We start from the raw sequence: 71,738 nt of genomic DNA on the forward strand, positions 1-71,738 counted from the left end.
AGGGATCACAACCAGCTTATCTGCTGGATCTACTTGCTCAGTTCATTTCAGTTCAGTTGCTCAGTTGTGTCCAACTCTTTGCAACCCCATGAATCCCAGCACACCAGGCCTCCCTGTCCATCACCAACTCCCGGACTTCACTCAGACTCATGTCCATCAAGTCAGTGATGCCATCCAGCCATCTCATCCTCTGTCGTCCCCTTCTCCTGCCCTCAATCCCTCCCAGCATCAGAGTCTTTTCCAATGAGTCAACTCTGCATGAGGTGGCCAAAGTACTGGAGTTTCAGCTTCAGCATCATTCCCTCCAAAGAAATCCCAGGGCTGATCTCCTTCAGAATGGACTGGTTGGATCTCCTTGCAGTCCATGGGACTCTCAAGAGTCCTCTCCAACACCACAGTTCAAAAGCATCAATTCTTTGCTGCTCAGCTTTCTTCACAGTCCAACTCTCACATCCATACACAAGCTAAATTGTCAGACTTCTGACCCTACTGGCTCACACTTCTCACTTTTGCCTCAGGACTTGTCTATGCAAAGGCAGACTCCTGCAGGAACTGCCATACACAGATGTATGCTCAACCCAGAAGCTCTGCAGAATTAATGTTTAGTGGGGAAACAACTGACAATAGAGGCCAAAGGCTGGCAGACATAAGCTCCCCACTTCCATTCCTCAGGACAGGGTTTCTGAGAGCATTCCATAAAGCTTTTCATAACATCCCAAAGATTCAGCAATCATTCACCCCTTGCAATAATCAGCTTCCTAGCACATGTATGTATAGATTCTCCTTTCCTGTTCATTCCTGAGTAAATCACTCACATATCGACCTCACTTGAGGCTCTGCTTTAGAATTCAAACTAAAACATCAGTGACTAGTTCTCAGCTCCTGATCTCTGAGCAGATGTTTGACTATCATACATAATATGTATGTATGATACATATTATCACACATACATAAGTATACACACACCCCAAGAATAAACAGTAATAGACAAGCATAATGAAATCCAAATTCAAATGTAAAGTATTTCTTCCCAAATAAACCCAGTCTTCAGAGAACTAGCTTTTAAAAAAATATATATTTATTCCTTTGGCTGTGCCAGGTCTTAGTTACAGCACTTGGGATCTTCAGTCTTCTTAGGGAGATGTAGGATTTTCTTCAGTTGTGGCATGTGGAAACTTTAGTTTCAACACATGGGTATCTAGTTCCCTGACCAGGAATTGAACCCAGGCTCCAAGCATTAGGAGTATGGAATCTTAGCCACTGGGCGACCAAGGAAGTCCCACAACTACCTCTTCTAGAACACAGGCCCTATTTTCATTGCTAAACATACGTGTTTTATTAAAACATGCATATTTAGCCGACTTCGAGGGTTTCTCCAAGAGTCATGGGTGAGAATTTGTTTTATATTTGCATAACTCAAATTCCTCGATTTGGTTTTCCCAGTCCGCCCAAATACAAATTTCAAGCCTTCACCTGTCCGGTGACTGAAAAGTGTTAACCGCTTTTAGACGTTTATTTATTTTGTTCGCCTCTTTTTAAGTGGCTATTTTCTTTTTCTTCCTTTCAACGTTTCAGGAAACCTTGGGGCGTCCAATCTCAACCAGGTCACCCTTAGGCAAGTTACATTTTACATGGTTCAGTTTGAACTCCCAAATTACTTTTCTGTGGTGAGGCTGCTTTAAGATCTTATAGGATTCACGGTCAGCTGCAAAGAAGACTGGAGAACACAGTCTTAATTCAGGGTGGTTTTGTGTCTGGAGAAAAAAATTAGGGGCTCCAATACGATGTAAGAAGAGAAGAATGTCGAACTAGCAGTTTCCGCCACTCCTATCCACAGCGGCCCCTCTGAAATCCTAGGCCGAATCTGAAACGCTTAGTACTAAACGGGAATGTCAGCCCCACCCAATAACAAACCTTCCGGGGGGTACGGACACAAATAACAGTCCTCGCTTTTTAGTCAGGGTTCAAGAAGAGGCGAGCGCCGAAACAGTCTCCCAGAGAATTTCTGATACGCTTTCACAAGGTACTAGTCCAAGGAAGGCGCCGGCAGTCTCAGAAACCCTCCCACCTCAGGTTCCGATCCGAAACAGGCATTTCCGGAACTGGCGCGTGAAGGCGTGGGGGTCGGGGGGCTGCCCCGGAAGTGTTTGTCTGTTGTCCGACGTAGGAAAGATGGCGGCGGCGCAAGTCGCGGGTTCCCTGCCAGGCGGGCCGCCGCCAGAGACGCCGGGGGAGCCACCCTTCGAGCACGGGCGTGGGTTTCGCTGTTTGTCGGCCAGGCTCTGCGCCCTTCGCCCGGATGACAGCAGTTCCGGCCGCACGGAGATCCACTTGCTCTTCGACCAGCTCATCTCCGAGACCTACAGCGAAGGCAGCGGCGTGGCCCCTGAGGTAGGCCCGCTGGCCTGGGCCCCGCCTTTCAGGGAGCTCTGCCTGTGGCCTTTTCCCACCCGTGCTTCCCGGGGCTTAGTCGCAGGCTTGTTTGCCCCCTTCGACCGTGGTACAGTCTGTAGCCTCCTCTTTCTGGAAGACACTGCGGTGCCTGGTAAAGTCGCTTCTTTAAAATTCCAGCTTGCTGACTTGTGCTCTGATAACATCGCAGGTGTCATCTCTGGTGCCGCTTTCCCGTCCCTCCGCTCCCCGCATCCGGAACTCTGTGTGTATAAAATTCCCTACTACCACTTCACTTCAGCGTGCACAGATCCAGGGATTTTGGAACCTTGGATGTTATTAGGTCTATTTTATTGATAAACATACGGACGCTTACAAGGGTCCACTCAAAAGGCAGAACTAGAATGAGAACTAAGTCTCAGAGTTTTGGCCATTTTCTTTTCCTCCATGCTAGTTCCACGCTCTCTGCCTGTTTAGAAGTACTTTTCGTATATATTATTCACACGCATCAGGCCTTGGATACGACTTACTTACTAAATTCTGTAAACCCAGTCATAAGCTGTCTTCTGGCGCTCACAGGCATCTCAAACTTGACAGTTCTCAAAAATTGGTTCATTATCTCCATACACCCACTCCATCCCCAATCTGTCGCATGCCCCAACGCATACAAACACATAGAGTGTGCCCAGTCACATAGGACACAGGTGCAGACACTGGTTCTTCACCCTTCCTTCCAGATCCTTCCAACCTGGATTCTTCAGACTCCATCTAGGAAATGTTTCTCAGTTCCATCCCTCCTCTCTATTTGCATTGCCAATGCCTTAGGCAAGATGACTCTCCTGGACTGTTCACCAGTCTCCTCTTATTGTCTGCAGCCCTTCTGCAAACCATTATTTGCTCTCCTGTGGGAGTGGTCTTTTCTTTAGTGGGAAAGGAATCTCATTAGAAAAGTAAAACTGACCTGGGAAGATCTTCAGTGCATATTGGTAACTGGCCAAAGCAAAAGCTACAGTATGAGACCAGTATAGGGTGGGGAGGGCTTGAAAATAAATATACATTTATAGATGCAAAAAGTTCAAAACAACGTATGGGAGAGTTTACAGTGCAATAATAGTTTGTGTCACCGGGGAGCAGAGTGGAATTAAGGGAGGAGTCGGAGACTTTTGCTTTGTTTGTATAATTTGTGCCTTTCCAGTCTTCTGTCTTGCTTTTGTGCCTTGTGTGCAGTCATTTGAAACTTGCCGTTCCTCAGGCAGGTACCTGTTTGTTCCAGACCTGCCCATTCCATTCCCTTTGCTCGCATTGTCTTTACGGCCTTGACTGGCAGTTGTACTCATCCTTCAAATCATTCTAGGTTCTGTTTAAAAATTGTCTCTACAGGACTTCCCTAATTACTGTTTCCCCATAGAATTTGCAGTTAATTCTTTCAGCACCCAATTCACTTTAATTATTTGTGAGCAGTATCTCTGTCTCCCTCGCTAGATTGTGAGCTCTTTGAGATTCAGGAATATGTTCACGGTTGGAGCCCAAACACCTGGCACAAAGCAGGTGCTCAGAGCCTTTTAGTTCAGTAAACATAAAGAGATGAATGAATGGTGTGATTTCCAGATAGTTTCCTCTTTTTTTAAAAAAAGATAGATTTTCTAACTGCATTAAATTCATGCAAGTGTTATTTCTGATTTTCCCAGTGGCATTGCAAATTTGGTTTGCTTACCTTTGGTATTTTTAATTTGGATGTGTGCTATTATATTCTGGAATCCTTTCTTAGGTTATTTATTTGTACTGTCTCTACATATGTAGAGACTCTGTGGAGTCCTTGACTGTATAAAAATCACTGATTCTTTCCTTTCTTTTTTAGGACATGCTATTTTTATGCTGTCATCCTACTCTCTGCCTCAAATATCATCTTAACTCATTTTGAGTGTAAATGTTCACTTTTAGTTTCTCATTTGGCTGTTGGGGGTGGGTCTTCCCTTGACTAATAGGTGTAGCACCTTTCATTGTCTTTTGTTTGTTTTTTGTAGGATGTCAGTACTCTTCTTGTCCAAGCGTGCCGACTTGTGCCTCTTAATCAGAATCATCTTGTCAGCAAACTGTCTCAGCTTATCCACCATTTACTTAACACATTACAGGTAATCATGTAGGTAACTTTAGAATTCGGATCATGAATTTTGAGAATAAGTAACTATCTTTGAGATACTATATCTGTGGTAGGAATGATAGGCTGGTCTTTTCAAGAGCTGTGCAAATATGAGAAACAATTGCCTTGCTAAGAATTATATCAAAACAAATATAACTGACCCCCCCCCAAAAAATTCTGCCAATTTGTCCATCAGAGGGATTCCTGTCTGTCTGTTTCAGGAAACCAATATCATTCAAGCGCCCAGACCTTACCATTTTTCAGGAGAGATGTATTAATATTTGACTAAAGGTATATATAAGAATAAATTGAAATATCCTGAACCTCTTTCCTATCAATATTTTTTTCCCTCTCCCAAAGCAACCATTTTTGTCATCTAACCTAAGAAGTTGCTTAGCAGGGGTGGGGCCCTAGGTAAAAAGATCCCTGGTATCTTTTTTAGGAACAGTTCAAAAATTGAGACTGTAAACTACTACATGAGTATCTGAATGTAGTTAGCACAAAACTTATCAACTAACATTATGTAATCTGAGGTGCTTCTGGTTGCAAGAAACAGAAGAGACAACCCAGAATAGCTAAATAATTTTTTTTTAATTATCTTACATCACTTACCCCAAGGAATGCAGCTTTAAGGGCACTTAATAATTAAGACTGAAATTGAAGAAAGTAGGGAAAACCACTAGACCATTCAGGTATGACCTAAATCAAATCCCTTATGATTATACACTGGAAGTGAGAAATAGATTTAAGGGCCTAGATCTGATAGATAGAGTGCCTGATGAACTATGGAATGAGGTTCGTGACATTGTACAGGAGACAGGGATCAAGACCATTCCCATGGAAAAGAAATGCAAAAAAGCAAAATGGCTGTCTGGGGAGGCCTTACAAATACCTGTGAAAAGAAGAGAAGCGAAAAGCAAAGGAGAAAAGGAAAGATATAAGCATCTGAATGCAGAGTTCCAAAGAATAGCAAGAAGAGATAAGAAAGCCTTCTTCAGCAATCAATGCAAAGAAATTGAGGAAAAAAACAGAATGGGAAAGACTAGAGATCTCTTCAAGAAAATTAGAGACACCAAGGGAACATTTCGTGCAAAGATGGGCTTGATAAAGGACAGAAATGGTATGGACCTAACAGAAGCAGAAGATATTAAGAAGAGGTGGCAAGAATATACAGAAGAACTATACAAAAAAGATCTTCACAACCCGGATAATCACGATGGTGTGATCACTCACCTAGAGCCAGACATCTTGGAATGTGAAGTCAAGTGGGCCTTAGGAAGCATCACTAAGAACAAAGCTAGTGGAGGTGATGGAATTCCAATTGAGCTATTTCAAATCCTGAAAGATGATGCTGTGAAAGTGCTGTACTCAATGTTCCAGCAAATTAGGAAAACTCAGCAGTGGCCACAGGCCAGGAAAAAGTCAGTTTTCATTCCAATCCCAGAGAAAGGCAGTGCCAAAGAATGCTCAAACTACCGCACAATAGCACTCATCTGACACTCTAGTAAAGTAATGCTCAAAATTCTCCAAGCCAGGCTTCACCAATACATGAACCATGAACTTCCAGATGTTCAAGCTGGTTTTAGAAAAGGCAGAGGAACCAGAGATCTATTTGCCAACATCCGCTGGATCATGGAAAAAGCAAGAGAATTCCAGAAGAACATCTATTTCTGCTTTATTGACTATGCCAAAGCCTTTGACTGTGGATCACAATAAACTGGAAAATTCTTCAAGAGATGGGAATACCAGACCACCTGACCTGCCTCTTGAGAAACCTGTATGCAGGTCAGGAAGCAACAGTTAGAACTGGACATGGAACAACAGACTGGTTCCAAACAGGAAAAGGAGTACGTCAAGGCTGTATATTGTCACCCTGCTTATTTAACTTCTATGCAGAGTACATCATGAGAAACGCTGGGCTGGAGGAAGCACAAGCTGGAATCAAGATTGCTGGGAGAAATATCAATAACCTCAGATATGCAGATGACACCACCCTTATGGCAGAAAGTGAAGAGGAACTCAAAAGCCTCTTGATGAAAGTGAAGGAGGAGAGTGAAAAAGTTGGCTTAAAGCTCAACATTCAGAAAATGAAGATCATGGCATCTGGTCCCATCACTTCATGGGAAATAGATGGGGAAATAGTGGAAACAGTGTCAGACTTTATTTTTTGGGGCTCCAAAATCACTGCGGATGGTGACTGCAGCCATGAAATTAAAAGACGCTTACTCCTTGGAAGAAAAGTTATGACCAACCTAGATAGCATATTTAAAAGCAGAGACATTACTTTGCTGACTAAGGACCGTCTAGTCAAGGCTATGATTTTTCCTGTGGTCATGTATGGATGTGAGGGTTGGACTATGAAAAAAGCTGAGTGCCGAAGAGTTGATGCTTTTGAACTGTGGTGTTGGAGAAGACTCTTGAGAGTCTCTTGGACTGCAAGGAAATCCAGACAGTCCATTCTGAAGGAGATCAGCCCTGGGATTTCTTTGGAAGGAATGATGCTAAAGCTGAAACGCCAGTACTTTGGCCACCTCATGCGAAGAGCTGACTCATTTGGAAAGACCCTGATGCTGGGAGGGATTGGGGGCAGGAGGAGAAGGGGACAACAGAGGATGAGATGGCTGGATGGCATCACTGACTCGATGGATGTGAGTCTGAGTGAACTCCAGGAGTTGGTGATGAATAGGGAGGCCTGGCGTGCTGCCATTCCTGGGGTCACAAAGAGTCAAACACGACTGAGGGACTGAACTGAACTGAATAATTAAGAAGCTTTCTGGCATCTTTCCATTCTGCCATGCTAGATGGGTTGTCCTGAGCTAACATCTCTCACAGTCATAAGATGCCTGAAATCCAGGAATCCCATGGAAAATAAGTAAACAACACCCAGCAGAAGCAGAAGAACTATTTATTTTCTGTCTTTTTTATTTAAGAATGAGGACACTTACCCCCCCAGACTCTCCAGGAGATTTTTCCTGATACCAGGCTGGAGAGGCCTAAGTGGTTTTAGGACCCCTCTGTAGCAATCTAATCAGGGAATGGAATTACCATGAATGGCTTAAACCAGCAATTTCAACCTTGACTGCTCATTAGAATCACCTGGAGGACTTATGCTCGCTAAATGATTAACAGTATGGAGCTCAATCCTTCTATCAGGGTTTCTCATGTTCAGCACTGTTGATATTTTGGATTGGATACATCTGTGTTATGAGGGATTGTCCTATGCATTGGAAGATGTTTAGCGGCATCCTGGCCTCTACTCACCAGATGCCAGTAGCATCCCTCCAGCTGTGACAGTCAAAAGTGTCTACAGACATTGCTAGGTGTTCCCTGGGGGACAAAATTGCCACTGATGGAAAACCACTGTCTTAGCAGAATTGGGATTTACCTTCAGGTCTTATGTGGGAAAGGTGGGCATCCAAATAAGATCAGTCCTCTGCCAGCAAGGAAAGAGAAGATGAATTCTGCAGGTGGCCAACTGTGTCTGCTACATGTGACTTCCTGAATGAAATAAGATGGTTTTAGAATTTTTCAGACTAATGTGGTTGCATCTGAATGTTGGCTATCCTTAGCTATGTGTGCTAATAAGCCGCTTCAGTCGTGTCCGACTCTATGGACTGTGACCCTGTGGATTATAGCCTGCCAGGCTCCTCTGTCTGTGGTATTCTCCAGACAAGAATTCTGGAGCGGCTTGCCATTTCCTTCTCAGGGGGATCTTCCCAACCCAGGGCTCGGACCTGCGTCTCTTGTATCTCCTGCGTTGGCAGTTGGTTTCTTTACCACTAGCACCACCTGTTCTTGCCTGGAGAATCCCAGGGACGGGGGAACCTGGTGGGCTGCCATCTATGGTGTCGCAGAGAGTCGGACATGACTGAAGCGACTTAGCAGCAGCAGCAGCACCGTCTGGGAAGCCTACATTCTTAGCTATATCATCTTTTTAACACTGACAGTTAGAAAAGTTCCTGATCACACATGGCACCCACAGCCCTGAACAAGTTTCTGGCATTTGAAGACAATTTATTTCAGTTGTCCATGAATTGATACTTGGATTAGTGTACTTTATCCAATAAAATCGTAAACTCCCTAAGGACAGGAATATGCCATTTCTTCCTGTTATATTCGCCACATCATAGCAGAGACATAATAGCTATTTAGCAGGCATATTTGTCACAGTGTGTTTGTCAAGCATTTACCAGGTATAAAGAAACATAGTTGAAACCAATACAACATTGTAAAAATTTTTTAAAAATTAAACAAAAATTTCTTTTCAGTGGATCGGGACTTAACATCTGTGTAATTAAAATTGCTGCTGTCTGGTGCAAGAAAAAGTTACAAGGACTTTGCCAGGTTCTATTTGGAGTGGAAGGAATAAAGGGGAAGAAGGGAGCAGGCACTGGGGCAAGGAGAAGTTTCTCTCAATCAGACTTTCAAGGTCTCTAAAGCTGATCTTTTTGACAAAAAAAAAAAAAAAAAATATGGACACAGGCATGCTCTGTCACACACAGCTTGATTCAGGTGAGCATTCATGTCTGAAAAGGAATGTTTTTTTAAAAGTTAGATCGTATATATTCTTTCTCGATAGGTGATTGTTGACGAGCAGAACCTGGATTTTCTGTTGGCATATACTATTTCTGCTATTCAGCAGTGCAGTTCCTGGACACACATGCAGATTCTCCAAGCTCTGGCAGCCCTGGTTTACTGCAATGGCTCAAAGTGTCAAAAGGTAAACTGTGTTCTGTCTTTCCTTTGAAAGGTTGGGAGCATAGGCTCTAAACCCGCAGGCATGTGTTCAGATTTCTCTCCTGCCATTACTTAAATGTGTAACCTTGAGTCAGTCACTCAAAGTAATGTGTAACCTTACTCAGTCACTCTGAGCCTTGTTTCCTCATGTGTAAAATAGTTCCTCTGAGGGTGAAGTCTCACTTGTAAAGTGCTTGGGACTTGGTACATATCAATTGTTCTTATCATTACCTTTCATCTATTCAGCCAAGCCAAGATGAGAGAGCTTCAGCAGCAGGCTTGGCTGAGAGTACTGATCCTTACTGATGTTACTTGTCATGTTTTTATATGCCTGTCTGAAGGATTTACCTAGCAACTAGTCTTTTGGTACTTAAATTTCCTTTAGTTGGAAAAAAAAAGAAATCTGTTTAAAAAATAATATTTTTCTAGCAGCTTTCCTTCGGCCAACATTGGCTGTGATTTTGTTTTAGTACCTTCCAGATTTGCTTGGCAAGAGTGGACTCTTGATGAAGTTGAGTGACTTGGCTCAGTCGGATCCTGAAGTTAGGAGAGCTGCAGTGCATTGTATGGCAAACTTATGTCTCAGGTATGTGGATTCAGTCAGATTTCCCAAGGTGTGATAAGATAGGGCCTTTCATGGGCCCTTTGTAGGTGGTTCAATCTGTCTGAAGCCAGAGCCAACTTAGAAAAATAATCTATGTTGCATTTCTCATGCTCTTTGCTAATAAGATCATCTTATGTTGTTTATTTTTAACATTGCTTATAAAGAAAGCTCATAAAGAAGTAAAGGAAAAAATAGACTAGGGCCTTATTTCTAAAATATGGTGAAACTGATAATATGTGCAGTGTGTTGAGGTTTTGTTTTTCTGTTGGTATAAATTGTAACCATATTAAGTCTTTTAGAAGGATATATTCATACACATTTAAGCTTTGGTGAGATATATCTGTCATGGCCAATTTATTCAAAGAAAACAGAAGCAATACCAGCTGCCCAGTTTTGGATTCATGCAATACAAAGTGAGCAACCCAAGCTTGAACTGATGTGTAATATCTTGTCTCCACATTGCCGTATTGTCCAGTGGTTCAGGAGGCAGGTCCAGCGGTGTGATTCTACCTGGACATCTGTATTATTTCCCTCTAAGAACCAAAAAGCAGTAAAAAAGATTTCTCTTTCTGCGTACTTGTTTCCCTACCAGCTTCTGTAACGTTTCCCTGTGGAAACCATTCTTCCTGTTCCTTCCAGCCTTGTGCCTGTCCACAGAAGTAGTTAACCAAAGCTCATAATCTTCTGTGATACACTTTGATTCAGGATATATCCCAATTCTATTAGTCAGTGGTACTGTTACTGTTACTCTTTTGCAAGCCCTATTTCAAAGGCAACTGCATTTTGAGTTGCTTTCTCTCTGTGTGTTTTAGTGTGCCCGGACAGCCGTACTTGGAGGAGCGCTACCAAAATATCTGCTTCCAAGTTTTCTTGACCACTTTACAGTCTCCAAAATCATCTGACATGGATGACATCACGTACTGCATGGTGGGTGAGACTACCTCTAATCTTAGGATGGTTACCGATGTGTCTAGAAGCAGCAGTGGAATGAAAGCTGCTATTAAGAGTTTAATTTGGTTGCTGTATTAGTTTTGTCTAAAGATCCATGCATAAGGGGAATGTTTATAACCTAAAAAGACTGAAATCATCTTTCAGATTTAAATCACAAGAAATTGTTTTTGTTTGTTTTGTTTTGCCATTGTTTTTTGTTTTGCAATTCTAAGTTCTTAAAACTACTTTTCCACTCCTGACTTTAAAAGCTGTACAGTATCAGACTAGTGACTATCTTTTAGATGGAAGGGAAAGGATTTCAACAAAATCTGCAGTATTTTATTTATTTTTTTAAAAATCTGATGCAAAGATGATAGTTTATTAATGTGATTTAAATTCAGTAACACTTTTCAAAAATTATAGATCAAAGATGGTGAAAATTTCTTAAATGAAGTCTACTTAGATAAAACTACTGGGAGCAATTTGTTTTCCATGACCCCAGGTTTTTTTTTCTATATTTCTAAAAAATGAGTATATTTTAAATTTTTAAATGGGATCATATTTAGTGTGCGGTTTTACAACTCTCCTTTTTAAAGTTAATACATCTTTTTAGTACCTGTTGATGTACCGCATGCTTTGCAGCTGCTATGGCTGGGAGACCTTGGCAAGATCTTGAGCCTATGTGTTCTTCATCTCTGGAATGAGACAAAGGTTATAACTACCTTGTAGAGGTCTTATGAGGTGTATATGATCTAAAAGCATTTAAAATGCTTGGGAAAGTGCTTGCTGTTATTGTTAAGTTTCATATGTAGCAGAGAATTAGCTTCTTAAATAATCATTGTCCTAACTGATGGAAATGCAAGTTTTTTTCAGCATGTTCACTACTTTAAACAAGGCTACAGTTCATATCCTCTCCCTGTAGAGAGTTTTCCTTAAGTACAGAATCCTATAAATGAGATTACTGGCCCAAAAGTTAATCCTGATCAGAATTGCCCTCCAGAATCCTGTTCCCACATGCATTCCTTTGCTTTTGAAAGCTACTGTAATAAAGATAGCTCCTGTGGTTACCACATGATAAAAGAGATTTCCTGTTTCTGATCTCTGCCGCCACATTTTTATTCCTATCATATTCTTCCCATTAAACATCTTTTTTTTTTTTTTCTTGCTCACCATTAGTATATGCTGACTTAGGAACATGTACAAAAAAACTACTCATACTCAATAAAAGCACTCTGTTCTTCTAGAAAATAATTGGTAGTCGATCATCAGCTCTGTTCACTGGATCCTCATCTTTGCTTTTCTCTCCCTGTCCCACATCTAAAGGTTTTTTTTTTTTAAGTCATCTAAAGGCCTTTTCTTTTCCATCCTACAAACTGCTAGGAAGTTGATCCCTGAACAAACAAATTTCATTTACTTTTTAACTTTTTCTCCTTTCTGCCCCTAGTTGTTGCAAAATGCCTTAAAAGGTATTCAGTCTCTCCTAAATGGTGGGAAGATGAAACTGACACAGACTGATGAACTGGGAGCTCTCCTAGCTGTGCTGAAGGTAAGGCATTGCCTCTTTAAACCCCAGGTCCTCACTGTGGTTAGTGTCTTTCCTGTTTACACCTCAGGCATAAGAACTGCCTCACCTCTTTACTCCAAGGCTAGCTTTAGAATATCATATTTTAAGAGAGAAGAATAAAATGTTCATTTTCAAACATATTTAAAACTAAAACTGAAAAGAATCTTGCTTTAGTAGATTTATCAAAATTCTAAAATTTTATCAGGACTAGTTAATGAGGTATGATCTGAGATTATTTTAGATTATCTTGAATCTGTTTGGACTTGGAAGAAGAACCAGATATTCTCCTTGCCTTTAGCTCCCATGTAGTAGGCAGGCCAGTCAAGATGTGTATCATTAGGGGGAGTTCCCTGGCAGTAGAGCAGTTAAGACTCCACATTTCCAATGGAGGGGGCCCAAATTCCATTCCTAGCTGGGAAACTTAAGATTCTACATGCGATGAGGTGCTGCCAAAAAAAACCGACATGTATATTAGGCTGTCATCCTTTGGCTTCTGAGCCTGCCAGTCAGTGGGAAAGTCAGGTCAGCCTCTCTGAGGATCCAGCTGTCTTCGTTTCAACTGGGAAATAGTAAGAACTTTGTGGTGGTCTTAGATCAAAGCCACGTATGATAACTTGGCTTTATCATGACTGAAATTTTGATTTTTTTCCTGTGCCATCTTCCCTGCTTCCAACTACATAGAGAGCTAGATTTGGATATGGGTATGAGAGATGAGTTTTTAAAAAATCACAGATAAAATAATTAGGTAAAACTTATTGGATAAATTTTTTAAATTAATAAGCAAAAGTAGTAAGTAAATAAAACTTAAAGTTAAACCTAGCCAAACCAGATCTCTCTGGACTAGATGAGATTAAACTCCTCTTTAAGCTCTAAACCTTCAGGGTGTCTATTTTCTATCCCATTTAAATTTTCTTCGTAAAGCTTTTAAACATCAGTCTGTTCATCTGTGATTCAGAATATGGTGAATAACCTTATTTTATGATTCATTTTGTGTGTGTGTCTCCTTAATCTTTATTAGAAATCCATGTTCCATGGACTCCCTGGACTAAACATCGAGATGCCCACTGTGTTGTACCCCACTCTGCTTCCTCAGTACGATGGACGGCCGCCGATCCAGCCACAGCAGTCAGAGTCCAGCACTTCTCGCCCAGCTGTGGTACACTTAACGTCTATTTAGGTTTAAGCTATGGACTGTTTTTAATTGCTTGCTCTATGTGTTTTCTATGATTTGCATCACTGCTGTTCCAAGGCTCACCTTGAATTTTATTTCAGCTTAGGATTTTTAGCAGAGTAAGTTTAAATTCATCAGGTGGCTAAAAATACCAGTTAGAGCATCTTAATACTTCTAAGTGGTTCAGGCAGTATAACAGCCATAAAAATGGGCATTCACTTTATACCCATCATCCTCACCAGTCATCCTCACCCCTCAAATGCTCCAGACCACAGCTCAGCAGACGTTTTCTCTAAAAGAGGCTGGCTGCAAAACACGATAGGCCTCTGTTGCCACTGTCAGATTTCTCGGTCTTTCCAGACAGCTGCCATTTCCCTTGTGTTTCTGTTGGAGAACCGTACAGATACATGGCCTAGGTGTTGCGCGTGAAAGTATATTACCTGAGAGATGCTTATCATTAGACATTATTTCACTCATTGACTTACTCAACATTTACTGAGCACCTGTTATATCCCAGACATTGTGCTAAGCATTAGGAACATTGACTCTGGTTTTAGGAATTTGAGGGTGAAGGTGGATAAATAAACAACCATATTGCAGTCTTACGATTTCTTTGATCAGAATATCCACAGGGTATTCTAGGGGCACATTCAGGGCAACCAACAGACGAGTAAGGAATGCTTTTTTAAAAGATACAGTGGCTCACCTGAGCCTCAGGAACAAGTACAGAGAAGGAAGGAGAGTGTTTTTTCCCAAGAGAGCAATGGCTAACAACCATGGGGAGTGTGAATGCATGCAGCCTATTTATTAACCAGTGGGCTAGAGCGTCAGGTGTGCAGAGGGGAAGGTAGGGCAGGTATGTAGCAGAGGCCAAATCGTAAGGGTCTTCAACTGTGTGCTAAGGAGGTTGGGTTTTTATCTTAGAGGTGGTGGAAATGAGGAATCTTATGTAGAGAAGTGATATGATCAGATTTGCATCTCAGAAAAATCTCTGGTAGCAAGTAAAAGGGTAAGAAGTCTGGAGCTACAGTAATAATCCAAGGTAGAAGTGATGAGGTTAGGGACCTTCGACTTGCAGAGGAGGGCACAGATTCCAAAGATCTTGGAATGTCTGAGAGAAGGAAGTAGAAGAAAGAAAGAAATTGGAGTTTACATGTATTTACACAGTCCCAGTGCCCTAAAACATGGATTGTATGTAATGGAGTCCCGGTTCTCCTAGGCATCTAGAGTGGTACTAGCTGTGTATCCTGTTTGGGAGAACTGAGAAGACAGTCACCAAGGTCATTTTCTGTAGACCTCAATCTCTTGAGAAGCCTGAATGCTTTCACAGCCGTGCAAGGCAGGTGGCATTAGCCCGTACTTAAACAGATGAGGACGGGCAAGCTCAGCGAGGCTAGATGATTTCCCCAGCTCACAGCAATAGTATTTAAGCCCAGGTGACACGTTTTGCTCTGTATTTCATACCTTGTTTCTTACAGTCTAGTAAGCAGTTAGCGTCATGGCTGACGCAGAGAGTGTTGAGTAAGTGCCCCTTTTTTCTCTTCTCCTCTTCTTTGTCCATACTACATGTTGGGGACATACTAAGTAATTATCAAATGAGAAGTTACCAGTAGCTATCATGTATATGTTTTCGTTTGCTCCTAAAATCAGAATAAAAAGAAAAAATCAAAAGTAAAAGCGAAGAAAATCCAGCAAGGAGAGAAGGAGGAGGAGGAGTCCAGTGGTGAAAGAGAAGTGGCCCCAGTCACTGGCGCAGGCAGACTGAACCTGCACAGAGGGGACACTCAGTGCCCCTCCCCCCCGGGTGCTCAGAGTTTGCCGTTAGCTGCAAGTGGAGCTGCAGGAAAAGACCGAGTCTCTTCACCCTTCAGCTCTTCCAGTTGGAAGAGGGTCAGCAGTAGTGAGTCAGACTATTCTGATGCTGAAGGAGGCATGCAGAGTAAAGTGAGGTAGTAGTATTTTGTTATGTTTTTATGCTTTATATTCTAAGTTGAGTGTATAAGCTTATAACCTTACTTTAAAGTCTGTTGCATGTGATGTAACTTGAAGATTCTCATTTATGTGGGATTTTGCATTACTCTGCAGTTTGCATTGTTCTCTCCTCTGCCTTTGTCCATGTGGTTCCTCTGCCTGGGTTTATTCTTTATTTTACTAGTTTGGCCTCTTGCCTTATTAACTACTACTCATCTTCTATGTGAGCTCAACAGTCACGCTCTGAGAAGCCTTTTCTGACTCTCTGTTCCAGTCACTCCCTTATGTGACTCATCTCTGTTTACTGTGCTATAGTCTCTTTAACTGTCTGTCTTTGCCATAATAAGCTTGTCAAGGGCAGGAGCTTTGTTTATGTCTGCCAGCCTCAGCACAGTGCCTGGCACATACTTAGGTATTCTCAGTACCTGTCTGTTGGATGAATGGGTACTCTGGAGTATCTCATATTGTATACTAATTTCCTGATATCAAAATGTTGCCCTCTTATTCGGTAGCTAGTAGTTTTTTTTTTTAATTATCGACCTTATTAACTTATTATGTAAACAAATTACTTTAACATGTTTTGACCACATTTTGAAATAATTTTTAAAATATGTTGGCATCTTTCAGGCTTAAGTGGAATGCTGAATTTCTCACTGTATCATTGAGTTGCCTGTAAAAGATAGCGTTTCATGCTCATGTTTTTAAAAGCAATTTAAAAGACTTTTTTCTTCCTTCTTTTGGGTGTTAAAGGTCTTACCAAGCCAAAGTTCGCCAAGGAGCATTAGCCTGTTTTCTTTCTACTATAAAATCAATAGAAAAAAAAGTTCTATATGGCTACTGGTCAGCCTTTGTTCCTGATACACCAGAGCTTGGAAGCCCACAGTCTGTGTCCCTGATGACTCTTACGCTAAAAGATCCTTCTCCAAAGGTGAGAACATTCAAATTCTAAGTGTCACAATTAGAACGACTTCACAAGTCTCTGCTGTTCCCTCTGCCCCATCCAATCGTATCAGAACAAGGCTCTTACTAATACTGACCCAAGTCCTGACTTGAGCACCACTGGTTGGGCAGGGGGATAGGAGGATAGGGCTTACGTGGCTGTCAGGTTGAGGGAGACCACGCTGCGGTCTCCTGCCCCAGGGCTGGCTTGAAGCGTGAGCACGCTGAGTTGCTGCTTCAGTGTCCTCTCTGAACTGCACTGAAGCAGCTGTGCATCCGTTTCTTTTATGAAAGTGTTGCCATGGTGTTTACAATAGAAAAAAAATTCAAAATGGCTTAAATACTCACTGGAATATCATGATATATAGTGGTTATGAAAGATATGTAAGGCTGGGGATTGTGGATGATGTTTTATGAAAGTATTGGATAGAGAATTTTATAATCCCAAGTGGTTTTTTTTCTTCCAACTTTTCCATATTTTTCAAATCATATGTAATAAATAGTAATACATAGTTTAATGAGAAAAACTTGTTTTTAAAAAAGAAGAAAAAATAACTTGGCAGTCATGGATAACTACAGCAAAGTAGCTATGGCTGATCAGATATTTCCCTCTTCTTGGATATGTTAACTCTTCTCCGGAAGTTAGCTTTTTACCCAAATAAGGAAAGTAGTCTGCTGTTTAGATTCCCCTTACGATAATGAACATTAAAAAGTCATGCTGAATGGTATCTCATGTCCTCCAGGTAACCAACCTATTTTCTCAGAGTAGATAGTTTTAATGAGGTCAATGGAAATTATTTCTTTTCTGTTTTTAGAATTTCTCCCTTAAAAGCAAGGAAGAGGGCTAGCAATTCATAATACATTGGAACTCCCTTTGATCATCTCCTAATTACTATATAAGAAAACTTCTAAATGACCCTTCAACATTTTTTATAGGGTGAAGAAAAATAAACTAACCTCAATTATGAACACAAAAAATGTTTTATAGGGTAATTTCAAGTACTCTATATACTAAATAGTTAAACTGCTAAAAATGTTTCAGACTGACTGAATCATTAACAAATGAGAACCTGGGCGGAAAATGGAAAATGATAGTGGCAAATAAATAACTAATGAAGCCATTCTAGTAATTAGAAGGAAAACTGCTTTAAAAATTGAAAAAATATATATGTATTTATATTTTTGAAGACCCTCCAGCTGAAGGGAACTGCAGTAAATAGCTGAGAATATGGAGAAGAAAGTAGGTTGACATAATTTTCATGATATTTATATCCTTTTTATTTTCGAAATGTTTAATCATAGTAAGGAGTGTTTTATTGATGAGAGAGGCTTTTTAGAAAGACTGCTAGAAAGTTATGTGTGAAAATTAAAAGTACTAGTTCATGTCATTGGAATGGAATAGCATTCTGGATTGATCAGAGCTAGGTTTAAAGGTGCAGCCATGTGTCAAAGCTGAGTGGTCATTTTCTCGGCTGCTTGTTGAGTATGGAGTTGGGGAGCATAGACTGCAGTTTCCCCTAGCCAGGATGAAGCGTGACAGGACAGCAGTGTCATACCTTCTCCTGAAGTGCACTCTGATGATGGTGTGGAGATCATGGCATCTCTGGTATAAACCTGTGGTGGATTCAGTTGGAAGCACAGTCGTCACTGACATACTGATAAATTTTTTATGTATAATTTTATTTATTTACTTCAGCTGTACTGGGTCGTCTTTGCTTTGTGGGCTCTTCTCTGCCGTGGTGAGTGGGGGCTCTTCTCTAGTTGCGGTGCGCAGGTGGCGTCTCTTGCTGCAGAGCGTGGGCTCTAGGGTGCAGGCTCGACAGTGTGGTGCACAGGCTTAGTTACTCTGCACAGGCCTGTGGGGTCATACGGGGCCAGGATGTGGACCAGACTGTGTCTCCTGCATTGGCAGGTGAGTTCTTTACCACTGAGCCACCAGGGAAGCCCCTCATTGACATTCTTTTGTTTTCATCTGTGATAGTTACAAATGCTTTTTCCCAGTTAGGAAGCAAAGTTAATTGAGCTGAAAACTTTTTATTTTGAGTATTAGTTTCTTTTTAAAGGTTGGCTTTTAATTTTGTTTGGTTGGCGAGCTCTTGAAATTGTAGATTTTACATTCTACAGAAATGGCAGTTTCTTTAGCACAACATCTACCTTTTCAGTTAAGACCAGCCAGTCGTCTAATCAGAGGGTTGGCAGACTATGGCCAATGGGCTGAATCTGGCACAATACCAGATTTTATATAATCTATGAGTTAAGTGGTTTTTAATGCTTTAATTTTTTTTAATAAAAAGAATATTTTGTGACATGCAAAAGTTATATGAAATTTAGATTTCACTGTCTAAAAGAAAAATTTTATTTGAAAACAGCAACATTTATTTATTTATACAGTGTCTGTGCTGCCATAGCAGAGTTGAGTAGTTGCAGCAAAGACTCTGTGGTGTGCAAAATCTAGAATATAAAATTTGTACTACTGGCCCTTTACAGGAAAGTTTTGGTAGCCCCTTATCTAAGTTCTTGGATCAGCTGACTTGTGCTTGAGATCTCCCTCTCCCTCTCTCTCTCCCCCCCTACACACACCCACCCACACACACACACACACCACTCTCCTCATAAATTGTCAGCTTCCTAACTTTCTTAAGTGATCTATGCTTAATTCCAAAGACTCATACTGCTGTACTGTAAATTTGTTCTCACAAAAACTTTGGTTTTTTTTGTTTATCATTCTACTCTATAAAAGGCATGTAGAAATGATTTGTTTCGACTTAACTCCTGAACAGCAGCAGCAGTTTGGAGATAACATAGTTGAAGATTTTCTGGAAAACCTTTTTTACACCAAACTCCAATGTGCTTCTTACTGAGTAAATATTTAGATTAGATCCTAAAGTTATCATGTTGATTGCTTGCTTTTAAAAGTCTTTTCAGTTGGCATTTTGGGGTGAGCTGGCCAAAGAGGGTACAGTACTGTTTCATTAGTAGTCCTGCATTTATCGCCTGCATTCCATTTTGGTTAAATTTGGCTTTCTTTCCATTTATTTTTTCCTTTCTGATTTTTAATACCGCAGAATTGTCAGTGTACCAATTAAAAGTAATTAACCTTATAAAGAAAATCTTGATGCAAAGGCACTATTCCTGACAGATAACAGCAGTCCACTGACAGAGGTGCACGTATTTTCCTTTCCATCCATAAGGTTATATTTAATAGTATTTCTTTGAGTATCAAAGGTTTTTATTGCAGCTAGTGTTATTTTCTGTACCTAAGAATATTTTTGAAAGTTGGTCACTAATGGTGTCTGCCAAGCTGAGTATGCATGGAGTTCCAAATATCCTATTTAATTAACACTGAGCGCTAATGGATGCTTTAGGGTAAAATGTAAGGCAGAACGTCCTCAGGAACTTTGATGTGAAACAGATTGTAGATGGGTCTTTTTCCACCCCACAGGCTGTTGACTTGTCTCTTGTCCGTTGGCTTTATCCTTGACTAAACTAGGTTTCTCGTCCTTAAGTTACTTTCATGCTCGTGATTTTAGGTTTTTATACTATGGCATAGCTTAGACTTATTCCCTATAGTAAGAAAACCTAATGGCAATGTGATTTAAAGTTCTTTTTTTTTTTTTTTAACTGAGGGTAGGGAATGACGGTGCAAGTGCCTTAGTCCACAGCTACTTTTAGGACCTGATAGAAATTGCATTGCTTTTATTCGTCTAATTAAAATAATCTAAATACTTTGAAAATGAAAAGTATATATAGGAAGAAGGGGATTTGACTCCTGATTTTTAACTCACTGAAGTGAATCCTTCTGAAATTTCAGACACGTGCTTGTGCCCTGCAAGTTTTATCTGCCATCTTGGAAGGCTCAAAGCAGTTTCTTTCTGTTGCTGAAGATATCAGTGACCACAAAAGGGCTTTCACTCCCTTTTCCGTCATGATCGCTTCCAGCATTAAAGAGTTGCACAGATGTCTTTTGTTAGCTTTGGTGGCGGAATCATCCTCACAGACCCTCACTCAGATAATTAAGGTAAATGTGCCAAGATATCAGTGGATTGGCAGAGGCAGTTTCTCTATTTCAGTCAAAACTGAAATGTTTATATTGCCCACAAATGAATTGATTTAAGAATATAAGTAATTTTATTAAAGATAACCTGATTGGAAGTCTGTTCTTCCTACTTGTCTGATCACAGCTATATGTGATCTTTGTATATGTGATCTCTTTGTATGTCCAAATAAATGATTTACTATGACAATTCCTTTTAAGTTGTACCAAGTGCCCTTTTCCCTTTAAAAAAGGAAAAGAAAAAAAGACTGATTTTCAAATGAATGTAAAGACTTTCGTTTTTTAGTTAAACGCTTTAAATTTTGTCTCTGTGCTGTGGCTTAATCAGGCCCATTAATGAGCTACTCTTTGTGTTTTGTAGTGTCTTGCGAACTTGGTATCAAATTCACCTTATAACCGTCTGAAACTCAGCCTGCTGACCAAAGTCTGGAACCAGATAAAACCTTATATCCGCCACAAAGGTTGGTGGTCGTTTGAAATTGATTGCTTCTTTATATCAATAAAATCTAGATTACTAGTTTAAAATATTCAGAACATTTTTAATACACTAAGATAATTCTGTTTATTATCCTCAAACTTTGGGGGGAACCAGCTATCGCCAGAACCCTGCGTTTGATCCCTGAAGCCCCCGTAGGCACCACTGGAAAGAAAGAACTTGGAGAGTCAGCTGTACAGTTCAGTGCCTTTCCAGTGCCTCAGTGCCGTGACTGGAGTGTCCCTCGAGAATTAAGACCGGGCCAGTCCTAGGGGTTCTGCGCTAGTGGCGCCTCCCTGGGGGCTCAGCCAGGAAAGAATCCGCCCGCATTGCGGAAGAGCTGGCTTCGATCCCTGGGTTGGGAAGATCCCCTGGAGAAGGGAAAGGCAACCCACTCCAGTATTCTGGCCTGGAGAATTCCATGGACTGTATAGTCCATGGGGGTCGCAAAGAGTTGGACACAACTGAGCAACTTTGAGTTCACTTCCTCACTTCTGCTCTGGTATATAATAATTCATAGTCTTTAGATATAAGTAGAAAATGGATAGATAGACATCTTCCTCTTTTTGGAAAGAAGTGGAATATAGGATAGCAAAACCTAGTTTTGCTAATGTTGGCCTGATAGAGTGAATGTGGAAGCATTTCTTCCTCTTCAGTTTTTTAGAATAGTTTGAGAAGGATTGGTATTAAGTCTTCTTTAAATGTTTGGTAGAATTTACCTCACCCTTGAAGCCATCTGATCCTGGGCTTTTGTTTTGGGTGGAATTTTTTGATCAGTGATTTGATTTCATTACTAGTAATTGGTCATTGGATGTTTTTAGAAATTTATCCATTTCTTCTTGGTTGTCCAATTTGTTGGCATATAACTTAATAGTAATCTCTTATAATCCTTTGTGGTGTTGGTTGTATCTTCTCTTTCATTTCTAATTTTACTGATTTTGGTTCAGTTCAGTCGCTCAGTCATGTCTGACTCTGCAATTTGGGCCCTTTTATTCAGAGTCTTTTTATTGATTGGGCTCTCTGTTTTTCTTGATGAATCTGGCTAAAGGTTTTTCAATTTTGTTTATCTTTTTGGGAACCAGTTTTTGGTTTCATTGATCTTTTCTGTTGTTTTGTGCGTGTGTGTGTGTGTATCATTTTATTTATTTCTACTCTGATCTATATTTTCCCTTTGAGTTTGTTTTTCTTTTTTTAGTTCCTTTAGGTATAAGGTTAAACGGTTTGTTTGAGATTTTTCTTAGTTTTTGAGGTAGGCCTGTATTGCTATGAATTTTTCTTTTAGAACAGTCTTTGCTTTACGCAGTAGGTTTTGAAACACTGGTTTCCATTTTCACTTGTCTCAAGGTTTTCCTTTTTGTTTTTTTTCAGTGACCTATTGGTTGGTTGGTGGCATGTTGTCTAGACTCCACTTGTTTGTGTTTTCTCTAGTAGTTGATTTCTTGTCTCACAGGATTTTAGTCTGAAAAGATGCTTGATATGATTTCAGTCTTATTAAATTTATTGAGACCTGTCTTATTTTGCCTAATCCTCTGTTTGTTTGTATGTATCAGGTAGATCAGCTGCATCTCCTGTTCTTGGTAGAGTGGCTAAGTATAGAAGGTGAACTCTGAGGCCCGGTAGCATGGTTCCCCCAGGTCACCAGAGCCCAGGGCTCCAGGAGTATCCCCTGTGTGAGTGGCAACTGCCCTTCTGTTGATCCTGGGCCGCACTTTCTGCAGGTGTGTTAGTGTATGAGGTTGGCTCCCAGTGCAGCTGGCTGTAACTGGGAACTGAATTAGATGAGCATGTGATGGGTGGGATCCACAGATGAATGCTAGTAAATTAGATGGCAAGAGTCAGAGCAGGTACCTGCTGGTGCCTAGCTGACTAAGTAGAGAGAGAGATGGAAAAAAAGAAATCTTTATTTTTAAGTGGCACTTGCTAGCTTCTCAGAAACCCTCAGGCGCATGCTTTATTATTAGTCAGTGAATCTCCTTCTTTGATCAGCTTCTTTTCAAACTGCTATCTGTGTGCCATAACCTGGAGCCAGTGAGTTTTTGTGCACAGCCTTTTGGAGTGGATTCACAATTCTCTACAGCCCTCCGACTCTCTCTCAGGTATAACCCCCACTGGTTTATGGGGGAATCATCTTCCTGGTGCAGGTCCCCTGGGCTGGGGAGCCCAGCATTGGGTTCAGAACTCTCACTCCTCAGGAGGACCTCTAAGGCCATGAAATCCCTCCTGCCTATGGTTTGTAGCACTCAAGGGTTGTAGGTCCTTCCCAGGCCATGTCTCTGCCCTTCCTACCTGTCTCAGTATGGCTTAAAAAAAAAAGTTTAGTTGTGGAAAATTTTTTCTGCTGGTCATCAGGTTGTTCTCCGAGATGGTAGCTCTACATGACTGTAATTTTCCTCTCTATGAGAAGAGAGCCTAGCATCTTCCTACTGTGCCATCTTGTCCTGTCCCCTCACTTTAGCCTTTTAGACTCTACAGTGACCCACCACTCTTTTTCTTTCTTTCATGATTGATTTTGGAAGGGTCTAAGCCAGTTGTCTTTTTCTTTGGCTGCACTGGGTCTTCTTTGTGGTGTGCGGGGGCATCTCCCTAGTTGCTCGAGTCACATGGGATCTTAGTTCCCCAACCAGGGGTCTAACCCATGTCCCCTACATTGGAAGGTGGATTCCTAACCACTGGAACACCCGGGAAGTCCTACCAGTTGTCTTTATAGTATGTCTCACCCTCAATTTGTGGGATATTTTCCTTATGATGTTGTGTAACTTATACATGTGTTTCCTGTAAACTGGAAGTTCTGTCTAGAGGTTTAATTAGATTCAGGTTAAACAAGAAAGCCATAATTCTTAATTGCCTGCAGGGATAATTATGATCTCTGTGGTCCCCGTTCCCATGGTGATAGGTTCTTACTGTTGCCTTTGACAGACGTTAATGTTCGTGTGTCAAGCCTCACACTGTTGGGAGCCATAGTGTCTGCTCACGCGCCTTTACCTGAAGTCCAGCTACTTCTGCAACAGCCCTGTTCTTCCGGACTCAGCAGCAGCAGCTCAGCCACTCCTCACCTCAGTCCTCCTGAATGGTGGAAGAAGGCCCCTTCAGGACCCTTTGTAGAAGAAGGAGCTGTTAGCTCACCAAAGTTGTCTTCAGAGCCCTGCTGGCTCATTCGACTTTGCATTTCCATTGTTGTTCTGCCCAGGGAGGATTCCTGTTCAGGTAGTGATGCTGGTTCTGCAGGAGGAAGCATCTATGAGCCATTCCCCATGCGGTTGGAGGCCTTGCAGGTAGGAGGTTTCATTTCCTCTTCTCTGAAATGGAAGTAATCATTCTTTCTTCACGGGGCTTACCTGGTGGCTCAGCAGTCAAGAATCTGCCTGCAGTGCAGGAGTCACAGGAGACACAGGTTTGATCCCTGGGTTGGCAAGATTACCTGGAGGAGGGCATGGCAACCCACTCTAGTATTCTCACCTGGAGAATCCCTTGGACAGAGTAGCCGGTCGCAAAGAGTCAGACACAACTGAAGTGACCTAGCGTGCGTGCATGCACACACACGCGCACGCACACACATTCTTTCTTCACAGGGTGATTACTTCATGAGGAGTAAGTCTGAAAATAATGTAAAACCAAGCCATGTGTCATTGGTATTAGTGGGAATTGTGTGTGAATTCACATTTTAGGTGTGAATGCTTTGTTGCTTTGTTTTGAGGGGGTAGGTGGAGGGGCTTGGTTGTGAAATGTCAGATTCATCCGGTTTTGTTGCAAGCCATTTTGTTGCAAGTCATCTCAGGTATTATATGGCCAGTAGGTGTTATAGATTATATAATAATTCTGAAAGAAATTATAGTTAATCTTTGATATCTGCATCTGAAAATTAAAATAAATGTTTACTTTAGTTCTCTTTGGTCATATATCTGCTTCAGTTCAGTTCAGTCGCTCAGTCGTGTCCGACTCTTTGTGACCTCATGAATTGCAGCACGCCAGGCCTCCCTGTCCATCACAAACTCCTGGAGTTCACTCAAACTCACGTCCATCGAGTCGGTGATGCCATCCAGCCATCTCATCCTCTGTCGTCCCCTTCTTCTCCTGCCTCCATTCCCTCCCAGCATCAGAGTCTTTTGCAATGAGTCAACTGTCGCATGAGGTGGCCAAAGTACTGGAGTTTTAGCTTTAGCATCATTCCTTCCAAAGAACACCCAGGACTGATCTCTCTTAGAATGGACTGGTTGGATCTCCTTGCAATCCAAGGGACTCTCAAGAGTCTTCTCTAACACCATAGTTCAAAAGCATCAATTCTTGTGCTCAGCTCTCTTCACAGTCCAACTCTCACATCCATGCATGACTGCTGGAAAAACCATAGCCTTGACTAGACGGACCTTTGTTGGCAAACCTGTGTCTTAGGTCCTACCTGAATACAGAAAAAACAAATACTTTAATTTAGGGTAGTTCTCTTCCTTTGAAGGAATAAATATTTTGTTATATCTGCTTAGAGACAACAAAATATTTATTCCTTCAAAGGAAGAGAACCACCCTAGATTAAAGTATTTGTTTTTTCTGTATTCAGGTAGGACCTAAGACACAGGTTTGGTCTTGGGGTCTGCTGCTAATTATCTGGTTGATATTACACATGTCCTTTAACCTCTTAGGGCTTGCCTTGGTGGTTCAGTTAGTAAAGAATCTGCCTGCAGTGCAGGAGACCCAAGTTCGATCTCTGGGTCGGGAAGATCCCCTGAAGAAGGGAATGGCAACCACTCCAGTATTCTTGCCTGGAGAATTCCATGGACAGGGGAGTCTGGTGGGCTACAGGCCATGGGGTGACAGAGTTGGACACGGCTGAGCAACTAATGCACAACACTTTAACCTCTTAAACTTTTTCAGTCATAGTTTCTTCAGCTAGAATATTTAGTTAATACCGCCTTTGAAAAATTGTTCCCGGGCTTAAGTGAGACAATAATGATAATCTTAAACACATTTTGTAGATTATAAAGCACCATAAAATTATATGATAGCGCTTAGTTGATTTTAGTCATAAAATAAAGATTATGGTTGTTTTTCGTTTTATTCAACTTCAGGTTTAAGCCCCTTGTTGAATGTGAGTGATTTCTGAAATACTGGAACACTTCTGGATCTTGCAGTCCTGCATTCCGTTCTCAGGGCTAATCTCGTTTTCTTTGCAGGTGTTGGCTCATCTGGCAAGGGGCTACTTTTCGATGACGCAGGTCTACTTGATGGAGCTTGGAGAGGTGATTTGCAAGTGCCTGGGGGAGGCAGATCCGTCTGTCCAGCTTCATGGGGCAAAGGTAATTTTCATGAAAAGCCATGTGCTTTTTTCTTTTCCTGCTTTTAGGTTCTTTCCTCTGCCACATGTCCATGGTTCTGAGTTTCTTTAGGACGTTTCAGGTAGGGAAGTGATACGTTCTTCTATTTTCAGCCCTACATATAAACCAAAAAAATTAATTTGGTTTACCTGGTGAAATATACCTGGTGATTTTGCTCCTGTTGAGAATGGCTCTGAGATAGGAGTTGCTAAAGAAAGAAAGAAAAGCAATTGGAAATTATTTTTCCCCATGATTTGAAGTAATCTGTAAATTGAAGTTGCTTTTTACCTCCATGGTTCTAATATTCATCTCTGATAATCTGTTTCTTTTATCTTGGCAGCTTCTGGAAGAACTGGGTACCAGCTTAATACACCAGTATAAACCAGATTCTTCTGTAGCACCTGATCAGAGAGTTCCAGTCCCCTTGGTAAGTAAATGTGTATTCATGGTTTTTTCTTTTCTTGGTGCTTCAGTCAGTTTTATTTTGAGGTTCAGCGATGGTTTCTTTTGGTATCAGAAAGTATCAGAGAGTTTGGTTTCTTTCAGTATTGGAAATTATGGTTTATAATTTAGGATGAGTAGGTTTTATTTGCAGTTCAATATGTGGTAATGTGTAACATAGAGCCAGCAATGGAAGAACCAGTTTTGTCACACAAAACCTAATTCTATTACTCAGTATGCCCAAGAGACAGACTAGAATGCTGGGAAGAGCCCAGGATTTGGAATACAGAGTCATGAGATTAAACCACTTAATGAATATTATGAATAATATTATAATTTCCTTGTTACAAAGAGGAATAAAAACCCTTGACTCATGGGACTTTTGGGAGATTGAATGAGGTGTGAAAACTAGCAAATAGATGTTCAGTGAATCTTGATTTCCTTAACCCCTTCACTGCCAGCCCCCTCTCCCCATTATTTCCATTAGATTTTGTGATCTTAGATTCTCTGTGTTGCCCCCACGCTGTGCCAGTTATTCTCTGGAGGAGGAACACGTGAGCCCACCAAAGAAACCTTCTACGTAGTGCCAAAAGCAAAGTCAGCTCAACATGAGTGAGGTTTTCTCCCTCTGCCCTCCTCAGCCTGCCCGTTCCTTTTCTCTTCACAGTTTCTGTCATCCTTACAGGGAGTTAAGAATGTCTAGCCCTAGTCCTTCCCTAGACAGTCACTAAAACTGAAGTGTCACCATTTGCAGGGAGTTGTGTTGAGCTTCGCCATCAGACAGACCTGGGTTTAATCCAGACTTGTTCTCTTGCTCCATGTGATTTTGGGCAAGACTCTTAACCGCTCACACTTTAGTATTATTTCATATGTCAAAAAGGGATATACTTTCTGTATTACTGATATACTGTTGACTGATAAACTATACTGATAAACACTTAGCAGCTTAAAGCCATATCCTACATTTATTCTGTCACATAGTTTCTGTGGGCCAGGAATTGAGAGTAGCTTACCTGATGGTTCTGGCTGAGGTCTCATGAGACTACAGCCAGGATGCTGGCAGGGGCTGCAGTCAGCCAAATTTGACGAAGGTGGGTGGCGCCTCTTCTGCGGTGTCTCACTCAACCACATACCTTGCAGGTTAGCGCTGCCTGCTGGCAGATCTCATTTGCTCCCTCTGCTTGAGGACCTCCCCAGAGAGCTGCTGGAGTCTTCTCTGTACAAGGCAGCTGGCCACCCTTGCTCAGTTGCTAAGTCGTGTCTCACTTTTTGTGACCCTAAGGACTGTAGCCCTCCAGGCTTCTCCGTCCATGGGATTTCCCAGGCAGGAATACTGGAGTGGGCTGCCATTTCCTACTCCCGGGGATCTTCCTGACCCAGGGGTTGAACCCACATTTCCTGCATCTCCCACAGTGGGTTCTTTACCACCGAGCCACAGGGAATGTCCTGGCCACCATTATAGCAGTTCAATTAAGAGAGAGCAAGATAGAGCTATAGGATTTTTATGATCTAGCTTTGGAAGTTTCTCACTGATCAGCCCAAGTCAGTGTAGAAGGGGATGGCCTCCTAAACATTAGGAGGTGAGGATCCTTGGAGGCCAGCCTGAAGGCTGGCAACCACACCTGGCTGTCATCCTCTGGTTTGGGGCAAGAGGGCCCAGATTGGGGGTCTTGGTGGTAGGATTGTGGAGGTGAAAGAACTGGCACGTGGGTACCTGGCAAAATTTATAAGTCCATGGGGAGGCAATGGAGACACCAAAACCCCAGACAGATTTGCATCTGGGGCGTGATTCTTCAGGGTTTTTAAAAACATGAGAAGGAAACTGTTAAAGCACTTGCAGATGCCTCCCTTGAGGGGCACTGAAGTGAGAAAATTCTTCCATGTGCTCAAAACAGAGCTTATTGTTCAGTTGAAGAATCTCCACTATGTACCCGGCGCTGTGCTAGAGACTTTACACAGTCTTACATTTTATTATCACACAAACTCTGCCAAGTAGACGTCTTTGCCCTCCTTTACTGAAGAGGAACCAAAACTTGGGTTCAGCGACCGCCCGAGGCTGCAGAGACTGGAAGCAGCGGCTAGAGGCCTCAGCCCCAGCTCTGCCTTTCTGGATCCAGCACACAGCCTCTGGGCCACCCTGGAACTCTGACCCCGTGCCCACCGAGGGGCAGGTTGAAAGAGCTCCTGGCTGGGGGTCAGTTTATCTGATTCTAGTCCAGCCCTGCTTGCCTACCAGCAGGTTACCTCTTTGTGCCTCAGTTTCCTTGTATGAAAATTTAGATAATGGTATATTCTTCATTTAGTTGGGCTGAAATTAAAAAGAGTTGATGGGGGGACATCCCTGGTGGTCCAGTGGCTAAGACTTCATGCTCCCAATGGGGGGGGGGGGGCCGGGGTTTGATGCCTGGTCAGGGCACTAGATTCCACACGCCACAACTAAGAGTTCACATGCCACGAGCGGGAGAAGATCCCGGGTGCTTCAGCTAAGACTCAGTACAGCCTAAATAAATAAATAAATGTTTCTTAAACATGCAGTGCGTTGATCCGTGGCAAGCACGTGGAGCAGCACCTGGCGTTGGGAAGCTCTGGAGAGTATAAGCTGATGCCGTCCTCTTCTCGTCCCCATTGCTGCTGTCACTGTTGCTGCCTCGCTGAACCAGACTATGGAAGCACTTAACTAGTTGCTTTCTAAAGTTCCTTTCAGTGCTGCTTGGGAAGCACTAGTGAAAGTGTTTACAGCGAGCGACCGCTTTATGGAAAGTGCGCCATCATTCTGGTCCCAGGCGGTAGTGTGAGCAGCATGCTGGCTCCTCTGTCATCTCTTGGCTGCACTTACAGCTGTGCCCCTTCCAGGTGGTGACCTTCTGGACCACGATGCTCAACGGTCCTTTACCCAGAGCCCTGCAGAACGCGGAACATCCGACGCTGCAGGCCAGCGCCTGTGACGCCCTGTCTTCCATCTTGCCGGAAGCTTTCAGCAGCCTGCCGGTAACCTTCGGGGTGTTTTCTCATCTTTAATTTGTGATGCTAAACATGAGAGCTTGAGTTTGATTTTGACTCTTTTGAACCAGTATTCAACATCATCTCTGAGGAAAAGGTGCACGTTCTACCTGAGTATAGGGTAAGGGCAGAGGAGAACAGCACTGAAATCTAAATGTCTCAAGGGAGCTTTTCCTCTCTGTGCTTAGAAGGCGGGATTGGCGGGGGAAGGGAGAGTAGCAGAGGCTTTGAAGTCACATTTTAGAATTTCAGATCTATAAGTTAGAAAATCCTAGCTCTTTGGATTTGAATCCTAGCTGGTTTAAATCCTAGCAGCTCTTCTGCCTTCTAGCTCTTTGGTTATTTAACTTCTATAAAGTTTAGTTTTATCACCTGTAAGATGGAAATGATGTGCCTGGTAATGTGAAGCATGTGAAAATGCCTACTTTGGTGCCCAATATATGTTGTGCTTAGACCGCTGCTTCCTTTAGCCCTTAATGGCATTTGCATCCCTTCTTATTTATATAAATTAGTTTTTATAAGGAAGGCAGCATGATTAAAGGAGGAGAACAAAATGACCTGATTCCCATGGTGGTAGAGGTTACATGTAGTCACGAGGCTGTGAGCCCTGTCTCGAGTGGGTCCTCTGATGTTTACTGGATCTGAGTTGAACCTTTGTTCTCTGCCAAGTTAGCCTCAAAGACTCAGTTGTGTTCACCTCCCTCACTGTGGATTCAATACAGACGTGTCACAGTCACTTGTCGAAGGCAGTGGCTCATAACTATTTCACTCACGCTTTTGCGTGGCCTCCCTTTCTCACTGCAGAGCGACAGGCAGATCCTGTGCATCACGATGCTGCTGGGGCTGAATGACAGCAAGAACCGTTTAGTGAAAGCTGCCACCTCGCGAGCCCTCGGGGTCTATGTGCTTTTTCCTTGTCTCAGACAGGTCAGTGAGCCCACATAGCTCCACTGTGCCACTTTATAGTCATTTTATTACTCTTTGTGATGATATAGAGCTCCTGAAGTGGACAGTAAAGGCGATTAAATTGGTTTGTAATCTGGTTTCCTTAATTGCTACTAAAATATGCTACTGTCTATAAGAGTTGACTCATTGGAAAAGACTCTGATGCTGGGAGGGATTGGGGGCAGGAGGAGAAGGGGACGACAGAGAATGAGATGGCTGGATGGCATCACCGACTCGATGGACGTGAGTTTGAGTGAACTCTGAGAGTTGGTGATGGACAGGGAGGCCTGGCGTGCTGCAATTCATGGGGTTGCACAGAGTCAAACACAACTGAGTGACTGAACTGAACTGATAGTTCATTTAACTATTTTGCACACTGCCCAGGACCCTAGGCCAGTGAATGTTTAAAGTAATATACGGTAAAAAAAAAGAAGTGAAATGGGACATTACCATACAATAGTAATAATTTAGAAAGTTAATAAAATTTTAATACAAAGAAACAAATTTCTCCTTCACTCTTATTTGTGACCTTTATCTCACTGAGAAGTATGTAAGTGAACAGGATGTGCTTACAAGTGTGTTTCATTGTCCACATCTGTTCCCAAGGTAGACATCAAGCCAAGCGCAGGATTCAGAGATAATTGTCACAGGCCAGGTTATAAGATGTTTGCAAGAGCAAAATCTGTAGTCCCCTTGAGTGTGTATGGCATGTATCAGAATCATGGGAGACCTTCCCCTGGAATTTTAATGAGTGTCTAAATTGTCATATAAGAAAACAGTAAATTGATTAAATGAATTTTGATTTACAAATACAAGTTTGTGGTAAAGGCTTATATAGCTTTATCTGAAAACAATTTTGAGAACTTTGAAGGTAGCAGTGTGAACTCTTAAGGTAACTACAGTGTTTTGTTTTGTTTACCTTACAGGATGTCATATTTGTTGCAGACACAGCCAATGCAATATTGATGTCACTTCAGGACAAGTCTCTTAATGTCCGGGCCAAAGCAGCCTGGTCCCTCGGCAACCTGACCGACACTCTGATTGTTAACATGTAGGTAACTCGGCTCACTGTCTCTGGTTGACTTCCAAGGCCAAGGTCCCAAGAGGACATCTTTGATCCTACTAGAAAGGAATTAGCAGTAATTCCCTTACGTTATGCAGTCAGTCTTGCTGCTTTGTTTTGTTTTATATTCTGTATTTATATTTATATTTGTTTTATGTACTATTAGTAACCTGTTTTTAATATATATGTATATAAAATACTGTATGCTGATACAAGTAATATACCCACATTATAGAAAATGTGAAAACTATAAAAGTAGAAAATCAAAACCTTGGTAATAGTTGCCCTATTTTTAAATATTGTATTTGTATATTTTTAAGTAATGTATTCACAGCTTTATCCTCTAATTTCCCTCTCCAGAGGCCACTGCTCTTACGCATACACAAGTATCTTGCTTTTTGTTCCTTCACTCTAGACATGTAACGTGTATAAGCATTCTGCTCTATAGACTTTTTATAAATTGTTATTTGTTATCACACAGTCATCTCTGTGTGCTCATTATTTTGCCGTTCCCCTGTAACTGAACATTGGTGTTAGTGTAGGCTTTTATATGCATTGAACATTTTTGTGCATGAAATCTCCATTGTGAGATATCCTTTTTGGTTCTATCCCTAGATGTAGACCTACTAAATCAAAAGGTGTAAACCCTAAATAAGTTCTCAGTATAATCTGAACAGATTTGTGGAACTGTTTGTGTAATGACACTGAGTGAGTATATTTGTACATGTGTATGTTTAGGTGGGTTTTACAGTTAACGTGTTTTGCTTGCTTTGGGTGGGACAGGGAAACACCAGACCCAAGTTTCCAGGAAGAGTTCTCAGGCCTCCTGCTCTTGAAGATGCTGCAGTCAGCTATAGATGCTTCCAAGGATAAAGACAAGGTAGACTGACAGCACAACCTCATATTATTACAGTTCTATCTCACCAACTGTATCCCTGTTCAAAGGAAGTTGAGAGTGTATAGTGTACACTCCATACTTGACAGTTTCCTTCCTATCTCATGAGAAATACCAGTGCCATTTGTAAGACTATCCCATGCCTGTTTTTCCAAAAATCTCTTAGTAGAATTGACAAGTCAGGAAGATGAGCAGCTTGGCTTTGAATATTCCCTGTTACACTATTAAGTTTTAAAAGTGTAGACATGCACTTTAGGGTCAGCAGACATCAGCCAAGTTCAAATCCTGGCTTGCCCTTTAGTAGCTAAATGACCTTCGGTGCATTATTTAACTTCTCTGAAGGTGAGTTTCCTCATCTGTGACCTGAAAATCATTCCATATACCTCACTGGACTCCAAGATGCCTTTATTATAGCATCTGGCATAGCACCAGGCCCAAACCAAGTGCTTGACTTAGTCAGTGGTTCTGAAGACCCGGGAAGCCCTACCATAGGTTAATTCAATCAGAATTGGTTTTGTTTTCTTAAAAAAAAGCTCCCCAGATGATTCTAGTATGCTGCAAAGTTTGAGACTTTAGGCAGAAAAGTATTGGACTGGAATTATGAAACCTAGGTTTTCCAAGCCTTGCTGCAAATCAGCCGTGTCCTTTTGCCCCTGGGCCTTACACACCATCTCTGTAAGACAAGGAAGATAGACTTCTCTGACGTCCCATCTGACATTTAAAAAATCAGGGCAAGGAACTGTAGAACCTTATCTCTGATGACACAGAATGTTGACCCCACAAGACCTTGCAGAGTTCTAAGAACTTGCACCTTTACAAGCTACATTTTTCATTATCTCATTGCTTGAAGATGTTTTGGGCCTCCTGTTTGGTGTTTTTTTGTTTTTGTTTTTTTAATTAAAATTATACTTTCTGACACACATCTTTGGCAAAACAGATTTCTAATGCTTTTACATCTTACTCCAGGTAAAAAGCAACGCAGTCCGAGCCCTTGGAAATTTGCTTCATTTTCTGCAACCTTCTCATATAGAAAAACCCAGATTTGCTGAAATCATTGAGGAGGCGATCCAGGCCCTGATTTCTACTGTTCTGATTGAGGCTGCCATGAAAGTCCGGTGGAATGCCTGTTATGCGATGGGAAATGTATTTAAAAATCCTGCTCTTCCCCTCGGTAAGAATGTCTCCTTCTTCTCTCTGATGGAGGGCTTCTTTGGACAATACACACCAGTCTCCATTATTAATAAAACCACACTGGTATTCGTGGTATTTTACTGAACACCCCAGTTTAAGGGAAAGGTGAGGTAAATCATGGTCTATATATTTAAAGGGGTATTGTGTTGCCACTTAAAATTACATTTACAGAAAGTTCTTGATAATCTGGAAAGATAGTTCGGATGTTAAGCAAATGAAAATGAGATATGGAAATTGTTTCTACAGTATGATCTCAATAAATGGGTAGAAAAAAGACTGAAAGGAAATTAACCTGAGTATTGACAGTGATTGTCTCTCGATGGGATGATAGGTAGGATTCTTTTCTGCTTTTATTTTTCAAAATTTTCTGCAGTGAGCATACATTGTTTTAGCAATCAGGAAAGAAGTTAAAAGGGAAACAGACATGGGAGAAAGAGGGTGTACCTGGAAATCCCACAGGAGATGTTGGCTCCAGGATGGAGTGCTGCAGGCAGGGAGGGATCTGCCTCTGAGGATGACAGGCCCTGCACCTCGGTACGTCAGCAGCAGCTGAGAGCTGTTCACAGCCTCCAGATCCCACTCGCTTGAATTGCCAGCATTTCTGAAACACAAGGGTGTCTTCCTGGAGAGGTGACGTTCCTCTGGACCAGCAGAACCAAGATTGCCTTAGGGAGGTCTATCTCTGCTCCTTGTACTCCCAGAAGCATCCAGGCAGACCAGTCAACCGGGAGCCTCATGGCTTCATCCACTGAGGAAGCAGCCTGAAGTGGCCTTTGGCATTGGTGTTCTTTGAACTGGGTATCTGCCTCCTGTCTTCAGAGGCAGCAGAGGAGTCAGGAAGGGTTGGGAGTGTTAAGGAAGCTGCATTTTACTCTGCTGCCCATCTTGAGGAATAAGAACTCCCAAAACGGAGCAGGTAGTGGTAGCTCTGACGAGGAATAAAGCTGGCTGACTTTCTGGGGCCAACAGGAAGGGAACAAAGACAGAACTCTGGGCATCATCTTCTCAGTATTAGGAATTTGAGCCTCCAGTTAATCTGAGTACTCTGTCCCCCAGTCATTGCCTAAACAGTATTTTCTTTTCCTTTGTAATAAAATGCAGGACCCGCTTTTTAAGTGAGAATTAAGTGAAAACGTGGAAGGACTAACTTGAGCACTAGTATATGTACTTCCTTCAGGCCCCTTCTCTCCCCCCGACTTACTTTTAAACTTTCATTTGCTCTGATGACTATGGATTCTTTCTAGAAACGGCCCTGTGGACCTCCCAGGCCTACGACGCCCTGACATCAGTTGTGACGTCATGCAAGAACTTCAAAGTGCGCATCAGATCGGCCGCCGCCCTGGCCGTCCCCCGCAGGAGGGAGCACTATGGGTCGGTCGAGCAGTACGCTCAGATCTGGGATGCCCTGGTCACCGCCTTGCAGAAGAGCGAAGACACCACAGACTTTTTGGAGTTCAAGTACTGTGCCAGCCTGCGGACCCAAATCTGCCAGGCGCTGATTCACCTCCTGAGCTTGGCCAGCCCCTCCGACCTGTCCTGCATCAGGAAAACCCTCGAACTGCACGGGGACATGGTCCAGTCCTATATCCTACAATTTTTAAAATCAGGAACAGAGAGAGATGACACCGGAGCACCCCATCACCCGCAGGAAAGAGACCAGATGGTCAGAGCGGCCCTGGGGCACATAAACAGTGTCCAGGCACTGGCTGGCGACCCAGCCAAAAGGGCCATTGTGGCCTTTTTAGAAGATACCCTGACCATTTATTTTGACTCATCTGGATCTCAAGTAGCACTCTTAGGATTAACCCATCAGTGAATGGTCTACCATACTTTGCAGGTGTCAAGTGGAAACAGGAAGACCTGAGTTTGAGCATCAGATGTGTGGGGTTTAGTCTTAGGGGCAGAAACAGTCCTTTCACTATTTATTTAAAACGGGTTAGCAGCTATTGAAATGTTTCTCAGAGGGTTCATCCATGTTGCAGAGTGGTTTCTCTGCCTTGGCTGTGGCTGTGGCTGCTGGACCCTCTGACTTGTGCATCTGGGAGCCAAGGAGTTGGGTTGTCCTGGGGATTGAATAGGCTTGGGTTCTGAAGAGTGGTCTCAGAATAGTATTTAAAAAAGGAAAAAGCAAAGGATTTAGGAGTTAGAATGTTGTATATTGTGTCTCTGGAAATTGTTTTTCTTTTGTAATAAACTCATGTAAAGCAGTGTGCCCATAGTCTACCATTTTTGTCAAGTTGCATTTATAGAAAGCTGTAAGTAGAGCTCCTGTTCAGCCAATTTGTGCTGGTTCAGCTGCATCGGTTGCTTTCAGGTTGATAAATAGCTGTTGCACTGAGCTCCCCGAGTGGCACCCCTGGAAGCCCCCTCCATTCCTTCCCACAGCCCTGTAAAGATGAACTGGAGTTCAAGGCCCTCTGGCCAAGGCCCGTGTCCATTTCAGCCTGGCCGTAACATCGGCTTCTATTTCAATTTCCTAACGTCCTTTAGGAGAATGTGGTCCCCCATGCTGAATTTTTGGTGATTTTGCCACCTTTGGATTTGTGCCTTTAAAAAGATTATTTGTTTAATTTACATGATTACAAGGAGAGGTTTTTAGATTATATTTTGATAATGCCCAAGCAGTTATAAAAGTCGTTTCTCACTGAAACATTATTTATGTTTAAATTTTGCATGTGTGTCTTGACCACCAACTTTATTGTAAGCGATTTCAGTCAGGAATTTAGAGATATATAATAAAAGATCCCATACTTCCACTTGATATGGATAATTAAGAATCAGGGTACATAGAGTGAGTTTTGGCAGTATATTACAACTCAGATGGTAAAGAATCCGCCTGCAGTCCTGGAGACCAGATTTGATCCCTAGGTTGGGAAGATCCCCTGGAGGAGAGAATGGCTACCCACACCAGTATTATTGCCTGGAGAATTCCAATGACAGAAGAGCCTGATGGGCTACAGTCCCTGGGGTCACAAAGAGACATTACTGAGTGACTAACAGTAGTTGGCAGTATATTATTTAACTGCAGTTACTTAAAATACATACTTCACAGCATCCATGTGTCTTTTTTTTCTCCTTTATGCTTAAGTTACTCTTCCCCTTCTATGTTGCTGTTTGTCCAAAAAATATGTTTAGGCAGCGACTAGGGAGCAGAGTATTCAGACAGCTGAAGTCTCACTTTTTTTTGTTGGTAGAATACCAATTTCCAAAGCATGAGACTACCATCACAGTAAAAACTACCATATGAAACATTCTCTAGACTTGCTTTTCTTTGGAGGATTCTGGGCAAGAATTGTTATAGAGCCATGGGACTGAGTTGAACTTGTACCAACCCTGTCTTGAATCTTAGAACTTCCTTTTCTTGAAGGAGTATATTCTTAGTAGCAGCTTGTTTACTTGCTATTTTCATAAAAGTAAAAATATGCCATATATAACTCATTCCTGGTTCTTTGAGCTTTCACTGGTGGGTTTCTTGATAAAATATCTCTGAAATGATTTTGAATGGTTTCGCTTGCTGATTCACTCTTACCATTTGTTTACTTTGAATAAAATTTTTTTCTTTCTAAATCTTTCAGTGCCTTTGAGGTTTCCAGCTTTCTGAAAACAGATGTTAATGTTCATATGCAGGAAGAAACCAAGGCTAATAAGCACTTCCAGAAACCCATAAGTGTAGACTGAGGGCTTCTCTCTGGGTCGGATGCTGCTTCTCTTCACCCTGTGACTTAGTGGCTGTACACCCAGGCTGAAGGCTCAGGAAAGCTGCCATCATGGAAGGAAGCCACTCAGAGAATAAAGGGCCAGGATTTATTTGCTGCAGAAACAGTAGGAAGTCTGGCTCTGATTCAGAATGCCAAATTCTGAACTTTCTTTTGATACATGATACTGATGTTTCTCTTGATATTTAAAAGAAAATTTGGAAGAGGAGTCAGCTTGACACAAACTCATTGAATCAAGAGCATTAGGAAACATCCCTTACCTTCCAACCTTTCCTGTGAAACTCACTGATAATAAGCCCACTTCCAGAACCCAAGGAAGATGCACACTGTAACCTCTTGCAGATTTAGTTAATGGTAGAGTCAGTGCCCTAAGGAGATGACAAGTTAGACACCTCGTCGAGGAAACCAGAACAACAACTTCCCTGATTTTGATATTTGTGCATGAATCCAGACAGGAGCAGAACCTCACCACCAGCTTAAGTGAGCTCTAGTTACTCTGGTTCGTTCGGCCTTCATTCCATTAACTGTGCAGTGGTCGAGAGCCTGGGCTTGAATCCTGGCTCTCATCTATGAATGTCACCTCACCTCTCACGCCTGGTTTTCTCATCTGTGAAATGGGGATGATGGTGCCTGCCTCATAAGGATGTTACAGCAGTGAAATTTGTTAATACATGGAAAGTTCTTAACTTTCAGTACTCAATAAAATCAGATGTTTGTTTTCCTTGAATTTTCAGAGCACTGGGCAGAAACGGTATCAACACACCATGCGCTTCTATGATGCTGGTTGGACAGCTGGAGTCCCCTGACTGCACTTCTAGGTAGTGAACCTGGATCCAGCAGGGTGGGATGGGCACTGCCCCCAGGACCTCTGTGGCCAGCCAGAAACAGCCCCCTGTGGGTCCCCACAGATCCCTAATGGGCAAGGGCAGGGACTGCAGGTGAGCTCTGCCTTGTGACCCATCCCTGAGGGCCAGTCTTCAGAAATTACATATCCAGCTTACACAAACTTCGAAATTACACCTGTTTAGCAACTCTTCTTAGTAATTATGTCCTTGGGCAAGTTTCTAGACCTCTTATTGGTAAAAAGGGGAAAACTACCTCATAGAGTTTCAGGAGTCAGTCACATAATACGTGTAAAGCATTGTCTTGGAGCCGGCACAAAGCAGCCGCTGCCCTCGTTAGCCTTTTCTTTAACTTCCTCCCTGGGCTTGACTGTCTCCTCATTAGGGTGAGATCTCTGGAGTGGGGTCTTGGGGAAGGAGCTTCTAATCTACTTCTAGTACAGTCCTTGAGTCCTCAGGTCTACACTAAAGCTCAGCTCTAGTGGGTGAGGATGTTATATTCAGTCAGTTCAGTTCAGTTCAGTTGCTCAGTCGTATCTGACTCTCTTCTACCCCATGGACTGCAGCACGCCAGGCCTCCCTGTCCATCACCAACTCCCAGAGTTTACTCAAACTCATGTCCATGGAGTCAGTGATGCCATCCAACCATCTCATCCTCTATCGTCCCCTTCTGCCTTCAATCTTTCCCAGCATCGGGGTCTTTTCCAGTGAGTCAGTTCTTCGCATCAGGTGGCCAGAGTATATTAGGATTGGGCCAAATTCTCAGCAAACCAGCATTCATTTGCCATTTATGCCCAACACTCCCAAGGACCCTCCTGCTGCCACCAGTAACTAACTAGGGGAAGGTGGTGGTGCTATGGCCTCTCCGGGGACATTATTCAAAGAAAAGCACCTGTGTTGGGGAAAAGCCCTTCCCTTGAGAATTAATTGCTCTGCAATCTAGTCTGTGATCTACTAGGAGTGACTATAGGAACACAGGTGTTTTTTTTTTAACTTAGAACTTCTATTAAAATATTACCACATTAATAGGTCAAGTAAGAAAATGCAAATGGTCATTTTATGGATACGGAAAGACTATTTTGGTAAAACTATCTGATAAAACTCAGTGTCCTTTTCTGATCAAAATTCCTTTAAAAAAGAATTTAAAAAGATATTTCATCAACATCATGAAATATTTCAATCTTGAAGAGTGACTTTGCTAAAATCACAACCAAGACAAGTCTGTCATCACCACTGTTACCTAACATTGTGTAAGATTTGATGGTCAATATGATTAAACAAAAGCAGATTTTTTCAGAAGTTTTTTCAAAGATTCCAAATTAGCATTATTTGTAAAACACCAGTCTGAGAGACTGAATTCACGAATCATTATTTGTAGAAAATCAAGAAAATCAACTCCAAAAATAACAAAAGTTTTGTAAGGTAGCTGGTTATGAATTAGGCCAAAATCAATAGCTCTTCTATATATCAACTATAACCAATAAGATTTTATGTTTAAAAGATCTCATCGCGTAGTGACAAAATTTCAGGAGTAATCTAACCAAATTCTAACACAAGGATTTTGTGGAAAAAAATTTAATTGAAATTTTTTTAAATGTCATTGAAGAAGACATTTTTAAAAAATGAGAAGATACACCATGTTCCTAAATAGAAGGACCCAAAATTATAAAAAGACTATGTCTCTCTGAATCCAGAAATTTAGCTAAATTCCTATCAAGATAAAAAAAATACTTTTAATGGCAAAATGATTCTAAAGTTCATCTGGAAAAATGGATGTAAGAATTCAAACCAAGGAATTTGAGTTTTAGCCACCACACCGTGCTTGGGCAGAGCAGGGGGGGGGAGAGTCAGGGGGGAGGGTGTGCAGGGAGAGAATTTATCCTCAGGGTGCCCTAAGGGTGCATTGCGTTTTTCAGCCTTTGTAAATCCTCGGCTCTGTTTGTGATCTCCCTCCAGTGCTAGTCCACCCTCTCCCTCCCACTGAACACAGCTAGAGTGCCAGGACTCAATGCATGCAGCTGCTATCTCGAAAAGGAAAGCGTAACAGGCAGACCAGGGGAGGAAAGGGGAACTCAGCACACCCAGCTGACAGCAAGTTTGCCGTTATTGCCCCCTGGTGTCTCCTGGCCTGGACCCCAGGCGGGCAGAGTCCTGGACCACGCTCCCAGAGAAGCTGTCTGTTTCTGGCCCTGGGATGGGGCACGAGGAACTGTGTGGGTCAGGGAGAGAGGGCGACACCCCTGTTTGTTGCTTCTCTCCACCCCTGCCCCTTGGCGATCCCAGTGCAGCCGTGGCTGTCACAGCCAGGCAGGTGCCTAAAGCTTCAGGGAGGGGAGCCCTTCTCTGACCAGAGGAAGTGTGGTCCCAACAGCAAGAGAGTGACGCCCATTGCTTTTTCTTGCTCTCTGCGTTTCTCTCACTTGACCTCTTGATGTGGGAACATTTTGTGGATAAAGCTATGACACCAGAGGGGAATTTGAAACTTTGGGAATGAAGGAAGAGCAATAGATGTGGGAAATATGTGGGTAAATAGACTGTTTTTCTTGTCTTAAGCTTTTCATAACATGTACACACTTCTAATATTGTCTGATAGAATCTTCAGTGAATATAGGTATGTGTGTGTGTGTGTGTGTGTGCTCAGTCGGGTCTGACTATGCGTGACCGCCTTGGACTGAAGCCCACCAGGCTTTTCTGTCCATGGAATTTTCCAGGCAAGAATACTGGAGTGGGTTACCGTTTCCTATTCCAGGGGATCTTCCCAACCCAGGGATCGAACTCTCACCTCGTATGTCTCCTGTGTTGGCAAGCAGATTATTTACCACTGTGCCACCTGGGAAACCCCAATTATTCACGTAAAAATTACCATCTAAAGAGGAAGGGTAAAGAGATCTATATGGTAGTAAGATTTCTATATTTCACTTGAACAATAAAATGTTAATTCCAAACAGCCTATGAAAGTTATTTTGTAGTCGCTAGAGAAACCACATGCACACACACAGATTACACAAAAGATATATTCAAAAACTCACTAGGTGATTAAGGTGGAGTATTAAAAATTATTCGAATAATCCAGAAGAAGACAGGAATGAAAAACGTAGGGGACAAATAGAAAACCCTAAATAGTAGATCCAAGCATATCAACAATTACATCATGTTTAAATGGTCTAAATAGACTAATTAAAAGAGATTGTCAGAATGTAAAAATACCCAAGATTTGTGCTAAGGCTAAGTGATTCAGTCGTGTCTGTGCGATCCTGTGGGCTGTAGCCTGCCAGGCTCCTCTGTCCATGGTTTTCCAGGCAAGAATACTGAAGCGGGTTGCCATTTTCTTCTCTAAGGGATCTTCCTGACCCAGGAATCAAACCCACATCTCTTAAGTCTCCTGCACCAGCAAGCAGATTCTTTACCACTACTGCCACCTGGGAAGCCCATCCAAGATCCAACTGTATGCTATTTATAAGAAACCCATTTAAAATTAGTGAAGTTTGAAAGGAAAAAAAACCATGCAAATATGAGTACTAATAAAAAAATTTTGGAGTAGCTATATGCTATCAGACACGATAGACTTTGGATCAAGAAAACTTATCGGGAATAAACAGGGAAATTGCATAAAGATAACAGTGTCAAGTCACAGACAAGGCCTAACAATCCTAAACGGCTGTGAACCTAACAACATAACTTCAAAACACATGAAACAAAGACCAATAGAACTGAAAGGAGAAACAACGAGTCAGCAATCACGGGTGCAGACTTCAGCATTCACTCCTTTCTCAGTAACCAACAGAACAGCTAGACCATATTCTGCATCATGAAACAAATCTGGACAGATTTGAAAGAGTCTAAATCATGCCAACTCTGATCTCTGACCATAATGGAGTTAAGCCAGAAATCAATCACCAGGAAATCTCTTACGTACTTGAAATTAAATAATATACTTCTAATTAATCCATTAATTAAATGGATTAATTAACCCATAGGTCAAAGGGGGAAGTCTCAAAGCATATAAGAAAATACTTGAAACTTAACAAAAGTGAAAATATATCAAAACGTATAGGTACAGTTAAAGCAAGGCTTTGATGGAAATTTATAACACTGAGTCGTGTCTGATTCTTTCGACCCCACGGACTGTAGCCCTCCCAGGCCCTCCTGTCCATGGGATTCTCCAGGCAAGGATACTGGAGTGGGTTGGCATGCCCTTCTCCAGGGGATATTTCCAACTCAGGGATCAAAACTGCATCTCCTACATCTCCTGAATTGCAGGTGGATTCTTTACCCCATTGGTTGCTTTTTATTTGGCAAGCACAGGAAAGATCCTAGATGCCTTACATTACTTCTTTTTTTAACACTTAAATCATCCTATTATAAATAAGAAAATATTTTGCAGCTATTTCTGTTACTTAAAAGTTTTAACTTTTTTTGGTTCTCTGATTTCTTTCAGTAAATATTCTTTTTTAAAAGTTGAGATATTTTTGATATATATTTATGATAATATATAAACATAAAAATATATAATACATATATATGTTATATATATAAACATATAATAAGTTTCAGGTGTATAACATAGTGGCTCACAATCTTTAAAGGTTATACTGCATTTATAGTTGCAATAAAATATTGGCTATATACCCTGAGCTATATACAATATATTCTTGTGGCTTACTTATCTTACGCATAGTAGTTTGTGCCTCTTAATCTCCTACTATTTTGCCCCTCCCCCATCACTTTCCCGATTGATAGCCACTAGTTTGTTCTCTGTATCTGTGAAACTGCTTCCTTTTTTTGTTATATTCACTAGTTGACAAACATTCTTAAAAGTCAAAACAGCAGCGTGTCTTGGAAACTCAAACTGTAAACTATAGCAATGTAGCAGAATGGCCAAGAGATGGAGACAGAGGACACAAAATGATTCGGACACAGGCGGTTCACCAAAGCTGTATTTCTCAGGCTCGGGAGCTACAGCACCTGAATTTCAGGTTGTTTTCATTAGAACGATGGTTCTCGAACTGGACTGCACATTGGAATTACTTGGGGGACTTTAAAAAATACCAATTCTGAGTTTAGTGGTCCGTTGTTGTCAGTCGCTAAGCCGTATCCAGCTCTTTGTGACCCCATGGACTGCAGCACGCCAGGCTTCCCTGTCCTTCACTGTCTCCCGGAGTTTGCTCAAACTCATGTTCATTGAGTCAATGATGCCATCCAACCATCTCATTCTCTGTCGCCCTCTTCTCCTCCTGCCCTCGATCTTTCCCACCATCAGTGTCTTCTAATAAGTTGGCTCTTCACATCAGGTGGCCAAAGTATTGGAGCTTCAGCATCCGTCCTTCCAATAAATATTCAAGGTTAATTTCCTTTAGGATTTACTGGTTTGATATCCTTGCAGTCCAAGGGACTCTCAGGAGTCTTCTCCAGCACCACAGTTTGAAAGCATCAATTCTTTGGCACTCAGTCTTCTTTATGGTCCACCTCTCACATCCATACATGACTACTGGAAAAACCATAGCTTTGATTATATAGACATTTGTTGGCAAAATTATGTTTCTGCTTTTTAATATGCTGTCGAGGTTTTTCATAGCTTTTCTTCCAAGAAGCAAACGTCTTTTAACTTCATGGCTGTGGTCACAATCCGGAGGAATTTTGGAGCCCAAGAAAATAAAATCTGCCACTGTTTCCATTTTTTCCCCATATTCTGGGGTGTACTTTTGCCATGAGGAGGTTTAAAATCGCACAAATGATTCTAACTATAGCAAACTGTGAGGCCCACTACTTTAGAACACATACCAACAGGAGGTCTCAAGCTGGTGTGTTTCAGAATCACATGCAGGAACTTGTGAAAAACAGACACCCGGGCTATTGTAATCTCCATTCTTTCAAGAACCAGTGCGTATTGAAATGTTGATGTATCAACTTAGTGTGAAAGTGAAAGTTGCTCAGTCATGTCCAACTCTTTGTGACTCTTTGTAGTCCATGGGATTCTCCAGGCCAGAATACTGGAGTGGGTAGCCTATCCCTTCTCCAGGGGATCTTCCAGACCCAGGGATCAAACTGGGGTCTCTTGCCTTGCAGGCAGATTCTTTACCTGCTGAGCTGCCAGGGAAGCCCACCAAATTAAGACAGTTAGATATATAATCAAAAATAAATCTGGGATTTCCCTAGTGGTCCAGTGGTTAAGAATCTATCTTCCAGTGCAGACTCAGTCCCTGGTTGGCGGACTAAGTAAGATCCCACATGCTGCAAGCCAGCCAAGCCTGTGAGCCCCCACCTAGAGAAGCCTGCACACCGTAACTACTGAGCCCGCCTGCTCTAGAGCTGGTGTTCCACAACAAACGAAGCCCAGACACCACAGCTAGAGAAGGCGCCACACCGCAATGAAGGGCCTGCGCTTTGCAGTGAAGACCCAGTGCAGCTAAAAAAAAAAAGGACTAAATCTGGTACAGTCTCAAAACTGGATGCTAATATATCAGAGCAACATCAGGCATCAAATGTTTAAGAACATTTTATAGGAGAACATTTTTAATTGAGAAAATGCTAACCATGAACTTAACTCCCCCCCTGGAAATGCAGAGATGGTCGCCCCTCGAGTGTCGTGTCACACAAGAGCAGGTTCCTAGACTGGGCCAGCAGGTTTCCTCAGCAGAGAAGCACAGCCTCCACATGGTGTTAGGTTCCAGGAGTTTATAGCCGTGTTTGGTCATTCCCCCACAGGACGTCAGGAAGAAGTAGAGCTGCTCCGGCAACTGCAGCCCAGCCTTCAAGAGGGAGGCTCTCCCAGCTTGCTTCTACTCCCCTTCACCAAAGAGTTTAAATCATTTTAATATTAGGTTTATTTTCTAAATAACATTTATCGATTTTTCATATTATACAAGTGACGAATCTTCATTGTGGAAGTTTAAGAAAAGAAAAACAGTAAGTCTATGTAAGTACGCTTGAAGGCAGAAGGAGAAGGGGGTGACAGAGGACGAGAAGGCTGGATGGCACCACTGATTCAATGGACATGAACTTGGGCAGACTCCGGGAGATGATGAGAGGCAGGGAGGCCTGGCGTGCTGCTGTCCATGGGGTCGCAAAGAGTCAGACACGCCTGGGTAACTGAACAACAAGAGCAAATATGTAAGTAAAAATGTCTTGAGATTAGCACTATTATCAGGACTTCCCTGGCGGTCCAGTGGTTAAGACTTCGCCCTCCAGTACAGGGCTTGATCCCTGCTCCACGGGCTAAGACCCCACATGCCTTGCAGCCAAAAAAAAAAAAAAATAGTGTAACAAGTTCAATAAAAATGTGAAAAAAACTGTCTAAAATCACAGCCATTTTTACATGTTTCATGGCATAGGGTTCATGTCTGTGTATGATATACACTATATATATGGATTCACATACACTTCATGTGTATATGCACGTAAACACTCTTCCAGATATATTGTGGGAAAACAATCAACAAAATTGTGGTTATAACGTGTATACTTTCTTGTAGCCTGTCATTTTACCTAATAATATACCAGAAGCACTAAAGATTCTTCTAAAACCTGACTTCAACGATTCGATAATAGGTCATCGCATCAGTATCCCGTAACATATCCAGTTCTCTATCGGACATTGTTTTCCAGTTGTTTGTTGACTTATATGCACTCGTTCATAGATGTTAGAGTTTTGGGGGGGACATGTGGGGTGAGGCAGAGAGATAACTCCATGCCTTCCCAAGCAGGCAGCTGGGTGCTGAACCACCGATGTATAGTAATAGAAACAGTGATCATGCCATCCTTCCCCCTGGGTCTGCCATGCCTCCTTGCCCAGTTACCACACTCTTATCTTCCCACAGGACTGTGTGTGCTCCTTGGTCTTCATCCCACTGCTCCTCTCTCCTCATGCTAGTCCCAACCCTCTTTAACTCTTGGACTTTGTAGTAGGAAGTTCAGTAGCCAGATGATCCTCCAGACAAGTCTGGTTCTGCCCTCGCTTTCATGACTAGACAAGGCTTCTGACTCCACCTTTTGCTTGGGAATCTCAGGTGCAGCTAATCATTATTGAACATTTAGTATTGACTTTTAAACACCTTGTATTTAAGAGGAAATGAATATAAGCTGCAAGAGGAAGAAAGGGGGTTTTTTATTTTTCTGTTTAACAAATGTCCATAAAGTTCTTTTTCTGTAAGGTCTGGCTTCCTGCCATCTTTGTTCTGCAGAATCCTTGCCAGGCCAGGAAGGCTTGGTCCTTCTCCACCTGTGGGTCCTTCCCCACGTGTTGACAGCTGAGATGGCAGGGGGGCCAGTGGTCATTCTGGCAATGAACCTGACGCTGGAACCTGGGCTCCAGTTTTCCAGGAGCCCACCTGGTGCATGACCCCACTGGCCTTGACCACCCTCTGCCCCCATGACACACGGTCACCCGCTTAGGCCATCAGTTCCCTCTGCCCTCCAGCTCAGGTCCTCACCTCTTTCTGAAAACTATGACAACATTCTCCAAGAGGGCCCTCAGTCACTGGCAGGTCTGTGGGGCTCCAGGCACCTTTCTCAGCCTGCTCAACCTATTCTCCGAACCACTGGCCACCTAGCTGGTTCCCTGGGGCTTCCTCACCCCTTCACATGGCTCGCAAGAGCCCTCGTGGCTGCTCCCCCACCTCCCTGTCATCACCAGCCCCCCAACCCACCCAGCCCTACGTGGGCTCCAGCTGTATGGGCTTGTGGGCCCAGGCCTTGGTTCACCCTTCAGACTGTGCATTACAAGCTCCTGCACACAACGCAGGTCTCGACAGACACACTCACCCTTTCCTCTGCGGCACCTTTCCTGAGCACCTGTGAAAGGAGGATGTTTGTGGTGTCAGCTCGGAGGGTCGATACAGGACTGAATGCAACAAGCAAGCCCCTAGCAGAGAGCCCAACGCTGAGAAGCCCTAGCTGAATGCCAGCTCTTGTCTTTCTTTTTACTACGATTCGTGCATCTCTCACTATCGTGGACCACAATCGTTTATGTGGCTGTCTCCTGGCTCGACCTGGAGTTCCTTGCAAGTTTGCATTGCATCTCACCCACCTTCTATCTCCTCCCTACCTGGGGCTAGGCCGCGCCTACAGGAGACTCTCAGTGTGTGTCTCTTGAATGACGGGTAGAGATATGAGTATCCCCATTTTCCGATCAGAAAACTGAGGCCTATGGAGGGGAGAGTGACTGGCCCCAGAAGGTGCTACCTGTCAGAGCAGGAGCGGAACTCAGGTCTGGGAGACGCTTCCTCCAGTGCTGATCTCCCCGGGTGTGTGCAGAGGCCAAATGCAGAACAAATGAAAATACAAAGAGGAGTTACTTTCAAGTTTGCTATTTTTTTTGCTGTGTTTGGCTCAGATCTTCCCAACTATAGTTTTCCTAACAACTCAGGCCCTAAGACGAAGACTTCACACAGCTTTGCGCTCAGGTGGGACGGACTGTGACACTGAAGTTGACAGCCGCCTTCAGGGTCACCTGGTCCACCCCACCTCATCCCTGATCCTTAGAGGGAACCATGAACCCGAGAGGGGAAGGGAGTCGCCCACAGTCATGTGGCTGACAGCAGAGCCAGACACCCTTTCCAGTGCTCCTCTTAGTCACGGCAAGTGAAGCGGCGTCCGCGTAGACGGAGCCGCAGAAAGGAGCCCAGGATTTACAGGGCGCAAACTCCCCGGGGCCCTCCAGCACCAGCAGTCAAGGCCTGCAGCCTCCAACACTGTCTCCCCAGAGACAGTGCAGCCCACCCCGGGAGGGGAGGCCCAGGAGGTTGAACAGGCGGGGGGCCTGCAGCCAGGGCCGTGCCCAGAGGGTCAGTCTAGCCTGTGTTCTCTGCCGACCCTTGATGAGCCCTGCTCTTTATAGCTTCTCCAGCAGAGAGCAATTAACTTCTTGAGCTTGGAGGTTTATGGCCAAAGACGGGAGAGGGGACGTTCCACCCCACTGGGGCCCTTTGAAAGTAGAAGCATCTGATTTGTCTATGGGCTGGGGTACTTGGCCTTTAGCTGCAGAAGGACTGTCCCACCCGGCCCCCTCCCCCTTTCCCGCTGGCCACACCTTGGAGCAGGAGATGCAGCTGGATGAGGATGCAAGGTGGAAGGCATGGGGACTCACGGGTCCAGGCAGGGAGGCCGCTGAGCAGCCTTCTGGCTGCCCCAGGGCTCCTGCTGGGACTCGGGAGTGGACCGCTGGGCAGGTGCCCCCGTGGGTCAACAGGCTTTTACCTCTTCACCCTTCCCACCAACCCAGACAGACAAACGCCACCTGGGTGTCAGCAGGCGGAGGGTGCAGAGCTAGAGGACATACCAGCCCTGGCCCTGACGGTCGCGAGGCCAGTGAACACAACAGCGTGGGAGGGAAGGCTGCCCAAGGGGAGACTCACTCAGCCTGAGCCAGGTCCCCAGGGAAGCAGTCAGGCAAGACTTGCCAGAGGAGGCTGGAAAGATGGAAAAGGCTCTGGAGAAGGGGCACAGACGTGTGGCGAGCAGGCACACGGAAGAAAGCGTGTGCGGCTCAGCATGGCCGGCTGTGCCTGCGCCCTGAATCAGGAAGGGGAAGGAGGAAAGACCGGGAGGTGGGCAGATGGAGATCACAGAAACCTGTGCACCTCCTGGGGTGTTCAGATTTTTATTGGGGGGGAGCCAAAGAGGGGTTTCAAGAAGCGTGTGGGTGATACGATCAGATTTAGTTTAGAAAACGCGTTCAGGTGGCAAGGTGATGACGGATTAGAGGGCAGGAGGCGCTGTGGTTCTCCCACGAGGCTGTCCATCGACGCCACATGGGGAGCATCAGAAAGGCTGATGCCCGGGCCGGCCTCCAGAGAAGGGTGCAGGAAGAGCTCTGGGGTCCCTGTTTCTCCGGGGGTCCCCACTAGGAGGCGCTGTGGCCGTCCAGGTGAGAAGTCTGGAGACAGAGGAAGAGAGGCATTCAGGCGGAAGAACCGCAGCCTGCAGGGGTTGGCCAGATGTGTATCCTTAGAGAAAAGGGAGGAGAACGCAGCCAGGCAACTCCTCAAAAGGGTACACATAGAGTTCCCGGATCACGCAACCACTTAGATGCACACCCAAGAGAAATGAAAACATGTTCGCAAAACAAAACAAAACAAAAAAAACCCTTGTATACAAATGTTCATGCAGCACTCTTCACGATAGCCCGAAAGTAGCAACAACCCAAATGTCCATCGACTTTTGGAGGGATAAATAAGATGTGGCAAATTATTACCATGGAGTCTTTTTCCTTGAAAAGAAGAATGACACCCTGATACATGTTACGGCATGAGTGGACCTTGAAGACTTTACGCTGAGTGAGAGAGGTCGGTAACAAAGGAACCATACGCAAACGTACTGTATAGATTCCACTTATATGAAACGTCTAGAATAGGCAACTCTATAGAGACAGAAAGTAGGCCAGTGCTTGCCTAGGACTTGGGGGGAAGGCGAGACTGGGAACTGATGGCTTAGGGTGTGTGGGTGGGTTTTCTTGGGAGGAATAATCAGAGTATTCCAAAATCCATGGTGAAGGCTTCCCTGGTGGCTCAGTGGTAAAGAATCTGCCTGCCAATGCAGGAGACCATGGGTTCGATCCCCGATTTGGGAAGATCCCACATGCCGGGGAGCAACTACTGAGCCTGTGCTGTAGTGCTCGGGAGCTGCGGCTACTGAGCCCGCGAGCCACCACGACGGAAGCCTGTGCACCTAGAGCTCCCGCTTTGCAACCAGAGAAGCCACTTGCCCTGAGGAGCCCGTGCCCGCGACTAGAGGGGAGCCCCGCCCACCGCAACCACAGAAAAGCCCTCTCGGCGGCAGCGAAAACCCAGCACGGCCAAAACTAAATGAGTAGACTCTTTAAAAATAAATACACCAATAGAACATGAACTCCATGGTGGCGATGGAAACATGACTGAGTCCTAAAAGCCACTGGATTTTACACGTTAGAAGGATGGGTTCTGCGCGGATTATAATCTCCACAAAGCTGTTAGAGAAAGGGGAGGTGTGAGGACTGCGGATTTTACCCTGGGAAGATGGGGGCCTTGAGAGGACTGTGAGCAGAGGGGCGCCAGGGTCTCACTGCCTTACACAAGCTTCCCTCTCGTTCTGGTTGCCCAGCCTCAGTGCCGTCGAGCCTTGGGGCAGGATAATTTCTAGTCTGGCGACTGTCCTGGGGACGTGGGATGTTTCGCAGCATCCCTGATCGCTACTGGTGCCAGGAGGAGCCCCCTCCACTCTTGCGTGACTACCCAAAACACCTCCAGCCACTGCCAAACATCCCCTGGGGAGCAAAAGTGCCCTGGCTGAGAACCGCTGCTCCAGACTGTGGCGGGAAGTGTGCACAGGAAGTCGGGGGAGGGGGGCTTAGGAGGCCTTTATGTGGAGACGTCCCTTGAGCAGACTGGTGGGGCCGGAGCACCCCCCAAAAATCGGGCAGCTTCACTGCCTTCAGACTCAGAGGCTGTTGGAATGAATGTCACAGAAAAAAAGAGAGCAAAACCCGAAGAGTTGGTTCAATTTAATTTTACTTTTTGAGCACAAATATGCTAAAGGCCTCAGGGCAGATACCAAGGTGAGTAAAATAAGCTTCCAATCCCACCTCACAAACACTGAAATCTTTCCGTCAGGGCAGGAGTGAGGTACAGAATGCTCTGGAACTGCAGAAAAGGGAGAGTAAATCCAACTTGTCCAGGAGGGAAATTCCATCAATAGTCGAAATAGTTCTGGACTGTCCCCTCCATACCAGGCAGTTTCATTCATGTTGTCTCATTTAATCTTTAAAACTGTGAAGTTCATATCTCCCTCTCTAATTTTTTTTTTTTTAACAGATCAGGAAACTGAGGCTCAGAAAGACTGAGTAGCATATTTACAGCTGCCCTGTCTGGGAACAGAACTGGAGTTTGAACACAGGCTGTTTAATGCCAAAGCCCAATGCTGGCTTCCAGAAGCTTCTAGGAGGTGGGACTTGAGCTCAGCATTGCAGAGACTGTCAGGCAATGTAGGGGTGAAGTGGGACAGTGACACGGAGCAGGCAGAGGTGACTGCCTGGGCAAAGCTTGGAAGGGATAAGACAGACAGGAATTTGGGGACAGGACGTTTTCTTAGAACACAGAGTTCCTTTTAGTGGAAAAGTGTTCCAGAACAGAGCACAGGGAAGCTAGGACACAGCCAGGTGAGAAGGAGAGGGCTCTGTTAACGGTGGTGAGTGGTTTTGCATTTTATTCTGTTGGCACGGAGGACGAAAATAATGAGAACTTCGACCTACGAAAGAAGGTTAAAGACCAACATATCCCAAATGTATCTCATTCTTAGGTTTGAAGGCTGCTGTGCCCTGTCTTACCTATGAGGCACAAACACACCTCTCCATATCAGGCACAGAGACTCCCAAGAAGAGTTACCTGGTATCGATAGATGAACTCCCAGAGGTGACCGACGATACAGTAAAATCTGGACATTACCTGCAAAATAAACACATTGGACTACTTTCTCACACCATGCACAAAAATAAGCTCAAAACAGATTAATGACAAATGTAAGACCTGAAACCATGAAACTTTTAGAAGAAAACAAAGGCAGTATTTTTTTTTTTTTAGATATGTCTCCTCAAGCAATGGAAAAAAGAGCAAAAGTAAACAAATGGGGCTGCATCAAACTGAAAAGCTCTTACATAGCAAAGGAAGCTATCGACAAAATGAAAATATGTCCTCTTGAACGGGAAGACGTATTTCCATTCAAGAGAACATACTTTCAAATGATATATTTAACAAGGGGTTAATATCCAAAATATACAAAGAACTCATAATTCGACATCATAAGAACCAACTACCCAATTTAAAAATGGGCAGAGGACCTGAATAGACCTGAAGCCCAATCCCAATTCAGAGGCCCTCTGAGTGGGCTTCCCTGGTGGCTCAGACAGTAAAGAATCCGCCTGCAATGCAGGAGACCTGGGTTCAATCCCTGGGTTGGAAAGATCTCCCTGGAGAAGGGAATGGCTCACTACCCACTCCAGTATTCTGGCCTGGAGAATGCCATGGACAGAGGAGCCCGGCAGGCTACAGTCCATGGGGTCACAAAGAGTCAGACGTGACTGAGCGACTTTCACTGTCATCCAGTTTAAAAATGGGTAGAGGACCTGAATAAACATTTTTCCAAGAAAGATATATAAAGGCCGATAAGCACATGATAAGATGCTCAACATCACTAATCATCAGGGCAATCAGAACCACACTGAGATACCTTTTCACACCTCTTACAAGTGGCTATCATCAAAAAGAAACAAATAACAAGTGTTGGCAAGGATATTTTTCTCCCCAACCACTATGGAAAACAGTACAGAGATTCCTCACAAAAAAATCAACGGTTCCTGGAATTTGTCTGGTGGTCCACTGGCTAAGAGTCCACGTTCCAATGAGGGGGCCCACGTTTCATCTCTGGTCAGGGAACTAGATCTGACGAGCTAGAATGAAGATGGAAGATCCCACGTCACAGCTAAGACCTGGCACAGCCGAAAAAAAGAAATAAACAGTTGTTGATCCCTTTACATGATGAAGAATCACATAAGGTGAATTTCATGACACGTGTACTTTCTGAGCCAAAACATGAACACTTGAGAGCCTAGCTGTGAAGAAAACTTGCTCTTGAATTACAGATGGGGGAGGGGCTAGTCAGACCTGCATTAGCAGGAGGTGGTAAATTTCGGTAACTGGCCCAAAGTGGCGCAGTCTGAGCTCTTTCCAATAACAAGGCCAGCTTACATGCACAAACTTGAGTGTGTTCAATCACATCGGTTCAGATCAGAGTAGCTTCAGATTCCCATGCTTTTGGAAAAAGCTTAGCAATATGTACCCCAAAAGCCTTAAAAATCTTCCCACCTAGGAATGCTACTTCTCGAATTGTTTTTAAGAAACCACCCAAAGTGCAAGCAACACCTACCGTATATCACAGAGGATTCTACTTAATACTCTCTAATGACTTATATGGGAAAAGAATCTAAAAAAACAGTGGATGTATGTATATGTATAACTGATCCAATTCACTTTGCTGTATGCTTGAAACTAACACCACATTGTAAATTGACTATACTCTAATAAAAAAAAAAATTTAAGAAACCCAAATGCAGGCAAAACATGCATAAAACCATCCATCACATTTTAATAGACAAAATTGGACATAACCCAGATTTCCAGCAGCTGGGGAATGGTTAAATCCACGATGGGGCTTCTCTGTGTTAAAGACCTTACAGGCATTTAAGATGTTTATGAAAAGTCTTGAACGGTGTGGGGTCACATTTATGTTATATGTTAAGGCAGGAAAATTGGCTACAAAAATAAAACATATACATTATAATAATGGCTATGTTGGTGCTCTGAGGAAGAAAAACTTTCCAACATACTCAGAGTGTTTATTTCTGAATAGAGAGATAATGATTTTTCATTGTATTCCATATATTTTTAAAGTATTTTCTCCTTTAATTCTACATGTTTTTGTGTAGTTCCAGGTTTTGCACAAATTAATCAGGAAAAGATAAACATTGATTTTAAAAGGAAAAAAAAAATGACCAAAATCTGAGTTATCCAGTAGATCTAAATGGCATTATAAGCACTATCGTGGTATCCAGAAAACCCTCCCCTATCTGAATGATGCCAGTTTGGGCTGGGGAATGCTACCCACCAAACCCCAGGGACCACCAGCCCTATGTTGTAGTATCTGTGTAGAACACACGCTATTCCTTAATAATTTTATAGAAATCAGCTCGTTTTCTTTTTTTTTTTTTTTTTAGCTCGTTTTCTTTAACTTAAATATTTGTCTTTTAAGATAAATGGAAAAATAATATGGAAAAATAATACCAACTTCCACTCATGGAGAGTAACCACAAAATAAATGCAGCAAAGCAAGACAATATTATCAAGTTCTAGACTGGTAAAGATTCCGAGCCTGAGCTCTGTTGAGTAAAAAGTGGGGACAGAGGGACAGAATAGCAAAGGTTTGAGAGTTATTAAAATGTCTGAGCCCCACAACTGGCCTCTTAAAGGAATCAGGAAGACTGAAAGATATTTGAAATGACCTTTTCCCTGGAGATTTTGATTTGTTTTTAGTGATTTGCCCAAGTAGCACCCAAACTGCCCCCTATACCACATCCTAGGGGAAAGTGCCAGACAGTATTCCCAAAACAGTGGGTCTCCCTCAGTCTGCGGTCCAGCCGGTTTCAAGATCAAGGACAGATGTTTCTACCATGAACGCCTTTCCATTTCTCTTACAATTCCAAAGTCCTACCCTTGTTCAAGACCTTGGTATTTCCATGCAATACTCTAATGACTTCATCATTTAACTGCAAAGCATGTTTCAGGGCTTGTAAAACCATAAATGTGCTGATGCTGTGCCAATTCTGATTTGACACAGGACAGGCAAGTTTAAAAGGGGAAAAAGATGCCACCAGTACTGGGAAATAGCAGAGGCCAGATAAAAGCTTAGGACACCTGGGGACTTCCCTGGTGGGGTAGTCCAGTGGCTAAGACTCTGCACTCCCAATGCAGGGGAAACAGGTTTGATGCCTGGTCTGGGAGCTAGATCCCACATGCTCCAAGTAAGAGTCTGCTTGCCACAACGAGAATCAAAAATCCTTTGTGCCTCAACTAAGACCTGGTGCAGCCATAAATAAATATAAATAAATAAATAATTTTTTAAAAAAATCCTTAGAATACTTAGGCTCTTTCCTGATGGCTCAGTGGTAAAGAATCCGCCTGCTAAGCAAGAGATATGGGTCCCCTCCCTGGGTGAAGAAGATCCCCTGGAGGAGAAAATGGCAACTCACTCCAGTATCCTTGCCTGGAAATTCTCATGGACAGAGGAGCCTGGTGGGCGACAGTCCATGGCGTCACAAAGAGTCAGACACAACTTGTTGGCTAAACAACGGTAGGACACAAACTTATTCATTATACAGATGAAGAAACTGAGGCCCAAGAAGAGGGTGGGACCAAGAGTCAGTGACAGAGTTGGGTTAGAATCCGGGTCCTTGAGCCCCAGTCCAATGTCATCTCTAAAGTCATGGTTTGCTTTTAGTGTGAGAGGTTTGCGTACTTTGTAAACTCATTCCAGCTGCAGGACCAGAAATCAAAACCAGAGACCAACAAAGATGAGACGTGTCCTCCTGCCGGTGTTTCTCCTTGGTTCCGTTAAATGTCAGTGACCTCTAGTCTCTCTCCCCTAACTGACACGCAGCTGTGGGCTTGCTTGGCTGGAAGAATCATGGATCTGTGAACTCCGGCAGCAAGTAGGGACCTCATCTCACTCATACAACTGATACCTAGAGAGACTCTCCATCTTTAAGAGTCCTGGTCCAGCTGCCCCACTCAGAGAGGAGACCACGTCCCATGGAAGAAGTATGACTCCCTTAGGGCCATCCAGCTAGGAAGTGGCAGGGCTTGGCCTGGAATATAAGTCTTCTGGGTACAAGAACAGTGCTCAGTTTATTTTTTTAATATTCAATATCTTATAATAATTCTCTTATAATAATTATCTTCCTGTAATGGAAGAGAACCCCAAAAATTATATATATATATATATATATATATATATATATATAACTGAATCACCTTGCTGCATATCTGAAACCAATGTTAATAACCATGTTGTAAATCAACCACATCTCAATTTAAAAAAAAAAAACAGAAGAAGGAAACCAAGTGTCAGAAGTGATAGTGGCTTGCCCAGATGAATATCAAGAGCTAGTGGGAAAATGATGGAAACTTTGTCCTCTGATTCTGGATTTAGTACATTTTTCACTACACATCTCTTTGACCCAGTAATATGCCAAGGCCAGTGCTCACCTTAAAAAAATGTTTCTAAAATAAAATTCACTTTTAAACTCAGATAAGCATAACTGTAACATCAACAGGGCCATCAATGAAGTTTATTTATTTAATCCATTCACTCAGTGGGGTTGAGTGGGATATATAGCAACCTACATTGACTAGGGGTGTATCGTATGGTTGCCTAGCAGAACTAAGGCGCCATCAAAGTTTGAGGTCTTGAATCTGAAGTGTGAGCTGCCAGCCTGGCTTTGCTGTGCTATTTTTCAAATCTCATTTCAGGTACATGGAGGTCAGGAGCTAAGTGAGCAGAGTCAGATCTAACCAGGGTTGTGGTTTTGCCAAAGGAAGGGGGTGAGAAAGTGAATAAGATGAAAATTCATAGGATTTAAAAGGGAATTTTATTTTTATGCTATATAGATATAGATATGATTTTTAAATTTCACACAATGAATACTGAAACCAGGTTGTGATGCCCGTTTGGGTTGAAATGGTAGTGTTGTCATCTTTGTTCGGAAGCGGTCTCGAGGGTGTTTGTCTGGGCAGGTTCAGCCTGGAGACTGTGGAGGCTGTACTTGATTTAAATTGTTGTTTGAGCCAGTGCTCCACCTAAGAGTCTCAGGACTTTCCTTCCTCCGGAAGGAACCTTTTGAGACAAATCTAGGGTTTCGTCCAAAGCTCAGGTGCTACAACTCTGCTTATAAAGCCCTTTTCTGGTGTTATTTGTGTAAGTAAATAGTTGGCTTCCTATTTCAGGGAAGGACATATTTGTCCCCAAAGGCTGCCTCGTGTCCTGGGCACCCACTGGGGTGCTGGAAAATACAACCGCTCCTCTCCTGATGTTGTTTGGAAACAACCAGGGCAATTTGGAGCCTTTGACCACAAGAATCAACCGTACACTAAAGCTGAAATACAGGTCACTCTGCTCCCCCTTCTCAGTTTTATATTCTGCCCATCCCGACCTCATGCTAACAGCTAATAAGAATCCAGCCTCCTTTCTACTCATCGTAGGTGTCCAGGCAGACGGTCCACACTACCTGCTTTTCATTGATGTCAGCAGTGGTAATGATTAAGTGGCAACACCCCACCCCCTTCAAACATCTCCCTCTTCCTTGTAGCTCCCCAGGGCAAGCGAAAGCACAGCGTGCCTTCCAGGGTCCCTCCCAGACCTTGTGCCTAGGGTGCAAGTGAGGTCAAACAGTGGTAAGTGAATCCTCTCAACCCCAATCACACCACCACCCTCCCAGCAACTCCAAACCTCAGCCTCCACCCCGCACAGTGTGGCAGCCTTTGGGAAAACTCAGGACGAATATTTCACTACCGATGGCGCCAAACAGTAACTAAAGGTATAAGCAAAGCAGAAGTTCAGACACATATAAAAGTGTACCAAAAGGCACACTTCCGTTGCGTTCTCATTACATACTTTGTAACCCAGGATAAAAACGTTTAATAAAGCAGAAATCTAGAATCCTAACTAATGTAGGATCTAGGAGTGGAGGCAATCAAGAGTGCTGCCACCCACTTTATGCTCCCAACGTGCTGGTTTGCCTTTGACAAGAGGACATCAAAACAGTGAAGAATGATTGCCAGTTGTTCTAAAAAAGAACAATAAAAGGTAAAGCACCTCTACCACACACAGACACACACACACACTCACAGTCTCAATCCCTAGAAGAGATTCGAAAAAGAAAAGCCCAAGAAATTCCAAGCATGAATACCTCCCCAGATAAGACAGAAATGGAAGAAAACCAAACTTTCTTAAAGTAAGCATTTTGATCTTCATGCAAACATGGAGTTAATCTGGGGACAGCTAAGCACAATTACACAGATGAATTCATTGTGTGAAATGGTCATTGAGCGTAGAGAATGTTAGTGCCAGTCCAGAGTCCAAGCTCTGTAGGGGTCTTACCTGAATCTGCTGAGCTGAGCACATGGAAACCTCGGTGTGCATTCAGGCTTGACCACTCTTTTTTAATTTATTTCAGAGTTGCTCTCTGGGGTGGCTTCAGGAAATGCAAATAGAATGTCCATAGCGGTGTCTGAAGACAACGGGGTTTTGATGTGTGTTAAACTGAAAATATAAATAAAAATCTCTGGGCCTGTATTTACCTGGATTAAAGTTGTTCTTAAGATTACAGTCTGATATTTTTAATCCTTTCACTTTTCCAGTTGGCTTTTATTCGATTTTATGCATACAGAGAGGACACAAGTGAAGCCCTAGACTGGGCGTGATGGTGCCCAGGTTCTAGCTTCACTTCTGTTCAAATTCCCCCTGAGTCCTAGGGTTCTTCCTTCCTTGATGTTGGGCCCTCACACCTATGAACTGAGGAGTTTGGACCACATGGTCTGGTTCTCTAGTTTTGAGGCTACAATTCAGAGCAATTTGGACATACCGTTTCACCTCTAGGATTTTTTTTTCCAACATAATTAACATGTACACAATTTGCACACCACAGTAGGATATAAATTCTATTCAAGTTTCCAGGGACTATAAATTAGGAGACACTGGAACATAGCCAGGGACATAAAACAATCTTTTGATATTGATGCCTAACATAATTCCACAAATGGTAAGAGAACAGACTCTGTATGATTTCAATATCTTTAGACCATGAAATGTGTGCACCATGTTTTATGTCCAGGATTTTAATTTAAGCAAATGGGAAGTATTTTTACAATGTAAAATGCATATGGCTCTAGGTGGCTCAGTGAGTAAAGAATCTACTTGAGATGCAGGAGATGATGGTTTGATTCCCTGAGTCGGGAAGACCCCCTGGAAGAGGAAATGGCAACCCACTCCAATATTCTTGCCTGGAGAATCCCATGGGCAAAGGAGCCTGGCAGGCTACCGTCCATGGGTTGCAAAGAGTCGGACGTGGCTGAAGCAACTGAGCGCGCACGCTACAGCCTGATGGACCTGCCAAACCCACAGACCTAGAGTCCCCGCTGGAAATAACTCAAGTACCATTGTCCATGGCAAATGTGTGAAAGTCAGCACTACAAAGGAACTACACAATTGAGAGGAGTCTTCCCTATTTATAATAATAACATATTTGCACCAAGAGTCCTTAGCAAGCGTGGAGACCCAGAGAGGTCAAGCAACTTGCCCAAGACACACAGGCAGCAGGAGAGAGTCAGGACCGCACCGTAGGTCTCCTCACCCTCAGTCTGGTCAGGACTCCTGCATGCGCCCTTCCGAGGTAGGCAATTTCATCTTTAGAACTTCTCTTTCCATATTCACCAACACCCTTCATAGGGAATGGAAATGTTAAATTTTATTTTTTTAGAGTTAATCTTGTTGAAATTCACTAGAGAAATGAATATTGATTAAAAAAAAAAAAACAGTTGCCAAAATCTTGAGACAGTTTCACAACAGAAATGATGAAGGCCTTTGTTCCAAGCTGTCCCTGCCTCGTCACCAGAAGCAGAGGAACCAGGAGACAAGAGCGGGGAAGAGGGGGTCCCTGGATTTCTCAGGCCCAAGGAGGAGCAGGCTCTGTGGAGATGTGTATGCTGACTTTCTAAGTCTCCATCGGAACAGGGTCCTGGCATACCGGTGGAGCTAGGGCCTGCTGCAGACAAGCTGGTCTTGGAGTGAAAAACTATCACACCCAGGTATATCCCCCAGTGTCTGCTGATCTTGCATTCTGGGGAGTGAAAGTGAAAGTGAAGTCGCTCAGTCGTGTCCGACTCTTTGCGACCCCATGGACTGTAGCCCACCAGGCTCCTCCGTCCATGGGATTCTCCAGACAAGAATACTGGAGTGGGTTGCCATTTCCTTCTGGGGAGAGAGACTCCCAATTCCAGCATTCTCAAATGCTTGAACCACCAACATACGCCTCCCCACATCAGAGCTTATGCACGAGGCACCCCGCCTCTGCTCAAAGGCGCTCAGGTTCTGCCGTGTCTGTTGCATGTCCTCTGGGGAGGGGCGGCAGGGCCTGGAGGCACGGAAAGGCATTTTCAGAGGAAGCTGAGGGGAGGCACGCTGGTGGAAACAATCAGAACCGTGGGAGTCGGACTCCGCTGCTGTTGTGCTGTGTGACGTGGGCAGGAGACTTAGCCTGTCTGTTGCCTCTCTGTTGGTAGGTAGGTAGAATCATACGTTTCGAAGCTATTGTTAGGGGAATTGAAGGAGAAAGCAGGTACCCTTCCTCTGCCCCCTTCCTTCACAGGATCTCTACTGAGCACTCACGAGGTCGCTCAACTAGTGGGTGCTCAGGAAGTTTGAGTTATCTGCACAACCAGAAGTGTCTTCACACAGGTCAGACATGGGAAGATATGGTGCCCGAGGGAGCATATCACTCTGATGGCAGCCAATCCTCCTCCAGCTCCAAGTAACACTGTAGCCATTTGTGAAACAGTCACACGGCGCGTGGCTCACGTGTCGTTCTCTGGAGTCTGCAAGGCGCACTCCCCCTTCCTCTTTTCCCTCCCAGTCCCCGCTCTGTTCCCAGAGTCCTCTCCTTTGTACGAGCAGGAGTGTTAGTCGCCCAGTCGTTTCCAACTCTTTGCGGCCCCGTGGACTGTAGCCCGCCAGGCTCCTCTGTCCATGGGATTCTCCAGGCAAGAATACCGGAGTGGAGAGCCATTCCCTTCTTCAGGGGATCTCCCCAACCCAGGCATCGAACACGTGTCTCCTGCATCTTCTGCGTTGCAGGCAGATTCTTTACCATCTGAGCCACTAGGGAAACCCATCCTGTAGGTGATGCTTATCCCTAAGCCTTCCTAAGTAGGAAAAGCAGCTTCCCATATCTGAAAGAGGAGGGGTTCCCATTAGACCTGGTGAGACACCCTGTCTTCCAGCCCATGTGTCCCCTCTCACCTTCCCATACACACGGTCACCCACATAGCTCATTCCATCCTCACACTGGCCACTGCTGGCCATCACCAGGATTTGGGTGCAGAAGGAAGTGCCTGTGAAGGGTCAGCCTGGCTCTGCCACTCAGTCGGTGACCTAAGTGAATCCGTGTTCTCTCTCTAAGCCTCAGTTTCCCCACTGGTAACTAGATGAGCTGCCTCTCTAGGGCCACTCCAGCTTAGCCAGCTTGTGACATGAGTTACTTTCACCAGAAAATGCTTCTTTTTCCAGCTCCCAAATGTAACAAGGACTCCTCTACTCACTCTACACGGTTCGGACTTTCTTTAAAAACAATTTCCCTTTACCAGGTTTTTGAGGCCCACTGCCACTCAGAGGCCAGAATCATCCCAATATCAGTGGCAAAAGCAAATCAGATCAAAAACATCCATGGGCCTCATCTGAACACAACTTCTGCTTTGAACCTTCTGCCAAGTCTAGGGCTTATCCGCCAGAGTGTGTGTGTGAATTGCCATATGAAAGTGGTCTCTTGGATCATACTTGAAGAAAGCCTCTTTTCAATTCAGATAAGAAAATCACCCAGTCCTCCAGAAAATACATATAAATTTGTGTCTAAATGACCAAATAGAGTTATGGTCACAGAAGATGTAATTATCTCCTTCTGGGATAAAGGGAATCTTCTAGCTACAAGGGAGAGCCAAGAAGCCAGAATGTCCTGCTTGAGATGGCAGCAAGCCGACCACGGAAGGTTTCCCGTGTCGTTCACTGCACAAGGGTGCTCCAGGGATGAGCGGAGAGGGACTCTGGAGGGGAGCCTGTCCTTCCCTAGCCAAGCCATGTGACCAGTACATGACATGATTATGTTGGGTCAAAGAGAGGTAAACCTTTTGGAAATTCAGCAACATCATTGCAGATGTTAGCAGACAGCCCCTGTTTGGAGATACAGCCTAACCCCTGCTTACAAATACACCATTTTCCAGAGCTCATGGCAAGAAGAGAGAGCAGAAAGGCAGAATCAAAGGAAGGTCATGGGGTGACTGTGGGGAGAAGCTCCTTCTGGAAACCATCTTAGCATCTGGAGGGGCTTGGACCCCCCCCAGTACCTCCCAGTCAATTTCCAAAAGACCACTGGGAAGAACCCAGTGGGACTGTTCCCCACTACCTTCACGTAGGGCTCCACCTCACCTTCCCTGACCTCCCGGCTGATGATAGAGTCCCTGTTACAGGTTCTCAGAGCAGCTCTGCTTTCCGTCTATAAAGTTCATGTTGTACTTTGCAATAAGATGTGTGTAGGTAATTTGGTTCACCTATCTCTCTGACCAGATTGTCAGCTGTGCGAGGCAGACTATGCTGGGTTTTGCTCTCAGATCCCCAGCACAGCATCTGGGGCAGGAACTACGAATGGATTGTGAATGAAAGGGCGTGGGTCTTGCATTTCTGCAGCCCTTTCTGCCAGGGAGAAGAGGGCAGAGGATGAGATGGTCAGATAGTATCACCAAATCAATGGACATGAATTTGAGCAAACTCTGGGAGATAGTAGAGGACAGAGGATCCTGGTGGTCTACAATCCATGGGGTCACAAAGAGTCGGACACGACTTAGCAACTGAACAACAACCACAGGGGCTGTCTGGGCACAGGGCCATGCAGTCTGCATGACCTCAGCCCTGTGCCCAGGCCCAGGGGACAGACTAGAGAAGACACACCCAACCCTGGCCTGGCATCCAATACACGCACGAAGACTAATGAAAATACAGCTTCCCGGGGTTTCCCTGTGGTCCAATGATTACGAATTTGCCTTCCAATGCAGGGGACACAGGTTCAATCCCTGGTCAGGGATCTAAGGTCCCACATGCCACAGGGCATCTAAGCCACACACCACAAGCCCAGGCGTGGCAGCGAAGAGCTGGAGGGCTGCAGCTAAGACCCAATACAGCCAAATTCATTAAAAAAAAAAGAAAAGAAATACAGTTTTCCAAGTTTTACCCAAGCATCCAGGATTTTTATGTTTAGCAAGGTGCCGCATGTGATTCCAAGCTACCCATCATGGTTGAGAACCCACAGATGTGGTTGTGATGGGTAAAAGGAAGCCTAGATACCAAAGAGAAGGAACCAAGGGCCATCCGGAAGGCTCATGAAGGCTTTCTGGTGCAAATGATGCCTCAGCCAGGTCTTGATCAAAGTGAGTGACATGGAAAAGGAGAGAAGGACCTCGCAGGCGGAAGGAACAGCATGAACCAAAAGAGACAGGAGACTGCATGGGACGCACTCATGGGCAAGGGCAGTGGGACTGAACCAAAATGACAGGCACTGAGTTCCTCGTAGAAAATCAAGCCCAGGGAAGTCCCTGGTGGTCCAGTGGTTAGGACTGGGTGCTGTCACTGCTGTGACCTGGGTTTGAGCCCTGGTCAAGGAACTACAATCCCACCATGTGGTGTGGCCAAAAAAAAAAAAAAGTCAAGCACAAATCACCCACTACTCAACTGAGCTCCAGAGCCTTCTGGCCAGGGAACCCACATTCTAGCAGCCCACAGAGAATTTCCTCTGCACCCCTTTTTTTAAGGCAGGTCCCTTTCCTACTTTGGGTTCCACTCACTTTTTCTTCTTTCTCTAGTGAGACTGTGGCATTAAAGAATAGCCTTCTGAGCCCAAGGCCATCAGAGCACTATTGCCAGGGCCTTTCTTGATAAATAGGCTTGACTTAAGAATTCCAAACTGTCCTGGCTAGAAATAAGAGATGGCTCAAACTGGCAAATGGCAGCGCCTGCAGCCACCATCTGTGGCCATGGACGTCCAGCGTGACAGGAGAGGGTCATTTTACTTGATATAGAAGTGATGTTTGGAGCACAAGTGTCAGGCCCCAGGGCAGCTGCGTGTCATGACTCACCTATCTTTCCCGGGCCCAGAATGGGGGGTGGGGTGGGAGCTACGGTTGGGAATGACAGAGGGGATGCTCTTGGGATAGGAGAGCAGACCCTCAATGACCTGGCTTTCCTGGAATGGCCACAATCCACAAGCTGGGGGCTTCAGGCTGTAGGAAACATCTTTCACTACCCCCCACCTACCACCCTGAGTTCCCATCCATCCTTCCATATTCTTCCATTGTCTCCTCTCTCCCTACTCATCCCCTCGTCTCCTCCCTTCCCACAAGGTTTGGTCCACAGGCCTTGGCTCGGTTGGTAAGCAGACGCTCCCCCTTATCTGGGTTTTTCAAACTGGGCTTTTTGGGACTTCCCTGGTAGTCCAGTGGCCAAGACTCTGTGCTCCCAACGCAGGGGCCCTGAGTTCAATCCCTGGTCCGGGAACTAAATCCCACATGCTACAACGAAAGGGCTCACATGCCGCAGCTAAAGATCAACTAAACAGCCCCAGGCCACATGAAGATTGAAGATCCCACGTGCTGCCACCCAGGGCAGTCAAATAAATATTAAAAAAAAAAAAAAAAGATGTCAAAAAGATGTATTTAACTGACGGATCAAATAAATACCTTTAGAAATAACTAACTAAAAAAAAAAAAATAAGCTGAACTTTGCTACTGAGCCTGGCCGGTGTGTGGACAGGTTTCCTAAGGCCAGCGCACATGCTGCAGAGAGGAAGGGAGAGTCTTCGGCACACCACCCCTCCCTTTGGACGGATGGGGGGTGGCCTCTAGGAAGCGGTGTGGATCCGAAGTTCTCAGCCTCCGCGCCAAGCTTCCGAGACATGCCCACGTCACAGTTCAGTGCCGCCCCACCGGAGTCTGAACTATCTTGTCTGCCGGGCAGTTACAAATTAATCTCTTGTCATCAGTGATTAACTTATTCGAGCGCCGGGAGCTGCTGAACCAAAACAGCCCCTTGGGGTGAAGAGCATCCAGTGCCGTGAGGCTGTGGATGTGCCTGTGACCCTCCTCTGGGTCTCGTGCTGTGTCAGCGGGGGAGCAGGGAGACCAGCGTGGGGCTCCCCCTCCCCCGGGCACCGCGGCTCTGGGACGCTCACGGGGCCCCTCAGTGTGGCTTGGGGGCCGAGGGCTGGATTGGTTTTTTTCAGTGTGTTTGTCTGCAAGAAACGTTTTAAAAATGGAATTGGGGGCTTCGCTGGCCGTCCAGTGGTTGAGGGTCTGCCTTGCAGTGCAGGGGACACGGGTTCGATCCCTGGGCCCAGAGGATCCCACATGCCACAGAGCAGCTAAGCCCCACAATTACTGAGGCCATGTGCCTGGAGCCTGGGTTCCCCAACAAGAGAGGCCACCACAATGAGAGGCCCAGGCACTGCAACTAGAAAGGAACCCCGGCTCGCCACAACAGGAGAGAAAAGAGCACAGCAGTGAAGGCCCCATGCAGCCAGACAGAAATGAACGGACACGTGAATCGAAATAAACCTATCCTTTGGGCCCAGCATACAACTGAATACAAACAGCCTGCGACTGACATGAAAGAACAGGAAGCCAAATTTTGGAAATCGCTCGGATGTCGCAGGGACCGATGGGTCATCTCTCAGAGTATAAACTGTCGCAGTGGGAAGAGGCCCTGGAGTTTTCGTAGGTCTGAACTTCCCAGTCCTACAGACACCGAGAAAGAGGGCTCGACTCACCCACGGTCACTGCAGTGCCGACAGGAGAGAGAGAGAGAGCACGAGTCACGTTGTGCTCACACCTCCGATAAAAACCCATCGTCACCCTGAGGGCAGGCAGCCTAGCACTCTCTTTGGAAAAAAGATCAGGGAATCCTCCCACACAGCACTTCTACCATTTGAAGGTGTTCAAAGTCAACTTTCCCTGCTTTTTCTGAGTAATTCTGAAAAATCTAGTCTCCTTTCTTAGTTCCGGGGCTTTTCAGCAATTTATGTCACCTCGGTGGTCATCCCCCTGCTCCAAACCCATAATCCCCCGCCTAACCATGAGAAAAACATCAGATAAACCCCAATGTAGGGCCATTCCACCAAGAACGGTCCCAGTGCTCCTCAAAACCAGCCAGGTCATCAGAAACAGGGAAGCCTGAGATAGCGTCCCAGAGGAGCGGAGTCTATAAGACAATGATAATTGAATGCTGTGAGGTGTCCTGGGTGGGATCCTAGAACAGGAAATAGCCATTAGGGAAAAGATACAAAATCTGAATACAGTGCAGAGTTTAGTCAATAGTAAGGTAACAACGCTGACTCCTTAGTTGGAACAAATGTTCCACGGTATGTAAGATGTTAACAGTGGGGAAAACTGGATGGGTGTGTGGAAATTCTCTACCATATCTGCAGCCTTCCTATACACCTAAAACTATTTCAAAATAAAGCATTTACTTGTGGAATAACAAGCATCCGGCTTTGGCATAGTCAATAAAGCAGAAATAGATGTTTTTCTGGAACTCTCTTGCTTTTTCCATGATCCAGCGGATGTTGGCAATTTGATCTCTGGTTCCTCTGCCTTTTCTAAAACCAGCTTGAATATCTGGAAGTTCACGGTTCACGTATTGCTGAAGCCTGGCTTGGAGAATTTTGAGCATTACTTTATTAGCGTGTCAGATGAGTGCAATTGTGCGGTAGTTTGAGTATTCTTTGGCATTGCCTTTCTTTGGGATTGGAATGAAAACTGAACTTTCCAGGCCTGTGGCCACTGCTGAGCATTGAAAAAGCAAGAGAGTTCCAGAAAAACATCTATTTCTGCTTTATTGACTATGCCAAAGCCTTTGACTGTGTGGATCACAATAAACTGTGGAAAACTCTGAAAGAGATGGGAATACCAGACCACCTGACCTGCCTCTTGAGAAACCTGTATGCAGGTCAGGAAGCAACAGTTAGAACCGGACATGGAACAACAGACTGGCTCCAAACAGGAAAAGGAGTACGTCAAGGCTGTATGTTGTCACCCTGCTTATTTAACTTACATGCAGAGTACATCATGAGAAACGCTGGGCTGGAAGAAACACAAGATTACCGGGAGACATATCAATAACCTCAGATATGCAGATGACACCACCCTTATGGCAAAAAGTGAAGAGGAACTAAAAAGCCTCCTGATGAAAGTGAAAGTGGAGAGTGAAAAAGTTGGCTTAAAGCTCAACATTCAGAAAATGAAGATCATGGCATCTGGTCCCATCACTTCATGGGAAATAGATGGGGAAACACTGGAAACAGTGTCAGACTTTATTTTGGGGGGCTTCAAAATCACTGCAGATGGTGACTGCAGCCATGAAATTAAAAGACACTTACTCCTTGGAAGGAAAGTTATGACCAACCTAGATAGCATATTGAAAAGCAGAGACATTACTTTGCCAACAAAGGTCCATCTAGTCAAGGCTATGGTTTTTCCAGTGGTCATGTATGGATGTGAGAGTTGGACTGTGAAGAAAGCTGAGCACCAAAGAGTTGATGCTTTTGAACTGTGTTGTTGGAGAAGACTCTTGAGAGTCTCTTGGACTGCAAGGAGATCCAAACAGTCCATTCTAAAGGAGATCAGTCATGGGTGTTCTTTGGAAGGACTGATGTTGAAGCTGAAACTCCAGTACTTTGGCCACCTCATGCGAAGAGCTGACTCATTGGAAAAGACTCTGATGCTGGGAGGGATTGGGGGCAGGAGGAGAAGGGGACGACGGAGGATGAGATGGCTGGATGGCATCACTGACTCGATGGACATGAGTCTGAGTGAACTCCGGGAGTTGGTGATGGACAGGGAGGCCTAGCGTGCTGCAATTCATGGGGTCAAAAAGAATTGGACACGACTGAGCGACTGAACTGAACTGAGAGAGGACAACAGGAACAGGGAGGGAAGGAGAGTGGAGAGAGACAGGCAAGAGGACAGGGTGAGAGGGAGCAGGAAGGCAGCAAAGCACAGATTTCAAAAGTAACTGTCACTGGACTCCCCGGCAATCCAGGGGAGTTTGTACTTCCGCAACTTTCCAGGTGGCTCAGTGGTGAAGAATCTGCCTGCCAGTGCAGGAGATGTGGGTTCAGTCCCTGATCTGGGAAGACCCCACACGTGGCGGAACAACTAAGTTCATGCTCCACAACTGTTGAGCCCGTGCTCTAGAGCCTGGGAGTCACGATACAGAGCCCACGTGCCGCAGCTACTGAAACCCGAGCATCTTACAGCCAGTGCTTCACAGCAAGAGAAGCTGCAAAATGAGGAGCTCTGCACTGCTGCTAGAGAGCAGCCTCCCACTCGCAACAACTGGAGAAAAGCGCTCACAGCAATGAAGACTCAGCACAACCAAAAATAAATAAATAGATAAAAATTTTTTTTAAAAAAAGATTTTATATTTTCAATCCATTGAGTGTGGGTTCAACCCCTGGTCAGGGAACTAAGAGCCCAGATGCAGCATGGTGCCAAAAAAAAGTATGTCATATAGAGATTAAACAGCAAATTGGCACACATAAATCCCACCTTCTGAACAATTACATTAAATGTAAGTGGATTTTTTTTTTAAGTAACAGTCTAGCCACCCATGAACTGTGGTGTTGGAGAAGACTCTTGAGAGTCCCTTGGACTGCAAGGAGATCAAACCAGTCATTCCTAAAGGAAATCAACCCTGAATATTCATTGGAAGGACAGATGCTAAAACTGAAACTCTGATAATTTGGCCACCTGATGTGAAGAACTGACTCACTGGAAAAGACCCTGATGCTGGGAAAGATTGAAGGCTGGAGGAGAAGGGTCGGATGGCATCACTGATTCAATGGACATAAGTTTGAACAAGCTCTGGGAACTGGTGATGGACAGGGAAGCCTGGAGTGCTGTACTCCATGGGGTTGCAGAATGAGACACAACTGAGTGACTGAACTGAACTGAGCCACGAATGGCTGCACAAACAGAAGGTGGAATATTCAGAGTGGGATAACATTGGCCATAAAAAGGAATGGAGCCCTGATCCAACATGGGTGAACCTTGGAAATATTACACTAAGTGAAAGAAGTCAGTCCCAGAAGACCACATTATTGCATGATCTCATTTATGTGAAATGTCTAGAAAAGGCAAACCCAGAGGACAGGAAGCAGATTAATGGTTTCCAGAGATTGGGGGCAGGGAGGGCGACCAGTGATTGCTAATGGGCCTGGGGTTTACTGTGGGACTGATGAAAACGATCTGCTGTTAGATAGTGGTGATGGTTGTCCCACCTTGTGAACATACTAAAACCACTGAACTGTCCACTTTAAAAGGGTGCACTTTATGATGTGTGAACTACATAATAAACTGAAACATGAAAATGTTAAAAAGTAGATACAACTTAGTCTGTTTCTTCAAGGAGCTCTTGGTGTCCTGTGGGAGACATTTCCGTCCAGGGACTGTAAGCCTTTCCCCTTGTCAGTAACCTGTGCGGGACAGGAGCCCTGATGGTTATATTATTATTATTATTTGGCTGTGCCCTGCGGCATGCTGGATCTTAGTTCCATGACCAGGGATCAAATCTGTGATCCCTGCACTGAGAACACTGGGTCTTAACCACTGGACTACAGGGGAAGTCCAGATTTATTACTGATTCCAGCACCCAGCACAGTGCCTGGGCCCTAACAAGCTCTCAAGAAATACTTGTTGAATGAAAGATTAAGTGTGTTAAGTTCTATAACAGATCACAGAAGAGAGGCTAAAAGTGCTTGGGAAAACCTAGTGTGCTCTGAAAAACCACAGGCTGTGACATAGACAAGGTGGACGGTACCAGGACACTGTAAAGATTTTCAAAGCTCTCCCCAGTGACTAATCCGTGTGATCCGGAATCAGCAAGCAAAGTCTGGCAAAATTGCCTCCTTCTGGCCCACCACCTACGCCTTCTCCTTGGGACCCCTCCTTCTGGACACCCACGGATTCACTCTGGAAGCCTGCACCAGTCTAGACCAGCTCTGCTCAAAGAAAGAGATGTATGTGCACACACTCCCCCTTCTGACTGTGTGTGCCTCTGACTGTGTGTGCTGAGAAGGAGAGCAGAGGCCAGTGGCAGTGGCAGTGGGGTGAGAAGGACATGGGCCTGGGACAGAGGCAGATCCCAGAAGGCTTCCCAGAGGAGGTGACATTTCAGCATGAGGGGCCGTCAAATAGGAGGAATGAATTGATTCTGCAACACGGTTTCTGGGTGGGTATATCTCCACGATTCCTTTCACCAATGGTTGTTTCCTGTTGCTCTTTCCAAGGAGGGCTCCACAGATCCTTAGAGACAGCCTTTATTTAATATCCTCACCAAACCCCCAATAAGACTCCCCAAGGTAACTCAGCTACCCAAAGGTAGGTGTCATAAAAACTGAAAACTGCCTTTTGACTTCCTTGAGCCAGCCAGAAGGAAGTGGATATTTTTGAAAATCTGGTTTCAAGGGCCTTAACATACTGGGCGGCTATGGCTGGCAATGGAGAGTCATTGACACGTGAATGACTTGGCAGAGAGCTCTCCGTCACAAGCCTGAGCCAAAAGGCGAAGAACTATGCATTGTAGTCTTGGCGGAATATCAGAGCAGGAAGAGCCCAGGGTTTGCCGTCAGAGAACGCTGGGTGTGAAAAACAGCTGTGCCGCTCACCAGCTGCGTCCTTGCAGGAAATATTTACACCAATCCTGAGCCTCAGTTTGCCTGTGCATAATATGGGCTTCCCAGGTGGCACTAGTGGTAAAGTGAAAATCGCTCAGTCACGTCCGACTCTTTGCGACCTCAAGGACTATACAGTCCGTGGAATTCTTCAGGCCAGAATACTTCCCAACCCAGGGATCTAACCCAGGTCTCCCACATTGCAGGCAGATTCTTTACCAGCTGAGCCACAGGGGAAGCCCAGGAACACTGGAGTGGGTAGCCTATCCCTTCTCCAGCAGATCTTCCCAAGCCAGGAATTGAACTGGGGTCTTCTGCATTGCAGGTGGATTTTTTTACTAACTGAGTTACCAGGGAACCCATCTATCGATGCAAGAGACATAAGAGATGCAAGTTCAATCTCTGGAGAAGGAAGATCCCCTGGAGAAGGGCACAGCAACCCACTCCAGTACTCTTGCCTGGAGAATCCCATGAACAGAGGAGCCTGGTGGGCTACAGTCCATAGGGTCACAAAGAGTCAGACATGACTGAAGTGACTTAGCACATACGCATGCAATATAGGGATATAGTCCCCAGCCACCTAGGGTTGCTCTGAGAGTTAAAGAGGATAGTGTGTGTGCAAAGCATCCTGATAAATAAGGGACCATCAAAAATTGCAGGTATTAGCTTTCACTATTAAAATTGTTATAATGATAGAGACACCGTGTCCACTTAGAGGGTATTATGAAATTCAGTTCCTATCCCCAAATTCTCTCTCCCCCTCCAGTTTATTCTAAAACCTATTCAAAGAACAAATTGAGCTCTGGAATTTTCTCTCAGGCTAAACTGCCAGTGGAGTTTTTATATCATTTCATAAGTATTTGCGATGAAATCACAGAACCACGGACACTGAATTGGCGGCAGGGAAGCTCCTTTGCCTTTCAGCCTGGTCTGTAAAGCAAAAGAACAGAGAGAGGGCCTCACTGAATATGCTGAGGTTTTGTCCGTAAAATATCTCAAGTTCTAGGGTGAAATCTGATTTCAGTTTTCGGAAATCTGACCATCTCTCACTGTTGTCAGCTTTGCCTTTAGAGTAATCCCACTTGGATGTATAAACTCATATGATTTAAATAGGAGAAAAAGAGAAGAAAAGGAGGGGCAAGGGAAGAGAAGGGAAAGACAGAGGCGGAAGGGGGAAGGCACAGGCACTGGGACTTTTAAAAACACCCCAGGTGAGAATGCTCAGTCACTCAGTCATGTCCGACCCTTTGCAACCCCATGGACTATAGCCCACCAGGCTCCTCTGTCCATGGGATTCTCCAGGCAAG

At 44.1% G+C, this 71,738-nt stretch overlaps 1 protein-coding gene across 2 annotated transcripts; it reads left to right on the top strand.

Moving 5' to 3' along the window:
- The first annotated feature begins 2,154 nt into the window (after positions 1-2,154).
- HEATR6 (HEAT repeat containing 6) lies at positions 2,155-37,309 on the top strand. 2 transcript variants are annotated; one of them, XM_040244083.1, is made up of 20 exons: positions 2,155-2,391; positions 4,416-4,523; positions 9,111-9,251; positions 9,739-9,854; positions 10,685-10,799; positions 12,247-12,348; positions 13,385-13,522; positions 15,188-15,486; positions 16,259-16,436; positions 20,259-20,465; positions 20,863-20,962; positions 23,893-24,248; positions 26,139-26,261; positions 26,620-26,706; positions 29,574-29,708; positions 30,525-30,647; positions 31,592-31,716; positions 32,512-32,608; positions 33,590-33,794; positions 35,059-37,309. In XM_040244083.1, exons 1-20 carry the CDS (start codon positions 2,173-2,175, stop codon positions 35,628-35,630), a joined length of 3,546 nt encoding a protein of 1,181 aa, XP_040100017.1. In that variant the 5' UTR covers positions 2,155-2,172; the 3' UTR covers positions 35,631-37,309. The 2 variants fall into 2 exon arrangements, with proteins under 2 accessions (XP_040100017.1, XP_040100018.1); XM_040244084.1 differs by having other exon boundaries at positions 2,168-2,391; positions 4,416-4,531; positions 35,059-36,037.
- Positions 37,310-71,738: the final 34,429 nt, after the last annotated feature.

Source organism: Oryx dammah, unplaced genomic scaffold (genome assembly GCF_014754425.2).
Source record: "Oryx dammah isolate SB20612 unplaced genomic scaffold, SCBI_Odam_1.1 HiC_scaffold_8, whole genome shotgun sequence".
Taxonomy (NCBI): domain Eukaryota; kingdom Metazoa; phylum Chordata; class Mammalia; order Artiodactyla; family Bovidae; genus Oryx; species Oryx dammah.

Coding starts and splice junctions, on each gene's coding strand:
- HEATR6 (XM_040244083.1), top strand. CDS start 2,173: ATGGCGGCGGCGCAAGTCGCGGGTTCCCTGCCAGGCGGGCCGCCGCCA. Junction 9,855..10,684: donor ATGGCAAACTTATGTCTCAG/GTATGTGGATTC, acceptor TGTGTGTTTTAG/TGTGCCCGGACAGCCGTACT. Junction 24,249..26,138: donor TGCGGTTGGAGGCCTTGCAG/GTAGGAGGTTTC, acceptor TTTTCTTTGCAG/GTGTTGGCTCATCTGGCAAG.